This window comes from Amborella trichopoda, chromosome 1 (genome assembly GCF_054954075.1).
Source record: "Amborella trichopoda isolate Santa Cruz 75 chromosome 1, AtrichopodaSantaCruz75HAP2 v2.0, whole genome shotgun sequence".
NCBI classification, from domain to species: Eukaryota; Viridiplantae; Streptophyta; class Magnoliopsida; order Amborellales; family Amborellaceae; genus Amborella; species Amborella trichopoda.
In genome coordinates this window covers 15631044-15703132 of record NC_142336.1, presented here as the reverse complement: position 1 = coordinate 15703132, position 72089 = coordinate 15631044, and the positions used below count along the sequence as shown (strand labels likewise).

Here is a 72089-nt window from a genome sequence, read left to right as displayed (position 1 = left end):
CGATTCCTCCTAGTAGTGTGCAACTATTGGAACATACTATAGTTTCGCTCACACCCAGTAGCAAAACATGTTTGGGAGAGCACCTTGATTGTTATCTTCCTTAAGTGAAGTGCATCTCTACCATAAATCTCCCATCATTCAAGGCAAAAACAATTCATAAGATTAAATATATGAATAACAAATTGTTAGTTAGGGGTTAACCTGGATCCATGTTAGTTCGAGAATTCCTGGCAAGTCTTGTTCCGAAGGAACCTACAACATCCTTATACATAGAAAGCTAAAACAAAATATTTCATTTTAGTGCATTAGTTATTCCTCACAAATATAACAACTCAATGAAGTTCTTACCCAAATATTAAATATTACCTCCTGTATTGCCGCTACCTAGTTTCGATGGCTTCTCTCCAACCTGGCAATAATGTATCTGACCCCTTCCATAATTTTGTGGGGATGTTCAGGTGTCAAATAGAAAATTTTTTAGTTGAAATAGTAACCTAGAAAATACATAGATAGAGAAATGATCATTTAAATTTTCATTAAAAAAATATGTTTGAATTAAACCTTATAAAGATATAAATCTTTATGTAAGCGGCCCAATTTGGTGTTCCACCTTCTTTCTATAATCCCTATCACTTTACTAACAAAACTATATTTCTCCCCAATAGCTGATTTGGTCATCTCGATACCTTCGTAAATGATGTCCTTAGTAGCTTTCTTGTCAGCATCCATCATTATTAACACCGTGACCAAAGGGGCAGTGGCCTTTACGAAACTGAAATATTGAGACCAAAACCTTTTATCTATGACTATGCCCACCACTTTTAGCCCATTTCTGAAATTCGAGAGGTGGTCGTTTGACTACTCTTCGTTGGTAAATTTTTTTTCAATGCAGCTTGGGATTTTTGAATGGAGTCCACAACTAAGTAATATGTCGCAAAGCGGGTTAGAGCATGCCTAATTATCTTTTTTTTCTCAGATTGTTATATGAACAAAAATAAGATTTTAGAGTGGTTATATATAAATCTTTACACAAACATCGCTGCCTCTAGAGTCTCCTTCACAATTTTGATCTCCATGATCTCCTCTAATAGAATATCAATGTTGTGTGCAGCACACGAGGTCCATACTAAATGCTTCCTCTTATCCATTAACTTGCTACCTGCAGAAACACAAGCAGTCGCATTATCCGTAATAAACTCGACCACATGCTTATCTCCCACCTCTTCCACTTTCTAATCATATAGTCATACCAAGAAGTTTACATCCTTCTGTTTCCTTGAGACGTCTTTGCTAGACAAGAAGGTTGTAACTTTTCGGCAATATGCCAAGAAGTTAAGAGATTTCTTCTGAATAACTTTATTCAACCAACCATCACTCATGAGAGTAATGCCTATTCTTCGTCAACCTTGTTTATATTCTTCAATCTACTTCCTAACTTCCTCTACCTCTTCATCCAAGATCAGCCCACTGAGCTATATGCAGTAGGGGGATTTACCCCGGGCCCGGCTTTCTGGATTATGTTGACCATAAGCGAGAAATATGGGTTATTGGCTGCATCAAAGGGGATCCCTACCAACGTATCTGCCCAACATGTACCTTGTACTTTTCACCATGCCTTTGAAGGTCATCTGTTGTGACTTGGGCTTTGAGAGAAATGGGTTTATAAAATATTGGTGCTCCTAAATAACCTAGAAACAATTTCCTCAACGTTTGTTACCTCTAGATACATATTGTCACCAACCCCTCCATACATATTTGAGCTAGGCCCGCCACACATGCGCAAGTTGGCCTCGCCATGCATGTTCGAGCTGGGCCTGCCATGCATGTTAGAGCTGGGCCTGCCATGCATGCTTGAGTTGGGCCCGCCATGCATGCTTGGGTTGGCCCGATCATGCATAACCATGTCATAACCACCAAGCATTCTGAACCCACTTTCCCTCTAGTACGTTTCGTGCAAGTTCATTATTGCGGCCATCTCCAAGTTATGATTATATTGCTCTTCTTGATCCATTCTGCTCGATGGCGTATGTAAACTAGCTATCTCCTCATTCATTCTCTACTTTGCGATTATTTTGCCTCTGGTAGACTTGAGAATGGCCGTCATCTGCTTCTTACATTGCTAAGGACACTATTGCACGTAGAAACATCTCCCTTAACCCCTGCCAAGTGTTGCTTGAACTTATGTACCCCACTACTTATCACTTTTTGGCAATAATTACAAATATCTTTTTTGTTGGGATCAAGATTGACCCCATGTTGTCATGAAGAGTCTTCCCAGGATCTTGCCATGGTTCAATTTTTTTAAGATGTAAATGGTTAAAAATGAACCAAACAATTCAACATGAAAAATAATCACCATATGTTGTGATAATGTGTAGGGGTAGTTCATGAAATTATATTTGTTGTTTATACAAAATACTTCTACTGGCAAAAATATTTTAGTTCCTACTGACAAAAATATTTTATTTATGCAACATTATAGATAAAAATAGTCTGTATAAGCCAAACCTAGAATCAAGAAAAAAAAAATATTTACATTTATATAATATCAATAAAAAAAAGTATTTACAATGATATAGCCAGTCATATGCCACTACCAATAGACTCGCCACATATCTTCATCTTGACAAGCATGAATGACTTGCTACTGGAAAAAATATTTTATTTATGCAACATTATATAAAAATAGTATGTATCAGCCAAACCTAGAATCAAGAAAAAAATATATTTACAATGATATAGTATCAATAAAAAATTATTTACAATAGTATAGTCATTCACAATGCCACTATATATAGACTCGTCACAAATCTTCATTTTGACAAGCATGAATTAGTTGCTACTGGCAAAAAAAATTTATTTATGCAACATTATAAATAAAAAGAGTCTGTATAAGTCAGACTTGGAATCAAGAAAAAAAATATTTACAATGATATAGTATCAATAAAAAAAAATTACAATGATATAGTCATTCACAATGCCACTACATGTAGATTCGCCACAAATCTTCATTTTGATAAGCATGAATTAGTTCCTACTGGCAAAAAACATTTATTTATGCAACCTTATAGGTGAAAAGAGTATGTATAAGCCAAACTTAGAAACAAGAAAAAAAATTACAATGATATAGTATCAATAAAAAAAAAAAATTACAATGATATAGTCATTTACAAGGCTACTACATGTAGACTTGTCCCAAATAATATTTACAATGACATAGTCATTCACAATGCTAGTACATGTATCAAGATAATATAATTATAAAATATATATCAAGAATATACATACATTTATGTATCACCATATATTTTTTTGCATTAAAAATTTAACAATAAAACTAAAAAATACAAGTTAATTTCTCCTGAACTTGGTCACGATTTTTAAGAAAATCACGAGTTTTCAAAAAAATTGGAAAACGCCAACAATCATAATTTTTCAAAAAATTGATCACCAAAATTTAGTTAATCACACAAATAACACCAATAATCGTCTAAATAACATTGTTACCCTCAAAACCCTATGAAATCATTCAAAATGATGCCCTAATTCGGCTGAAAATTTCAATTTGGCGGATTTTTTAACTCTTTTTCTAAAAACACAGCCACAACTTCATTTCTTAAAAAATCGAGCAATAGAAATTAGTTAATCCACAAATTACACCCAAAATCATATGACGAAATTTATTACCATAAAAAACCCTCTGAAATAATTCATAATGGTGCTTTAATTCGTCTAAAATTTATAGTTTGGTGGAAAAAAAACGCCCTAACTGTTCTTGAGAAAACCATGACTCAAAATAAAAAATCCACCACAAATTGACCAAAAACAAGATAATATGATACAATTTATGGCCAATAATATTATAAATAACCAAAACCCTATGATATGAAGAAAATATTTGCTAAAAATTGATTGGAATTGATTAAATGACGGAAAAAAAAGAGAAGCACTTACATGTTATTCTGAAACCGTGACTTCAAATCCAAATTTGACTTGTAATCGACTAAAATAAGTGAAAATAGTGTATAATTTCTGCTGAATAACACTATCAAGAGTAAGAACCCTCTGATTTGCTAAAAAATAGTACCATATTTCATCTGCAATCCAAGAAATGGTGAAAAACCTAAAAACGGTCATGTTCGTCACAAAATCGTAAATTTTTTATCTAAATTTGAGCTGTCAATTCGATTATAATGCTCAATAAGGCTGAAAAGTGAGATCCAAAGCCTACAAGATTCGATCCAAAGCTTGCAAGATCCAATAATTGATCAAAAAAGTCCAAAATGTGATGATTTTTCATGCTTTACACTATTCATCGAGTCTTTGAACAGTGATTCAGGCGATTATTATAGAGAATCGTTGATTCTTCTCTAAAAGGCGACTCAGCGTGTTTCACTGGAATCAACACGGGATGATTGATTTCCGTGTCGACTCATGCGAGTCTGTGTTGCGACTCGCCCCTTTTTAAAACACTGGGAGAAACAATAGATTTTTATATCATCGTAAGACTTTGAGGCATTGAAACTGCATTTTCGGCATAGTTTTGAGGTGCACCTTACTTCAATAGTATAAAGTTGACACTTATGTAAGCCTCACCCTTATTAATTATAATATAGTATTATAATATTACATCAAAATAATTTAAAAGTATTAAAAAAATACTTCCATACTATTAGATTAAAAATAATAATTTTTCATATAAAGCGAAATTAGTATCACATCAAAGTATCAAATATTTATAAAACTTTGCTTTACTCATCTAAAATTATTACAACCTAACTATAATATTACATACAGAAATTGAAATTGTTGGTTTATATTTTATAATTTTTTTTACTATATAAATAAGAACAAATCTAAAATGTCTTATAATATCATCTAATTTAAAAAATCTTATTTACAATTATAAAAAATAATACATTATATAATTTATAATGTAAATAAATTGATAAATAAAATTTGCTATCTATATATAATTATTAATTAAATATTACTAGTTGGATTACGTGCGTTGCACGTAAGAATGAAATAAGTGATCACATAAATGATCATGTAAATGTGTGATAGAGAATACATAGAAACGCAATGAAATTTATAACACCATAGTAATAAAACAACAACATTATTGAACTTATATATATTATATAGATATATAGTATATAAATATCATATATTACATATATTGTACATAATAAATATATATTAAAAATAATACACTTACATTAATAAAATAAATATAAATATATAATACATATAATGAAATATAATATAATATAATACAAATATAAACTATTATATATTTATATTATATTGTATTATTATATTATATATATATATATATATATATATATATATATATATATATATATATATATATATATATATATATATATATATATTTCCTCTAATGTAATATAGTATAGTATAATATCAAATAAAATGTTATTTATATAAAATATTATTTATATAAAATATTATTTATATATTATATATTAATTATTATTGCAATATAATTTATATATTAAGGACACAATGGAAAAGAATAAGAAAAAAAAAAAAGGATTTCAATCTTAGTTAACAGATAATATTGAAGTTTGGAATCAATAGGAGAAGTTAATCGGTATAAAATTAAATCTAGGTAATAATACAAAGGGTACGGTTTGTATAGAGCCTAGACTCTAAACAATCAAATTAGAGCGTACCTTCAAATAGTGTTGAGAAATGTGGTTTCAATACTGAAAATCTGTGGTAGACTTAAATATATTTTCATCTTTATTTATAAAGGTTAATACGTCAAAAATAGTGTATATCGGTAGATCTATGAAAAGTTGAAAATATTGAAAATTGACGATACAAAATGCGTTACAAAATATGCTATTTCCAAAACTTGAAATCAAATTTTTTTCATGTCTATGCATTTTGATGTCCAGATGATCAATTTGAGGATAATTGGACATCAAAACAACCTCTTATAGTGAAAATTTTGAAGTAGGCTCTAATTTGATTGTTTAGAGCCTTGGCTCTATATAAACTTTTCCCTAATATAAAAACTGTACCTGAACATCCATGGATTCACATCTTCCAAGCAATTCAAACAGTGGACACACATATTCCATGTTTCTTATCAGGTGCTATCCAAATAGCAAACACCCCAATCAAAGGACAATCCAATTCCATGATAATCCAATTCCAGGCGAAGCCTATTCCCAGGATAGGCTTCCTCGATACCTAAACGGGCCCTATAGGAATAGTTGGTTCCCAATGTATGTTGGGAACCAGACAACATGGAACCAGTTGTTTCCCAACGTATGTTCGTAATCAAACAACAATGTAAGAATCAATTGGTTTCCAATGTATCGTGGAACCAGAAAGCCCTACTGATTTTCGATCCAGTAAGACAATTCCGATTACATATGTTTGGTATTCAACAAATACAAGTGAAGATTTATCCATTGCAAACTTTTTTACCGAGCAATACTTAGACAAGTTTATTTTCACAAACCGGAACCGCCCACTTTATCAAATACAATTCATTCCGCCAAAACACCCCCATAAATTAGAGAGAGAAACCACTCAAATTCTAACTTTTAGGGAAAGAGAGAATTTTAAACTTTGAAGAGAGACTATATCAAATTTTAGAGAAAAATTATCAGAAAAGTTTTAGATAGAGAAACTATTTCAAAAATTTAGAGAGATAAACTATTTCAAAAATTTAGAGAGAGAAACTATCTCAAATTTTAAGTTTTAGAGAGAGAAAATATCGCAAATTTTAGAGAGAGAAACTACTTAAAAATTTTTAGAGAGAGATTATATCAAAATTTTTAGAGAGGAAAATTATCTTAGAGAAAGCACCTTAAAATTTTTGAGAGAGAATCTATGTCAAATTTTAGAGAGAGAAACAACCTAAAGAGTTTAAGAGAAACTATTTCAAAAAAAATTTAGAAACAAAAACTATCTAAAAATATTTTAGAGAGAGAAATTATGTCAAATTTTAATTTTTAGAGAGAAAATATCTTAAAATTTTAGAGAGAAAAGCTATGTCAAATTTTAGAGAGAGAAACTCCCTAAAAAAATTTAGAGAGACAAACAATCTCAAATTTTAAGAATTAAAAAGAGAATGAAACTTGAAATTTAGTGAGAGAAACTATATCAAATTTTAGAGAGAGAAACTGCTTAAAAAAATTTAGAGAGAGAAACTATCTCAAAAAAAAATTAGAAAAACTATCTCAAATTTTAAGTTTTAGAGAGAGTATCTTAAAATTTTTAGAGAGAGAAATTATACTAAATTTTATATTTTAAAGAGAAACTATTTTAAAATTGTTAGAGAGACTATTCTCAAAGCTTTTTTTTTTTAGAGAGAAGCTATCTCAAAAAATTTAGAGAAAGAAACTATTTCAAAAATTTTAGACAGAGAAACTATCTCAAATGTTTTAGAGAGAGAAAATATAATAATTCTTTTGGAAAGAGAAATTATCTCAAGTTTTTGAGAAGCTATCTCAAGTTTCAAAATTTCATATAGAGAAACTGTCTCATGATTTATAGAGAGAAAAACTGTCTTAAACTTTTTAGAAAATAAACTATATTAAATTTTAAATTTTAGAGAGAAACTATTGCAGATTTTTTAGTGAGAGAAATTAATTGTTGTGATCTCTCTCTAGCTACCTATTTCCAACTGGGTCTACCTAATATTGGAAAAAGCATGCTTGAGTAAGCTTTTCTTGTAAATTATTTGTATATGTAAATATTTTTCTTGAAAACATTTTCTTGTTAAACTTTCATGCGTACCAAATGACAAATAAAGGATGTTGTTTCTATGAGGTCTGATCTTTATGAGAAAAAAGTAAAGCCTCACACATTAGAACTACGTTCATAAAATACTGAGACATAGCAAACCCTTGTGATGGTTCTAAAATCTATTTTTTCTACTAGTTATAAAATTTGAGCCTCAAAAAATAGTATAACCTCAGACACATGAACACTTGAAAATAGACGGTCTAGATAAAGCGCTACAATACACACTATTTTTAGGCCTTAAATCCTTGTTTGCCCACATCGATAATGATAAAGGTCGAGATGATCAATTTGAAGGTTTTTTAATCCAAAAACTATAATTTTTTATGAGGTTTGAGATGCAGCTTTACTTAGACCTAGGCTTTATTTTAACCTTTTCCATAAAAAAATAGATTAGGCTCAACTTTTTTCTTTTATTGTCCTTTAAATATTCCACTCAGAATAATGTCATTCTTTTAATAGGACAATGGTTTGATGGGGTTGTAGTCCTATTAACTCATCGAAAATTACAATTTAAGCATTGGAAAATCTTTACATCGATTATCTTGGCTTGAACATTATGATTGTGAAAAAAATTAGGATTTCAAGCTCTAAATATAATATATATGGTAACAAATTATCTAGACCGTCCATTTCGCCTTAAGAAATAAGTGTTCATAGATCTGCAAAGATTCATACCATTATTTGTGTTTCAACTTTTATAGTCAGTGTTGGAAAATAATTTTAGAGCCTCATGAAAATTTATGTTGCCAAAAGTGCTTTCAAAAGATTTAAGGTGAGGTTTTAGGCCTTATAGAAATTTCATCCTTATTTAGATTTTGGAAATAAGTTTCCTCTCGTAATCATTTAAATTGGTCTACTACATGCAACACACTTAAATCCACTACTAATATATAATGTTTTGAATTGGGTTTGGTCGAGGAGACGATCACAATCGCAAAAGGGCGGAGTTGCGAAAAATAACACTAACTCCTTTTTTTGGGTTAAAAAACATACTAGCTCGTAGGATTATTTATTGGGTTAAAAGTATAGTAGCTCTTAGGATTAAAAACCTATAGTTTCCATTTTCTTTTTTTTCTTTTGCTAGAGGTAGATATGGGAAATTTTATGCTAGTTGAGACTTCTAAGCATCAATTGGTTCCCTAGGAATGAGCGTCCTGGGAAGATGCCTCTGTTGGAATTGGTATTTTCTGGATTTGGCATCTTATGGATATGTATATGTTATGTTTGGATAGCATATAAGAGACTTAGAAGATGTACATCCACTATTTGGATTGTATTGATGTTATTGTATTAAAATGATATTATTCATATAATCGTATATAATATCATATTTATATATTGTGATATATATCCTATTATATATTGTAATGTAACATATATATTAATTATTGTATGTGTAATACCTATTAATTATATATTATAATATATAATTAGTTATAATTATAATTATTACATATAATTATAGAATTACTATAATTATATTTATTATTATAACTATTATATATGATTATTGTATATTATTAATATATTATTTATAATATGTATCTAGTTATTTTATATATAAAAATTTTTATGTTATTACTTGGGTGGAATACACAGGTTTACATTCTAGAGAACCACACGGGGCCCTATGAAATTTAGATCTTTGCTATGAGCATTCAACTAGGAGTAAGTTCACCGTTATATATAGGCATTAGAAAACTCATTTTCTTTATTTTTGGCAATATTTGTATAATGAGTTTATGAAACTTGCAATTCGGTTCTACTTCTCAATTATTTTCGTTGTTTTTATTTGGTTATGCTTTGTCCATGTCGTGTCGTACATCATTTTGTACTTCTTTAGTTTTGATAAAATATATATATTTTACTTTCATTAGTAGAAAATATATTATATAATGCCACACGGAAATAAATAATTAATGATATTCATAAAAGGGAAATGATCTCGTGAGACCTTTCCAAACTCATGTATATAGAATCCCAAAAGATCACTATTAAATTTGACACAGATATTTAGAAAAGTCAAGTTCCCACACCCATGTGATAACTTTTCTAGAGATTTGTGTTAAATTTAATGGTCATTAGTCGTACACACATGAGTGTGGAAGGGTCTCATAGGATCATTACTCTTCAGAAAATTAAGAAGCTTTTATCTTAAAAATGTTATACATATATAATTACTTTTGGAATAATGGAGAATTCACTTAAGGAATGTAGTTTGTATAGAGTCTATGCTCTAAACAATCAAATTAGAGCCTACCTTTAAATAGTGTCGAAAATTGTGGTTTCAATACTGGAAATATTTTTGATAGCCTTAAAATATATTTTCATCTTTATTTATAAAGTTTAAAGCTTCAAAAATAATGTAGATCGAGAGATCTATGAAACTTGAAAATATTAAAAATTGACGGTCCAAAAGTACGTTACAAAATACACACTTTCCAAAAATTGAAATCCATATTTTTTCTCATGTCCATGTATCTTGATGTCGATATAATCAATTTGAGGATATTTGAGCATCAAAACAACCCCTTCTAGTGAAATTTTTGATGTAGGTTCGAATTTGATTGTTTAGAACCTCGGCTCTATATAAACTTTCCCCTTCACTTAATGCCCAGTTAGGTTCTCTAGAAATGGGACTCCTAGGGAAATGTGTATCTTCGAATTTGTATCTCATGGAATTGATATTTCTTGAAAGATGGGTGCATACTGTTGACAGAGATTTGGAAGATGTAACTTCACTGGTTGGATTGTATTTAAAAAATAATCATTCTCAATATTGTGATTATTGTACTAAAGATGCATTTACGTACTTCTTTGAAGTATTTATCCAAGTGAGGAATAAATTGTGACGTTTCAAACTTTCCAAGTTTATAATATTATAATTATAATATATAATAATTATTATTATCAATATTATAATTATAATATATAATAATTATTATTATCAATATTATAATTATAATATATAATAATAATTATTATTATCAATATTATAATTATAATATATAATAATAATTATTATTATCAATTTTATATTTACATTTTAGAAGCAATGCACACATCAACGCCTTAAAGGGCTTTGCTTTGCAGTGTCAGTGAATAATAATAATAATAATAATATTATTATTATACTATTATATTTATTTTAATAAATATTAATAAATTATTATTATTTTAATATAATAATATAATATAATATCATAATTATGATAATTATAAACATTATTATTATTATCATTCTTATTTTAATTAATTGAAGTCCGATAATTAAAATAAATATATAATAATATATTACCTTTAATCTCAATTAAAATAATATTATAATATTAAAAATAATAAAATATAAATATTTCAATAGTAGTATTATATGATATTAATATGACAATATTATAATAAAAATATATTTAAATGATCACTATTTTAACAATAAATATTTTAAATAATAATATTAACAATAACATTAATAATAGTAGTAGAAGTAGCAGTATTAATATTATCAATAACAACAATAATTACATTAGGATATGTGCGTTTTTTTTATTTTCATGAAATGTCTATTCCATCTATTTGGATGGAATTGAAATTTCCTAAAATTTGATTTAAAATAAGGATATAGGACTCCCACCGTAAATGTTAATTCCGTCTTCGGAGGGAACCAAACAGGATAGTCTAAGGCTGTTTCCTTGGAAATGTGACTGCGGGAATTCTATTTCAAGAAACCAAACAGGCCCTAAAATATCTCCAAGTGTCAAACCACCTCACTCTTACTTTACAAATAAAGTAATGATAACATCGAAAGGCCAAAAAGTTGCAACTTTACTTGTACAAGGCGGCAATAATCTACCTTCGCTCATTTTATTTAAATGTTGTATATTTGGCACTCTATTAAAAGGCCGAAAACGTAGGCGGAAAACGATTCACCTTTGGTATTGGGTCACAATTACTCTCGGGAGTAAGATATGAAATCGGGTAAATGGGGATTTGATATAAATTTTAAAATAAAATTTTTCGAATATTGTAATACATTTCAAGCTATTAAATTTCAAATCCAATAGCCAAGAGTAATTGTAATATCCTTGTAACTAAACTCATTGTATACAACCCCCTTAAAAGACGAGTCACTTTTTAATACTATCACAAAAGACTTGTCAAATCTATACCGTCCAATTAAAATAGATAGTAGAGGACATTACAATTTTTCTTGTAAAATTAAGATAACCTTATGTAGACCACATCCATATCTCATCATTGTCCAAACCTTTTCTCAACTAATCATACCACATCCATATCTAAAAAAGTTATTAAGATACTTTTTTTCTTGCGTACTCTCTTAATGGTCTACAGTTTTCAGCAATTAATACCTTACTAAATCTTAATTTAAGAGTACTTTTAAGTAAGGGTGCGGTTGTATAGAGCCTAGGCTCTAAACAATTAAATTAGAGCCTACCTTCAAATAGTATCGAGAAATATGGTTTCACTAATGGAAATCTTTGTGATAACCTTAAAATATATTTTCATATTTATTTATAAAGTTTAAAACTTCAAAAAATAGTGTAGATCGACATATCTATGAAAACTTGAAAATCTTGAAAATTGACGGTCTAAATATACGTTATAAAATACATTATTTCCAAAACTTGAAATCCATTTTTTCTCTTGTCCATTCATCTTGATGTTCAATTTGAAGATATTTGGGAATCAAAACAACCTCTTCTAGAAAACTTTTTGAGGTAGGCTAAAAGTTGATTGTTTAGAGCCTCGGCTCCATATAAACTTTTCCCTTGAAGTAATTAACAAAAAGCTAGAGTAGAAATTTTCCTTTCTCAAATCCAAAAGTATCGAGAGCATGTCCAATTTGCTTCACCGAATCAATATAAGATAATACAAGCAAATACCAATGGCATTTAAGATTTTCGTAGTTTATCCGACTTAATAGGAATGTTGCTTACTTTTTAGGGCTCATAAAGAAGACAAAACCTCAACAGCGAGCTAGATCTTACTTTTTGCACAAAATTCAGGCAATAACCCTTTGATTGTGTAATTGAACTTATGTAATCGATGTGATGTTGGAGCCCGGAACCCAACATTCAATGTTATCAAATTCGTTTTGCTTCAGCCGAAGGGGCCGAAGTCTTCAGATTTTCGGCCTACACCGAAGTGCAGAAAAGCTCTGAGGCAGCTTACACCAAAGAGAAGCGAAGCTCTAGGGTTCGGCATGCTTCAAGCCGCTTTCGCTCACTTTGGTCCAATTTGGCCTCTTTAGTTGAAGCACAAGATTGTATTTTTCTAATTATCCTTTTAATTTTTTTAATTTTTTAATTTTAAAACATTTATTATGAAAATATAAATATTTATTTTATTTATATTAAAATTTTGAAAAAAAAAAAAAAACCCTGTTAAGTCTTCCTCCAAATGAGCCAAAACACCGAATTGCCTCGTCTTTGGACTAAACCAAGAAGGCTCCAAAGCGAGTTTGACAAACCTTGCCCAACATGGCAATTCATACAACATAGTTGAAACTTAAATGGCACCAAATCTTAGAGTATTGTATGATGGTCTCCGTTTATGTGAGTCAACGGAGCACAATAATATTCTCCCCTCCTTGCACAATTATACATAAGGTCAACGTAATGCATTGGTTAAGTTTGAAGTTCAATGCTTTAAAATTTTCAAATCTGGCTATCTTCTTGGAGCACAATGTCTCATAGCTGGGTGCTTCATGTATGAACCGTCTTGTGAGGGGTGATGCCCATTTCAATTTACAAAAAAGAAAAACAACTGAAAGCCCTAGAGTACTGCAGTCTATGAAGCATGTGAGAACATGTCATTGTGACATGACGGGTTAAATCTATGGACGATATTCAAAAAGTGAGATCAATGTGTCTTGATGATTACCTCAGCACGCAAGTGAAGCAAACCATTCAAGAAGTGGGGGCTGTCATCAGCGATGAATGAGGTCCATGGAGTGTTGAAGAGGTTGGCCAATCCATACCCACGCGTGTTCCCTTTGTCAAACGTATACTCCATCATCTGAATGGTTCTAAATTCCTTATTTCGCTCCGATCTAGATGCAAACATGTACTGGGTGACAACACTGTCCGACACATCCTCCATCCCAAGGAAAAGACCAAAGGAATGGGGGGAGCTTGCCTTATTTTTTATGCATTGAACACGGAGGAAGAAGGCATAGCCATTAAGGTAGAACAACTGCGATTTCATGTATCCTGTTGGAAAGAGGGTAGCACAGTCCTCTCGCCGAAGGTCCAAGAACACCAGGCACTTGGCATGGTTTGCTGCCAACTGTATTACCTTTAATGGAGGGCGCTTGTATGCACACTCAGTCCCACAATGCTGGTGTTCAGCCTCCTCTGCCTTGACAATAAAGGCCCTTGCCACCCACTTCAATGTGAGGCTAGGGTCCATATCTTCACATTCAAAGGCCACCTTGAGCTTGTGGGTTGACATGCGGGAAAAGCGTCTGACAGGGAAAATATGTGAACCCAATATCTCACGTCGCTCCTCGAGATTGGGGTAATTAGCATGTGCCCACTCGAGGGCAAAATCAAATACGGCATCCTCCAATCCCACGTGCAGCTCGTCGCTTGAGAGCACTGCCTTGATGCCAGACAGAGGCAAGGCCATCAGCTCGTCATGAGACCTGCATCCACAAAAAGGACATTACAGTTCAATAAAAAATGAACGAGCATTAACATTTCATCAATTTCAAACTCGATCAATGTATAAATCAAGATAAACACAATCCTCACTATCCATGAGATTTCATCTTATAATCAAGGGTACACAATTAGATGATCAACTTTTATATACACAGGTTCATATTTTACACATATTATCCATCTCCATTTCAAGATAAATGACAAATTCATTTTATAACCTCCAGATTGCTTTGAGTCTTTCCTGAATTTTTTTTTTTTTTTTTTTGGGAGCAAATGTTAAAACAGAACAAGTCCCTTCTAATTGTAATAGAGAAATTATGTCCTTTCACTAAAACCCTTATATTCAGGCCAAATAAGAGTTTCCATCCTCCATTCTCCAACAATTAAAAAATGGTCCTTCAAAAGAGTACAAAATGATTAAACTTGACATTTTTTAGCTATAGACTGACCACTGTTCATAAACTCAAAGGTGGAACACTGTAGACTCTGATCCAGAGTCAAATGGCACGAGCACATCCTCCTTTTCATTTGTCAGGCAGTTCATATTATGTTTATCATTAAAATTGGGTCGGCATAGTTAGAAATAGACCCCCTGTGTAGAGGATCCATTCATCAAATACATCCTGATACGGCAAGCATGTTGCTTCCTCGTTAAAAGATGCAAGGGGAAGGAAGCAAGGATTGTAGAGAGCCTATTCTACATCTCTTCTAGATCTGGCAGACCACCGGATACAAATTAGACACGACTATCATGAACCTAAGCTGCCAGGTTTAATGACTACGAAGTTTGAAGATGCATTGAAATTACAGATCAGTTCCAGGAGGACCTGACAGACCTTTCTCCATATTATCTCCCAAAAATGAAGATAGCCACTAATCCTTCCCTTCAAGCTTTTTCCTGTAAGAGTTCCTTCAAACTACTTGCCTATTACTTTCTTTCATCTAGTGTCACTTGTGGGTTACCTCAGCCAAGAATATGCGGGTTGTTAGTTTCAAAATCGTAGTTCAATCATCTAATTCGTGAAACTACAACAAAATTAAAAGAATTAATCGAAGAAATTGGAATAGAGGAACTGAAGTGATTAATCAGGGGCTAGCTGTAGATTCTTCACGACTGTGCTAAAAAATTGCTTGAAAGTCATTAATTGATATATAAACTCCACCAATATAATTATCTTGGGCCAATCAATTAACCACCATGACAATTGTGCATTGCATAGAAATTCACAATCAATATGGGGTGAAAAGCTCAGTTGAGATACATTTGGATGTACGGTGGGTAAGATTACCAACAAGAATAAACAATGCAACTAATTGAATTTTTAAAATTAATAACTATTAAATTTTTTACTTTTTATGTTTTGTTTATTCAAAAGTTTGCGACACTATAAAACTTACAAGTGAAATGTTTCAGCAAAGAAATCAAGGAACATGTTTATCAATGTGTTGTACAGCATCGCCAATCCCAGAGAATGGATGTTCATGTATATTCAGTGGTAAGCAAATAAATGGTGAAACTAGTGCAATGACTAATTAAACATACAGGCATTCCAAGAAAGCTTACTCAAATAAATCCTGGTATTTTTTGGCAAGATACTGCTTTGCAGCAACAAGAAGAGGTTCTATTCCATCTATCATTGTATAAGGATGCTCAAGATATTGTAAGGCACAATCTCGATTCATGGGAAGACTACCCAGCAACGCGCAACAGTGACACACACAGGAAGCAACCTCGAATTTGTCAGCAACCACCAACAAATCCCACAACAACCTTGGAGTAGTACTTGTTGACAGCATCCCACAGTACATAAACTTCAATAGCTCCATGAAAGCATCCTCCTCTGTTCCAGACATACAATATTTCAAGTTCAGTGTGATTTTTCATATTGTATCTTAAGCTTTTCAATAGGAGCAATAAATATGAAAGCACATTGACAATTGTGCAATCATGCAACCATTACAAGGGTTACTTTAGTCAGGTACTATTATAGAGAATTCAGGGGTATTCTGCAAAATGTTTATAGACAATAAAAGTATATTTTAGTCATTTTTCATATGTTCCTAAGATAAAGATTCTATTTTCAGCAGGTTTTTGAGGGTTTTAAGGTATTGTTTGAATTTGCATAGGAATTTGGACATCAGAAGGCTTGTGAGGGATCCGCACTGATCTTTGTAACATTCAGTTCAATCCATTCAGAATCGTTCTTTTCTCTTCCTATATAAAATTGTTCCTTTTGTTTTGCGTGCTACATGCCTTTTCATTTAAATTGAATTGTCAGGAACACTCAGGACTTTATAAATTACGCCATAGATTCAAGCAAATCATCAGCAAATCACCGATGCCCAAATTTAATCCAAACAGAGAAATATTTTATTTATATAATATATATATATATATATATATATATATATATATATATATATATATAGATATATATATATGCCACAGTGATTTTGCCTATAGACTCATTACCGTCCAAAAAAATCAAGCGGCATGGACAAAATGACTGCCATGGATCTAGCAAGTCCATGACGATACTGTCACGAACATCCTAGGTCCGTGACGGTCAAAAATTCACGCATAAGCATTATGGACATTATGTCATCTGTTGGGTGTCTGTTCAATAAAGCGCCACAGACATAGCAAGTCCATGGTAGGGCGAAATACTATTCATTTTCGCCTATAGGTATTTTTAAGACTTTTCCTCTCTCTATCTATATATATATATATATGGATGGAAAAAGCTGAGATACGCCACATCATGTATAAGGGGCTGGTGCGCCCAATGGCCGTGATAAAAAACTCTCAAATTGACGGCTCCCATCTCTCTCCCACTTAACCAATAAAGTTTTCAAAAACCCCCTCTCTTCACAGGACCTCTTTCTCTCCACCTCTCCCTCTCTCTATTTGCAGAATGGACCTTGTCTCTCTCTTGGGCATCCCTCTCTCTCTCTCTATTTGCAGAATAGACCTCCCTCTATCTTTTTTTAGCAGTAATGCATCCCTCTCTTTCTCTATATTTGCAGCCATTGAAGCCCTTGGGCTTGAGCATCCCTCTCTCTCTCCCTAGGAGCCATTGAAGACCTCTCAGCCCACACAGAAAGAAAAGCCCTCTCATCCCTCTCAGAAGAAGCCCAAATTATAAGCTCTCCATTGATCTCGCTATTAGTGTCTCAACCATAGCCATACGAGAGAGAGCCATAGTCCTATGAGAGAGAGAGATTAGCTAGAACTACTGAAGCGAGTAGAGAAAGAAAGGGAAGAGTTTAACAATCACATAAAAGATGCAGAAAGTGAGAAAGTGGCATGTTAGAGAGAGACAGCAGGTGGCCTGTTGGAGAGAGATAGCGAGTGAGAAAACAAGTGGCCTGTTAGAGAGAGAGAGAGCAAATTGGGACTTGGAGAAGGATGCTTTGTTAGAGAGAGAGTAAGAAAACAAGTCACAAATTTGTATGCTATTGAAGAGGCACCCTCTGAAACATGTCAGGCCCTTTGTACACTTGTGCTCTTCAACATGTCATGCCGTTTTGAAGAGGTGTCAGGCCCTCTTCAACATGTCAGATGGCCTTTAATTCAAAATGGTAGAGCGAGAGAGTTTGGACCTACGATTGGCAAAGCCAAATCAGGACCATCGGGCATATGACTTCATCCTTTTCCTCTATATATATATATATATATATATATATATATAGGGTGAGGTTTCTATGAGGATGCAATCTTAAACAATCCAATCAAGGCGTACCTTAAAATTTTATCATAACATGTAATTTTGTTATAAAAAATTCTTAGTAGTATCTTAAAATCTATTTTCATATCTAATTAGAAAATTTTAAATTTCAAAAATAGTTAAAATCAAGTAGATCTATAAATATCACATCTCAATGTCGAGATGATCGATTAGAAGGTTTTTTCAACATTAAAACAACATTTCCGATAGATTTTTGCAGTGCATATGTGATTCTACATTTTAAGGTTGCAACCTTATATAAACTTTTCCCATATATATATATATATATAAAAAAAAAAAATTGATTGTTTGTCCAAAACCTTGCCAGTCATTCGATAAGCCCCTGACTAGTCAACTTGAAATGTTTATCATTCCTAATTTCCTTTCAGAAAGAGTAAGTAAATAAATGCATGAAATTGCTTTATTTTATAAACTGCAAAATTCCAATACTTCCTCAAACAGATGTTGAGTATAGTTGACAACAGTTAATCTGAAACTAGCACAACATGAACAGAAAACAAGACCTGAGACAAAAACATCTGAGTCAGAATACAAAAATATTGCATGTTTACATGAAAGTTGTAGATGCCTTTCCCATTTCGCATGGGAAGGTGATTTGGTTACTCTTTCTTTAATAACTTTTGTATTTGATAGAACTTACCTGAAGCACTGATCCATAGCTTGACATCTCTCTGAACTGATTCACGCATGCCATTTGACAAAAGCTTCCAAAACAAGAGTCACATTGGTGATCTCATTCATAGCTAAAAGTAATAATAATAAACAGCTCAAAGCATAAACGTGCCTTACCTTGTGAAAGAAAGGGCTTTTCAGAGCCAATATTGCGGAATTGATGTATAACATCTTAACCCTCAGAACAGTGGAAGAATCTTTGCTCCAAGTTGGAACATCATCATCAGCTACCTCATCATCATCATTTGCTACCTCACCTCCTATAATGTAAAATAATGTTGACAGCAAATAATATAGACAATAATAATGCGAGAAAAGTTTGATTCACAACACGAAAATAAATCTACAAAGAAAGAAGAAAGAAAAGTAAAAATTTGGGACAAGTGCCCTATAATCTCCACGGGGATCATCAGAACACGCTCCAAGTTAAGCCCTTTTTTTTCTGCACCATGACAACGAATCTGCATCTTTTTCAAAATCCTTCTACTGCAATTTCACAAACTTCACTTATTTCAATTTGTGGTTTGTGGGAGTTTGGCTGCCCTTGAACATGCATGACCAAATTCGAAACCACATAATGATTTAAGCAATAATTTTTCCTGACAAAGAGTCCAAAAGTCATCAAAAAAGAAAATTCATCTTCAAAATGAACGCAAACAACAAATGAGTAAGAGAGAGATCAATGAAACAAACCATCTTCCCATCCAATGCAACCAAACCAGAGAGAGATATAGAGAGAGTGAGGGAGGGAGGGAGGGAGGGAGGGAGGAAGGGGAAGGGGGGGGGGGGGGGGGGGGAGGGAGAGAGGGAGGTAGGGGGGGGGGGAAGAGAGAGAGAGAGAGATAAAAAAACAGAAACCCCATCTTCCCATAAAAAAAGAAGGATTAGATGATGACAGCTTTCATCCCATAAAAAGCATGGATGGAGCAAGCTGAAATATAGTAAGAAATAAAAGTAAAACAAAAAAAAAGTTTAATGTCAACAAGCTGACAGATAATGAAATGATTGAGCCACTTACGACACAAGTAATGCAGTAGACAACCACCAAGTGCAACAATTGAGAAGCGACTGTTGAAGAAAAGGCCTAACCCTGAAAGACAAATACTGAAATTACTCTTTATGCACACAGACCGATGAAATCGAACACGTCCAAAGCCAATGCCTTAATTGTTGTTTCTTATTAAGGTTACAACAAATGATCAGAAAACCTTATCAGCAACTCCTTCACAAAACATCTTGTGGAAGGAGCAATGTAATGAATAATGAGTGATTACTAAAAAACTGACAAAGTCCGGGAAACCAATTACACTGCAAGCAATCACCAAGAGAACACCAGAAAGAAAATGCAAGAAGCGAACGAGATAACCGTAGAATTGAAAGACTCAAAGAATAGAATACACCCAAAGAAAATACGTCTCAATAAAGGAATTCAAGTAGAGGCTCAAAAGCAACACTAGTAGAAGTTAAAATGTTTCAGGTGGATATTCCAATCTGACCAGAAAATACACCCTACAACATAAGAAACCCCTCAAGCACGCACGCACGCACACACACACACATATATAGGGTGCGGTTTGTATAGAGCCTAGGATCTAAACAATCAAATTAGAGCCTACCTTCAAATAGTATCAAGAAATGTGGTTTCAATATTGAAAATCTTTGTGATAGACTTAAAATATCTTTTTATATTTATTTATAAAGTTTAAAGCTTCAAAAATAGTATAGATCGACAGATCTATGAAAACTTGAAAATTGACGGTCCAAAAATGCGTTACAAAATACACTATTTCCAAAACTTGAATCCAGGTTTTCCTTGTGTCCATGCTTCTTGATGTCAAGATGATCAATTTGAAGATATTTGAGCATCAAAACAACCTCTTCTAGTGAAATTTTTGAGGTAGGCTCAAATTTGATTATTTATAGCTTCGGCTCTATATAAACTTTTACCATATATATATATATATATATATATATATATATATATATATATATATATATATATATATATATATCTAGGAAGCATCTACGCAACGCCTATAGGTGAAGTTCTACAATACTTCACCTACACCTCATCACCGTCCAAAGTTCATCACACGGTCACAGTTGTCCAGTAGTATTTGAATTTTTATAATTATTGTACTAATTAGATTTATCTAAAATTTGGGACATGTGTACATACGACCAAGTCACACCAAAATAAAATATTAAAAAAATAATAGTCATAAAATAAAATGATGAAATTACCCCTGAAACTTTATAGGGGCATTTTGCGTAATTTTTATCATTCAAATTATTTGTTTTATATTTTATTCATGTGAATCTCACTAAGGTGCATACACTTACAAAATTTCAGATCATTATGATTTGTTAAAAAATATTAAAATTCAAACACTATCAGACTTCTGTGGCCGTGTGATGAACTTTGAACGGTGTGAAAGGTGAGAAAGCTGTAGGTGAAGTACTGTAGAACTTCACCTATAGGCGTTTTGTAGTGTTTTCCATATCTATATATATATAGATATATATATATATATATATAGAGAGAGAGAGAGAGAGAGAGAGAGAAAGAAAGAGACCCTCAAACCCTGAAAGCAATTACACTGCAAGTAATCACCAAGAGAACACCAGAAAGAAAATGCAAGAAGAGAACAAGATAACCGTAGAATTGAAAGACTCAAAGAATAAAAGACAACCAAAGAAAATACGTCTCAATAAAGGAATTCACGTAGAGGCTCAAAAGCAACCTAGAAGAAGCCTATCTTACAAAACTTTATGATGCTTCAGGTGGATATTCCAATCTGACCAGAAAATACACCCTACAACATAAGAAATCCCTCAAGCATGCACGCACGCACACGTGCGCACGCACATAGGCACACACAACACCCCCCCTCCCCCAAACATAGAGAGTGAGAAAGAGAGAGAGAGACAGAGAGAGAGAGATAGAGAGAGAGAGAGAGAGAGAGAGAGAGACTCAAACCCTAATGATTTACAAGCTCCTTGCTTTGGTGGTGAGTTGCTTTCTTGGGGCATTTCCACCTGTTGTTTTGCAAGTGGTTTCCTCGGTTCTTGCCATTGTTGTAGAGAAATTGTCAACTATTTGAAAGTTCAAATTTTTATAGAGAAACTGTCTCAAAATTTTTAGAAAGAGAAACTATCTTAAAAATTTTAGAGAGAGAAACTATCTCAAAATTTCAAGTTTGATGTGTTCTCTCTCTGTGTGCATGTTTCCAATTGTGCTTACCAAACATAGGAAAAAGCATGCTAAGTAATCTTTTCTTGTAAACTATTTGCATATGTGAATATTTTTCATGTAAACATTTTCCTGTCAAACTTTCACGCATACCAAATGAGATTTGCATATAATAGCAAACCATGTTATACAAAAAGATGATCCAAACAGGAGATTTGCATAACTTGGGGTATCATTCAAAGCAATCCAAACAAGTCATGTTTGAGTAACCAGGTTTTTAACCAAGGTTTGACAGAATAAGGTTTTCATTCAAAGCCTGGGTTTGTTAACTCATGGAGCCCAACGAGCCCTGAGTGATTACTTCTCCTAGTCTTGTCCTTTTGGCACATAGAAACCTTTGGTTATGAGAGAACAAAACAAAAGGAATGGTATCATCAGCATACATAGAGAGCATTACATCCAAAAAATATTAACACAACCAAGAGAAAAGAGAGGAACACGAATCAGAATACATAGTAGAAGTAGCATACCCAGATATATCTTTCCAGTGGACTCCAAATGCACAATAAAAACACGTGCATTCACAAAAATCATTGCACCATAGATTTAATTCCACAAATTGCAATTAGCAGTAACTTGATGAGTGACTATCATACGCAATAGAACAATTATTATAGAAGGACCACATTAGAGTGGAAAGAATATCCAACAAACTTGTGCTAGAATAAGATGTCATCTAATATTGGCCTTTAGCAAATGCTAGTGTTGAAGCAACCTCTACCAAATGCAAGTGTTGAAGCAAAAACCACTTCCTAAATAATCAGAGTTGGGAATTCTAGCCCTGAAAGTTTGACATCATGTAACTTCAGTTTATCAAGTTTGCGCCAATACCTCATAGTCTAAGCAAAGCAAAGCTGACATATATTTACCCCTCTCCTGGTAAAATTTCATAAAGCAGTCCCAAAGAGAACATTTTTCAAGGATATTTTGGTAATTAAGTCAGGTCAAATGCCTAGTTCTTACCCCCTCCAATCGTTAGCTCTTTTCTTTCCAAATTCAAGAAATGAACAAAACCCATAAAAATAAGGTAACTACAAAACTTTAATTGGACAGCCTCTCCTTTGCCAATGGTCAGCCTTCTAAACGGCCTCCCTCCATACATGTGATATGCCATGGGTAATCAATCTTTTTGGTAGCCCCCAGAATTATGTCCTCAAAGACCCCCTTTATTTCCCCAATGCTGAAGTGAACATCAAGGACCAAACAGCGAAGGTTTTGCTTCCTCCTGGCTTGAATCACAACTGGGTAGTAGACCTGAAGAGGTCATTGATGTTTTGCTTTCATGATCATTTACAATCCAACCAACCTTTGCCAATCCCAGGTTTTGAATTTAGCCCCCATCAATATTTAGTCTAGCAAATCCAACCTATGTGGTAGTCCAAGTAGCATGTCTTAAAGGTCAAGGTAACTATGCGCGATGTCACCACTGATTATCAAAGTATATCCACAAATTTCCTCACACACTCTCAATAATGATATAATGGTTGATCTTATCTTATCGATCAGCCATTGAACAAAATCTTGTCTCACTATTTCCATCCATGTTCTTTTGGGTCTTCCACGTGCTCTTTTAGAGCCTTCCACTTGAACTAAATTGCCCCTCTTAACCAGTGTTGTACTAGGTCTATGCTGTTCATGGCCAGTCCCCCTAAGTCTACTTTCCCTAACCTTATCGCCTATTGGAGATGTGTTATATTATATATTCTTAATCATAAAAAATAGTTTTTTATACGCTATATTAGATATATTATATATTATGTATTGGTGATCCAATCTATCGGGTTGGGTTGGGTATTGTTCAGGTCTAGGTAAAAATAAATAGGTTTTACTTTTTATAAAAATAAAAAAATAAAAACTAAAATATAAAAAATAAAACTAAAAGAGATGTGTGAGGGCCTAAGAGAAGGAAGTCATGTGATTTTCCAGAATTGAGAAAAAAAGAAAATCTTAAGCTTTTGCAACTCTAGATGTGGAAAAGAAACTCAAGGTTTCTTCGAATTGTGCTTGTATTTGGCTTTGTTTCTTGCTGGTTTTACTATTTTCTCAATTTTTTCTGCATCAATTCGGTGTTAGAGCGCAGGATTTCTTCAACAACAAGGGTAAGGAACTACAACCAAATCAAATGTTTGTTGATTTTGGCCCGTTTTGCCAAATCAATCTAGGTCTTGCCGATTTCAATAGGTTTTTGTTATTTACCTGCCTAAGGTTTGTGATTTCGGCAAACCCATGGGGGCAAGAAGGGCTGTGGGAGGGGAGTTTTGTAGACCCACTCCCTTATCCCAGAGATGACAGAATTTGAATGGCAAGTTCAGAAGTTGATGCAGTAGTTCGCAACCTTCAATAATGGGCAAGACGACAGTGATCTTTCAGCCTAAGAGGATATCGAGTACAACCTTTTTCACTTTCGCACTCCGCGTGGGGAATTGAGTGATGAGAATAGTGATAGAATACCTAGACATAGGGAACATCACTCTCGGATTTTAAATTTGAAGGATAGGATTCTTGATTTTAACACTGATTGCATTGAAAATCTGCAAGTTTTAAATTTGGATTCACCAGCAATCTTTGATACATACCCCGATGAACAACAAGATCATTTAGGGGATCTGATCTATGATAAAGATCAAGATGATAATGAAGAGATTTTGGAAGAGGGTGAAGAATATGGAGAGAAGGCAACAAGAGGACTAAACCAAATCATGGCTTTTGAAGATCTCATTAATTTCGAAGAGGTAGGGCATTAAAGAAATATAGAGTATTGGAATCTAACCAGCACGGAAAGTCATGAAATAGATGCCGAAAAACCTTGAAAGACAAGAAAATTGGGTTAGAAGTTTCCTACAAGATTTTCAGTGGGAGTTCAAGGACAACCATGTTTGATAAATTTCATTAATTTCTTAAGATACATATCAAGATCCATTTTTTAAGGAATTCTTTTAACCACAAATAACATTTGAGCCAACAAAGAAGAAGAAGGTTGAGGAATGTGCTCGTGATGCTAAATTCATCTTAGCACACTTCAAAACTTGATGTGGAGTTTTCTCTAACTAAGGGAGAATGATGGAGGGTATTCAATTTTAAAGGATGTATATTACAATAGCAATTTTAGTTTTAGAGCTTATTTCTTGAGGCTTTTTTTTTTAGGGATTCTAGGGTTTTAATATTTTTTATTTACTTCATGAGTACTATTTACAAGTATTGTTCACGGGTACTCTTCACATGGTTACAACTGTCATTACAAATTTTTAAGTTTTAGGAAATATGGGTCAATATATTTATTTATTTGGACACTTTTTGTACTTAGAACATTAAATAATATTACAAAGGGGTACTTAGTGCCCTAGGAGGCAGTCACTCTGATTTTCTAAAATTGAGAAAAAAGAAAAGCTCAGGCTTTTGAAACCCTAGCTTGGGTGTGGAGAAGAAACCCTATATTTCTTTGAATTGTGTTTGTGTTTGGCTTTGTTTATTAGTGATTTTACTATTTTCTCAAAATTTTCTAGATCAACTTCAAAACTCATTTGCCTAGCATATATCCATAACATGCAAGAGTGGGCTAAAGAGGTTCCCAGGATCCTTGAGGGAGAAGGCTCACGATTGGCAAAAGTTGAGGGAGACAACTTTCAATGGGCAGACAGAAGTTGAGCAACCAAGAGTAGAGGAGAAGGGGGCGAATGTTGCCCTATGTTGATGAGAAGGAAGCAGAGCTGTTGGTGGTGCTGGTTGTGCTCATGCTTCTCAAGTTTTTTGTTTTGGGCCTTCGACTATGGAAATATGAAATAGACAGTAAGTAATGGGCAAAATGCAAATGGACTTAGATTTGGTATGTTGGCTTTAATTTCTTTAGATACTATGTCTGTGAGAGACTTTGTAACCTATTTGAATGTGAAACTATGTATTTATGGTTCTTGTCCTTATCATTTGCAAAGTTTCATATGGCAATTGGTGAATGTAAAATGTTGGATGTTCACAGATTTCATTTTTCATGATTATGGTTAATTAGGATTGTGAATGTTAATAGCTTGATCATAAATATCCAATATAGTAAGTAATAAAACTTGATTTTAGATGTGTGTGCAAAAATATTACATATTTCTTTTTTCAGTTTTTTCCCACCCAAATCAGCCGAAGTGCCAAAGCCACCCCTTGCCTTCAAAACCAAAGAAGTCTCCAAAGAGTACAGAGAAAACCCCTGATTGCTATGCATTTTAGCCCGGTCTCTCCTTACTCTTCTACTCGCAACAGTTAGGAAATTCTAGAGCCAGCGATCAGAACACGGAAAGCACCAACATGTAAAGCATAAAAAATAAACCAAATTTCGAAGGGAAAGCAACAGCAGACAATGAGATTGATACAGAACAAGCTCAAGAATCATAACCACTAAAAAACTTATCAGATAAAAAAAAGCAAGAGGGAAATAATGTAAACAGACAGAGGGAGCAGTAAAGGAGAAAGAATGACACCTTTGTTCTCCTGATCAATCTCTTGCGCCCCTTTCATGTTCCCATTGCCGCTGCGCTTACAATATTCATCCCCTGATTTTTCTGTCAAGGGCTCCGCCATGACTTCTATCGTCAAAATCCTATCAGAGAAATTCACATTGTTGAATGCAAAGTTAAAATCAGAAGATTCAATATTAGATCCAGCACCAGAATCTGAGGACTCCACCATTGCTCACTGCCCTGAAATAAAGGAAAAAAACGAGAAGACACTTTGTTGTTCAAATTTTATTAACCGATGAACCACAACTCTTGCCCTAGCATTTCAATAGCGTTTATGAGTCGATCGACAATGTTTGCTTTCGTATTTAGAGAAATTTTCAAGGGTTTTTGAGCAGAGAGAAACCATAAGCTTCTTCTAGAGTTCAGCATTCCCGAGCGGAGGAACCGTATGACTGGTTAGGGTACAAGTAGTGTTCAGCATTCCTAAGACTTCGAGAGGAAAACATTAGGACTGCTTACCGTAGACGAAACAATTATAGAGGGAAAAAGTTTATATAAGATTGCAACGTTAAAAATGTAGAACTACGGATGCGCCTCAAAGGAAAAGGTGAAACCCCCTAATTGATCGTCTCGACATCGAGATGAATGACTCTGAAAAACGACAGGATTTTGAGTCGCATAAATGGTGAATCTCACAATTAGACTGCCTATTTTTAATATTTTTATATATTTATAGATCTATTCGATTTTAATTATTTTTACAATTTAAAATTTTATAATTAGATATAAAAATAGATTTTAAGATAATCTTAAGAATATTTTACATCAAAATTATATGTTGCTATAAAATTTGACAGTGCACCTAAAATAGATGGTTTAAGATCAAAATTATATGTTGCTATAAAATTTGACAGTGCACCTAAAATGGATGGTTTAAGGTTGTAACCTTATAGAAACCACACCCATTACAGAGAAGCGAAGACAAACAGAAGGAAGAGCTAGAGACTGGGAGGCGGAGACGGGAAGGAAGAGCCAAAGACAGAGAGGAATCAACGCAAAAATACATAAAAAAAAAAAATTGGAGAGAGAGAGGCTAAGTGCACACGAGGATTAGAGGGACAATGAAAGCGACTAAAGAATCAATCTCCTGAAGTTGTAGGTTACATCCTATAAGCACGGGTATGCCTGGGCAGTAGTACGAGCCCCATGATGATGTCTCGGACTCTATTCTCATAGAATCCAAATCCCCACTAGATAGGAGCCCAAATCCCATTGATTTTTATTTTTATTTATTTATTTTATTTATTGGATAATTTAGTAAGGGGATGATTAGCCCTTGCCCCTTTCATGAAATCGTTAGCGTTAGTGGTTTTTGAATGTGTTAGGTGAGAATGAAAGTTTAGACCTTAACTCGGGCACAAGTGGTGCTAGATATTTAATTTTGGGATTATAAAGCTTATAGTTTTTTCAAGATTGTATATATTAGACTATTTATTTTATCGAGTTTAGACCTTAACTCGGGCATAAGTGGTGCTAGATATTTAATTTTGGGATAATAAAGCTCATAGTTTTTTCAAGATTGTATCTATTAGACTATTTATATTTATTTTTATTGAGGAAGTCACAGTTGCTGCTAACCACTAGATCTCAAATTAGATGGTTTGGAGTGTATCATTAAGTTTGTTTAAAACTTTGAGTGTAATTAATACCACGCTCAAACCACCCCGATTTGAAATATGAGATACAAGTGATTGTCATTTCCTTATATTACAAGTACATGATCTCTTTGTATTTTTTCCCTTATTTTTACCTATTCAATATTTTTTGATCTTCCAAGTCAAAACTATGAGTATTTTGATGGGCATTCCGAAATTGGTAAAATATTAAATAGCTAATACCTTAAATATATTTTGAAAAATGCCCCCAGTGGTACATTGAAAATATTCTAAAAAATAGGCAAATTTTTATTTTTCCCTTTTTAATCTTCTTCAAAATAGGCTTAGTTTGGAATTGAAAGTTCCAAACTTACTTACCAAGCATTTTATTTTTGTTGTTGGTCGAAACTATGGTTTATGGGGGCCCAGTGAAGGCCAAGCGTTCGACGAGGACATAGGAGTTTGGGCGGTGGGAGGACTGTAACACCCCTTTTCTCCGTAAGCCTAATATGATCCATGTGATGTGTGTGTGCAGGCATCTAGGTGGAGAGAGTCCTGATGCAAGGGTACAAACAAGTGCAGACATATAGAAAGAAGACAAGGACTTGACTGTCAGGGATCCCAGAGGGGACCTTGGGGTAACCGGTGGAATGTAGTTGACCGGCATAGGACCGAGGTGCATGACTGAAGGAGTGGCACATGACCAAGAGACGTAGATACACGACCAAAGGCCGGTGATGCATGACAGAGGATGTGTGGCACTTTACCCTTGGAAGTATGCTCTTTTGCTATGTGGTCGTATTAAGGTTAAACCTAGAATCCAAGTAGGTGCCAGGGCCGCATGAGCTAGACAAGGAAAACATCCCCATAATTAATGGTATCAGAGCACATGTTTAGTTCGCATGAAAATCATTTCTAGAATTTTTTTTTTTTTTAGAATATTAACTTATTTCTAAAAAACATTTTCACATGAAAAAATTCTCTCACACGGTCATGCGTGGGAATATTTTCATACCAATTGATCTTAGTGCATCTTTTCACATGAATTGACAACTAATTGATGTAAAACTACTCCCACACTTGACCGCATGAGAGAATTTTTTCATGTGTAAATGTTTTCAAGAAAATATTTTCACGCAACCCAAACGTTGAGGAAGTTCATAACTTGGAGTTTTAAGCCTAAATTTTGACAAAAGAATATCTTCGAAACTTCAAGTTCTAAGCCTATTTTATTTCATTTTTTATTGAAATTGTTAATTCCTAACTTCAAGCTTCGAGCATATTTTTTTGTGAATGGGCAGTTCTGAATTGGAATTCTAAACATATTTATTTTTCAAATTTAAGTTTGGAACTCCAAGCCCTAAACTTCAATTTTAACAAAAAAAAAATGCCCTGGAACTCCAAGTTTTGAATTGACAAGAAAGGAAAAATGCATAATAAGTAGGTTCTGAATTTGAAGTTCTGAACAAAATGTATTTTGGGGGGGAAACAAAAAAAAACAAATGACATGCATGTAAAATTGGAAACTTTATAGATATGTTTAAATACTGCTAAAACAAAGGGACAGTAACATCAATTTCCTTTGTTTTAATATATCATGTTCTTAAGCACAAATTTTTGGACCTTCCATTTTAAACTTAATCTCATCTTAAAAAAGGTCAAAATTGATTAACCTTTGAAAATAATAACAAAAAACTCTTTATAAATATTAGGGAAAACAAAGTTCCTTGTATAATTTACACTCAAGTCCCACGATTTCATGTTTTTAATTTCTTATTTTCCCCTCAAACATCCAATTCTCTAATGGTTTTCTTTCGTTTCTTCTATTTTTTTTAGTTAAAAAGTTATCCGAATATTTGATGTTTGAACTATGTTTGCCTCTTAATTGGAGCAGTTTGGATATCTCTAAAATGCTTTTTAACTCAAAAAATTCAAAATCTAAGTGGTTTGGACATCAAGGGCTTGTTTGGATACCTGGAAATATATTGTCTCTGAAATATATTATTGGCCTAATATATTACCTGCAAATGGATTATCACTATTGGATAATAATTAGATGCAACCTGGGAAATACATTGTTATTGTTTGGCTATTGACAAGAAAAAATATGAGAAATGCATTACGAACATTTTTTTTTTTTTTTTTGGCTTTTGGTAGAGTTGTACAAGCCCTATTAGTACGTAACTTAAACATTATAATTGCATCAGGCATAAGAATTAACCACACCTTTTATATGCGTTTGCGTCTTGACTTTGAATCATATATTTTTTAAATGTTAACACTTTGGAATAACATACTTTTATTATAATAAGCCATTATATTTTTTATGTTTTCTTTTCTTGTGCTAAAGCCTTTCGATCATTTCTCTCCAGAAAACTTTCATGGGCAAACTCAAAAGAAAACAAAAGTTCGGAGAAATTTGGCTAATAACGTAGAAGTCTTTATGACTGAATGAGATGTATTGGAGGAGAAATTATATTTGGGTAGAGGAGATTGAAGAAGTAAATTGATTTTAAAAAAAATAATAATTCAAGCACACTGATTTGAGGATTCTAGCATTTCGAATTTTTCAACAAACAATAGCAGCAAAAAACAAAACTAAAGCCAAAAAAAATAATCAAACTCATCTTAACAGACAACCCAAATCTGTTTTTTTTTTAATAATAGCTATAACCAAGACCCAATGAATAAATCTTATATATGTAGAAATAAACAATAAGTGGTAGGCTGGCTTCCGAGTTTTAGCGCTCGTGAATAAATCTTATATATCTAGAAAAAAACAATAAGTAACCGAAGATGAGGCTGGCTTCCGAGTTTTAGCCCTAGTTGAAGAAGATGGGGTGCTCTGTTAGTTTTTGGGTTTTAGGTATTTTGTTGTTTGGTATAATAAATTTATTGATTTTTTGAGAAATCTCGACTAATCTTTTTCTATTTTCTTACTATTAAAGTGTACCGAAATAATAGAGATGTCATATTTCCACCAAATCTATTTTATTTTCACGTTCCAAACCCCCCGCAAGTGTCTAAACCAAGTTTTTGTCTTAATGAATAAATTGGGACACTCGACTCATTCGCTCATAAACAAAGGGACTTTTCTATGGGTGTATAATAGCACACCGTCCCTAACACACATGCACACGCTCCCTCCACCCCAACTTCTCACACACTCTCCCCACACTTTCTCTCTCTCCTTGAGCTCTCACTCTACTTCTCTCTCATCTCTAGAACCCTCTCTTTAAGCAGAAATTCAAGCCTTTCATTCCAACAAGGAAGCCCAAGGTTCAAATAAAGTTACTGAAAGAACATGTATAACTCAAGCTACCTATAATATTAGGGTCTTCCTCACTGTAAAGTTTTAGGGTTTTAATCTTCTTTATATTAGTTAGATCATAAATTGTTTTTACCAATGAAATAATTCTATTTGAATGAGGCAATGCCTCCATTGGCTTAAGGCATGAACCACCGCATTTAACTCGACATGTAAATAGAATAATTAATCTTTCCTCCCCACTTAGTTTCTCACTAAAGAAGGCCGCGGATCTACCCTCTTGACTTAGGACACCTCCAATTCCCACCTTCGAGGCATCACACTCCACTTGGAAGTCCTTCCAAAAGTCTGGAAGTGCCAAGGACTGTCATCATTTCTTTCACCGATTTGAAGCTGTTTGCAACAGCTAAAGTCCACTCAAACACCATTTTTTTGTGCAATCAGTTATGGGTGCTATTATGCTTTTGAAGTTTCAGATAAACCTCCCGTAAAATGTTGCTAAATCATGAAAACTTCTCACCTCTGTCACTATTTGGGTGTCAGCTAGTCTGCAATGGCTTGTACTTTGGTCGGATCCATCTTGACCCTTTCGCATGGCACCATAAAACCAAAAAATACTAAGTTGCTAGTAAAAAATGAACATTTTTTGAGGTTTACATAATAATATATAATATTTTAATTTAGCATTCCTCCAGGAGAGGAAGACAATCCCCAAGGTGAAGTTTTGCTACAAAACATACTAGATCCTAATTTTGGGTAAACAAACATACTGTTCCTTGAAACCCGTAGTTTTCTATCTTTTTTTATTTTTGCTAGACGTAGATAGGGAAATTTTCTGTTATTTGAGACTTTCATGAAATTTAGATATTTATTGTGAGCATTTAACTAGGATTAAGTTCAATGATTGTATACTATGAGACCATTACGATTATTATAAAGAGATTACAATCACTCATAAACATTAGATCTCAAATTTGATGGCTCCAAATGTGTCACAAGTTCGACATTTTCGTTTTTGAACTTTGAATAGTCAGTAACACATTTACCACCAACTGATTTAAAATTTGACAGAAAGGAGTGATTGTAACCTTCTTTTACTAAAAATAAAAGATTAAATCTGGTAGAAAGGAGTGATTGTAACCTCCTTTTACTAAAAGTAAAAGATTATTGTCGTTTTGTATACTTTTCCTAAAGTTCATGCTTATAGATAGGCATTAAGAAGTTCGTTGTCTTTATTTTTGGCATATTTGTGATTCTGTTTTGAAGTTATGAAACATAAGGACGCCCCTTTGAGCCTTAACAAAGAGGACTTGGCTTTTATTTATCACTATTATTTTCGCCTTTTTATTTGGCTGCGCTTTGTCTATGTCATGCCCTACACCATTTTGTTCTCCTTTGTTTTGATAGAAAATGTATTATATACTTTCCCTGACAGAAAACCTATTCTATACTTTCACACAAAAATAAATAATCAATAAAATTCACAAAATTAGATTATTTGAAAAATATCATAAATATAAAACTCTTTTTGGAGTAGCAGAGAATTCACTAAAGAAAGAGCGTCAAATCAACTCCCTCTCACTCTACAAATAAAGTAATTGATGATATTGAAAGGCAAAAGTTTATATAACGTTGCAAGATGTAAAAAAAATGATCAGCGACCCGGATTGCCCTTCAAAATAACCAGTCCAGATCGACGATCCAGCAGAGTGAAGTGACCAATAAAATAAAAATAAAAACAAAAAGTAAATAAAAAATAAAAAGTGGGACTAGTTCTAACAGGTACTTTGACAAAATTGCTCTGTTCTGTGACTTTGAGTTTATGCAAAAAATTATTTCTTTCTGCACAAAATTCAGGTAATAACCACGACTGATTTGTTTTATTAAACAAATGCAATTGATCAGAATTGATTGTATAACATAAGAAGATTAGTGGTGTTGGAGCCTGCAACCCAACATGGCAATTGATATAACACAACTGAAAACTCAAATGGCACCAGATCTTAATGTGTGATGGTCTCCGAGTTAAATGGCGTGCAATAAATTCTCTCCCTTCTTGCTGATTTGGTTTGATTTATACATAAGTAAAAGTTTGGGAAATTCAAAGTTTATTGGCAGAAATGTAAACAAAGTTTCCAAAATTCATTTGCAAGCTTCCCCTTGAACAAAGTCGACACATAATTCAGGTGCATTGGTTAAATTAGAAGTTGAATGCTCAAAAAATTTAAATTTTCAATCTGGCTGTCTTGTAGCACAGTGTCTAACATTTGGTTGCTTCATGTATGAACCGTCTTGCAAGGGTGATGCCCCTTTTAATTTACTAAAAAGAACCCAGTGTATTGCATTCCACGAAATGTATTGCATTTCACGAAGGAATGAGTGAGAAACATGTTAGTGGCATAATGGATTCAATCTATGGAGGAGATTTAAAAAGTGAAATCATTGCGTATTGATAGCTACTTCAGCACGCAGGTGGAGTAAACCATTCAAGAAATGGGGGCTGTCACCAGCGATGAATGAGGTCCATGGGGTCTTGAAGAGGTTGGCAAACCCATATTCACTTGTCTGTCCTTTGACGAACTGATACTCCAGCATTCCAGTGGTTCTAAATCTCCTACTTGGCTTCAATCTATACGCAAACGTGTACTGGGTGAAAACTGTGTCCAACCGCTCCCCAATCCCAAGGTAAAGACCAAAGGAATGGGAGGAGCTTTCATCATTTTTGTTGCATTGAACACGAAGGTAGAAGGCATTGCCACTAAGGTAGAACACCTGCGATTTCATGTATCCTGTCGGAAAGAGGGCAGCACACTGCTCTTGCCGAAGGTCCAAGAATACTAGGCACTTGGCAAGACTTTCTGCCAACTGTATCACCTTTAATGGGGGGAGCTTGTATGCACACTCGGCCACACAATGCTTGAGTTCAGCCTCCTCTGCGTTGACAATAAAGGCCCTTGCCACCAATTTCGATGCAAGGCTGGGATCTATGTCTTCACATTCAAAGACCGCCCTAAGCTTGTGGGTCGACATGGACGAAAAGCGTATGGCAGGAACAATATGGGAACCCAAGATCTCACGCCGCTCCCCAAGATTAGGGTACTTAGCATGGGCCCACTCCAGGGCAAAATCAAATACAACATCCTCCAATCCCACATGCAGCTCATCGCTTGAAAGCACTGCCTTGATGGCAGATAGAGGCAAGGCCATCAGCTCGTCGTGAGACCTTCATCCACAAAAAATAACATTGCGGTTCAATACATAAATGAAAGAGCATTAACATTTCATAAATTTTGAACTTGATCAATGGATAAATCAAGATAATGATGATTCTTACTATCCATGAAAATTCATCTTATAATCAATGCCATACCATTAGAAGATCAACTTATATATACACAGGTTCAAATTTTATGCATTATATCCAAGGATTTAAACGATGGCGAGTCGAGCAGGAATCGTCTGGGATCGACACGGGAATCAGCCACCCCGTGCCGATTCCTACGCAATATAAGATATTGGGCGTGTCGAGTGAAAAATCGCAGGTTTTCAGCGATACACTACAGTGAATCAGGCGAGTGGACACGATTTTACATACCAATACGAAAGTTAACCAACAACTTCAGTTGCACTCGCCCTAATGGGAAACTCGCACTCCCATCGTATGTACATCATTACGCTGTCATTGATCAATGGATAAATCAAGATAATGACGCTTCTTACTAGCCATGAAAATTCATCTTATAATCAATGCCATACCATTAGAAGATCAACTTATATATACACAGGTTCATATTTTATGCATTATATCTAGGGGTTTAAAAGATGGCGAGTCGAGCCAGAATCGTCTGGGGTCGACATAGGAATCAGCCACCCTGTGCCGATTCCTACGCAATATCGGAAATCGAGCATCTCAAGAGAAAAATCGCCGGTTTTCAGCGATACGCTATAGTGAATCCGACGAGTGGACACGATTTTACATACCAATACGAAAGTTAACCAACAACTTCAGTTGCACTCGCCCCAATGGGAAACTCACACTCCCATTGTACGTACATCATTACACTGTAATTGATCAATGGATAAATCTAATAATGACGATTCTTACTATCCATGAAAATTCATCTTATAATCAATGCCATATCATTAGAAGATCAACTTATATATACACAGGTTCATATTTTATGCATTATATCCAGGGGTTTAAAAGATGGCGAGTCGAGCCGGAATCGTCCGGGGTCAACACGGGAATCAACCACCCCATGCCGATTCCTACGCAATATCGGAAATCGACCGTGTCAAGAGCAAAATCGCCAGTTTTCAGCAATACGCTACAGTCAATCGGGCGAGTGGACATGATTTTACATACCAATACGAAAGTTAACCAACAACTTCAGTTGCACTTGCCCCAATGGGAAACTTGCACTCCCATCGTATGTACATCATTACGCTGTCATTGATCAATGGATAAATCAAGATGATGACGATTCTTACTATCCATGAAAATTTCATCTTATAATCAATGCCATACCATTAGAAGATCAACTTATATATACACAGGTTCATATTTTATGCATTATATCCAGGGGTTTAAAAGAAGGCGAGTCGAGCCGAAATCATCCAAGGTCGACACGGGAATCAGCCACCCCGTGCCGATTCCTACGCAATATGTCAAGAGAAAAATCGCCGGTTTTCAAAGATACGCTACTGTGAATCCGGCAAATGGACATGATTTTACATACCAATACGAAAGTTAACAAACAACTTCAGTTGCACTCGCCCCATTGGGAAACTCGCACTCCCATTGTACGTACATCATTATGCTGTCATTGTACCCTTGCACGCCACACCTCCCTCTATTAATGTTGAAAGCAGCAGCAGCCTCCCCATGCTTTCAATAACTTACCACACTTGCAAGGAAGATCATGGGTTTTATATGGTCATTTTGCACTCCCATTTTTAGATGTGGGACAATTCGTGGATCTCAAAACTATTCAAAAATTTAATACGCTGCTTATTTCAATGTTCTATAACTACATTTCTACAAAATTGTTCTCTCTAGTTTGTTTTTCTACTCCATGCCACTTTTTTTTTTTTTTTACAACAATAAATGGAGTGAGGCAACTTAAGGAAATGAACATGCCATTTTTTTATTTTTTGAATTTTAATATCTTTATTTTCTAATTTTCAGGGTAAATTTTTTTTGGTATCATAATATTAAAATTTATAAGGGTTTAGTTTTTTTAATCATGTCCTAAAACATAAATTAATGAGCTTGTCTATTAGTTTAATAATATTAATGAGTGAGTCAATTAATTTATAAATAGTAGCATATCATAAATAGGTCTAGTAGAGGCATACAAAGTTCTTGTTGGTGGAAAAGGGTCTGGGTTTCTCAAGGTAGGATAACTTGGTTGAGGAAAACATGTTGGCAAAGGTTGATATTGGGTTTGGTATGGAGAATGATATTGGGATTTCATCCAATAGTCTTTTTCAAGGCTTTGCAATTGTTTTTCCAAAAATGCTTTTTCTTTCCCTTTGACGGACAACAAATAAGATTGTTCATGCATGTCCTTTACACAATACAATATTTGCAAAAGTTCTTCATGTAACAGCTGGATTTTTTCTTTCAATTCCATAATCATGCGTGTCAACCCTTGGGTTTGAGACGTAAAGGTGTACTGGGTGGTTTCCAACTGGGCTTTCATAGAATTTTGGGTAGTTTCTAGGCGTAGTAATGCCAAATTTTGAAACTTGGCATTCTCAGCTTGCCAGTTTAGGCTTGCTTCAACAGATGAAATCTGCTTAGAAGTTCTAGAGGAGTCTCTTGCCGGAGGGGTTTTTATTTTCCAAACATGCTTTTCATTCTCTTGTATCTTTTCAAAATCACGAAGAGGAGGAAAACTATCTGCATAATTTGAACTGGAAGGGTCAAACATTAAACAACTGTTTTGTACTTTGGAATCATCATCTTTATCATCCCATCCAGTGGGAATGATAGGAGAAGATTGTGGGACTGGATTGGAAGAAGTACCATGAGTCACATAATAATCCCTCACATAAGAATCCCACTTACCTGAACTTTCTTCTAAGAGATCAACTGTATGATCTCCATCCTGATATCTCTGATGCAATCGTTGTGAAGAAGATTTTTTCTTTGGTGCCCTTTTTTTCTTTATCTCCATTTTATCAACAGTTTGAAGACAAGAATCACACTTACAGCAGCAAACCAGTTATGACCATCTATGGTTTTCTGTTCATAAATGGGTTGGCCTAATTTGTTAAATACAAGAATTGGAACCTTTTCGAGCATTCCTTGGAAATGCGTTGGAAAAATATCTCTGGTTTGATTTTCTTGACTGGAGGATCGGAAATCAACTTGGATTTGACCATCTGTCAATCTAGTCATTCTGGACTCAGTTTGTAACACTGGTTGGCTTTGACCATGTAAATTCTCATAGTTTGTAACCCAAGTGGAGGGTATCAATTCAATCAGTCTTTCCCTGGTTATCTGTTTGGGGACATAATGGCAAACTGGCAGAGAATTGTTATCAACTTTGATGAACAAAGCAGTGTTTTCTGTTTCAGGGGTAAGAGGTGTAACAATATCGAATGCATGGTTTTGCAAACGATAGACCATTTGATAATGAAGAGTGGCTACTGAAGAGGTCTCAATTTGTTTGGTTCCAGTTATTTGTAACTGAACTTTGAACGCTGAACTCAAATTGGGGTCTTTTATAGGGATATTGAAATTTGGGAAGAAGGTAACAAAGATGGTGCCTGCATTTAAGGTTGTTTGAATGGTGCCCATACAAGCATGTTGGTATTCAAGAAATCTTGTATCTAGCAAAGCTATTCTGGTTACTGCTTCCATCCGTTTTCTGCCATGAAAGGTTAAGGCCAATTTTATGGCTCCAAAATGGATATGGGTATATCCTTCTTTTAACCATAAAGGGAAAATATGTTTTGGTAGGTTTATTGTAACATATTGTTCAGACTGGGTGGCTGGGATATGATGTTGATCAAAGGAAGAGGCTTGGACATATTCTTTTATGGACTCAGGGTTTTTCTTTCCACAAAGTTTCTTAATCCTTTTGGTCCAGTTTAAGTTTGATTTATCATAAACATAATAATGATTGATCAACTGAGATTGAGTTTCAGAAAATTTTTCAGGAGTATAAGTAATTTCGAAAAGATGTTCTTGTTTTGAAAACATAAGTTCAGAGGTGGATGAACGGGGAGTATCTAAACTTATATATGAAGGAATATCTCCTGCCATGAGTTCGAAAATATCTAGACTTGTTGACTGTAATTTGGTTTTGGTTTGAAAGGCCAACTTTCTTTTACCCCATGTTAAATGTATGATCTCCGCTCTTAGGCCATTCCTCAGCCCCTAGCAGAATTCCTGTTATTAACATGCAACTCAAGAAAGTATTTAGCAGCGGAATACATTCACTGAAATTAACCTTTAAGTTATATTCTGTGTTCTGATACGAGAGATCGTAGACCAGCTACGCAGTCATAGAGCATACTAATCTGAATATTTCTTACAGATTAATCAGTCAACATAGCAAGATAGTAGATTTAATCACAACATGGCTCTGAAACCAATTAACGAACAGAGATGAACATCAAGACATAAGATAGATATGATTCACGAACAGATATGAACATGAATATTAAACGGACTGAAAACAAATTGAAAGCAAGAACATATGAAAGCAAGCACACACACAAGAGCTACAAGGCTAAGAGGCTCTAAAAGCACTCTGCCGTTTACAAGGCCATATGAGGCTTTTTATAGACTCCGGACGTGAAAACAAGACTTCAAATAAAATTTAAAGCAAACAACTTGGCCAGGACAGCTGGCATCTGGAAACAGTAAAAAGTGAACAGTAAAAAGCAAAAGTCTGAAAGAATAGTGCTCCACAGTGTCTGCGGACAAAATAGTGCTCCACAGTGTCTGCCGACAAAATAGTGCTTCACAGTGTCTCAGTCAGTATCTGGATACATGTCATATGGATAACCGTTTGAGTCATAGCTTCCTGCAGATGGGCTATGAGAAGGTCCACTGTATGAGTCATCACTTGAGCTATTAGTTGGTGCATCTTCTGGGGGTGGATGGTTAGCAAGCCAATGGTAAAGTTGGTGAAGTAAAGCTGCTCCTCCGGGGGTTGTGTCATTCCATACTTCTTGTCCTGTATAAACATTCAGAGGAATAGTGTCTGGAGAGACTCTGTTAATATAACACATTGTAGCTTTGAGCTCAGACCAAATTTCTGCATTATTAAGCCAGAAATTAAGGAGATTAGAATCATACCATCCAATGGCTTCTATAAGAGGATGTTGGGTGATATAGGTATAATCGGAATAAAGAAGCGGTTTGAGAGTTTGGTGAAAACTGATAACAACATAAGGTTTCAGAAAGGGTTTGAAAGAATCCATCCAGTGAGTGTAATGGTAATGTTTTAGGAGGAATCTATAAAAATTCAGGGCTCTGGGATTATGGTGCATATAATTATTCCATTGAAGAAAATGGCAGTGTTTTAGGTAGGAAATGAGTTTTCTTACATGGAATATAAAACAAATATGGTGGTTTTGGGTTAAGTACCATAAGAGGCAGATTACTTCCTTAGGCATGTTATAATAATGCCTGTTTTCAAAGAGGCTAAGATAAGGGTAAGATGGATGGCATCGAATTCCATGCATGCAATCTCCATGATTTCTTAAGACTACTTCATGCATTTTCTGTTGCATTTGGTCACTTCTTGAGGCTAGAGTTTTATCCAGAATCACTTCATATATTTCTTCGGGAAGGTCATGATCTGTGTTATCAATTCTGATAATGGCTCCTGTGAAAGGAATGACTGAGAAATTTGAGTTGTTTGAAAATTGCTGCTGAGAAAACATATCAGCTAACACATTGTTTTTCCCTGAAATGTGTTTATATTCGAAATCCCACTGAGAAAACCAATTTGACCAACGTAGAAGTTGGGGATTTGGTAATATTTTGTTTTTAAACTTCAGCATATGTGGGAAAGCAGATAAGTCCATTTCAACCCGAAATCTGTAACCAATAAGGTGGAATTGGAACTTTTCTATTCCTCGTTTTACAGCAAGAATTTCTTTAAAAGTGGAATGGTAGTGTAATTCAGACTGTTTAAATTTTCCACTTTTATAACCACATATCATCCTTGTTTTGTCAATTTCTTCAAGAAGAATGCAAGCCCAAAATTCATCCGAGGCGTTCGTTTGCAAAATCCGTTTTCCGGAAGAGGGTATTTTTAATGAAGGCAAACTTTTGGAAAGGGATTTTAGTGCGCGAACACTCTCAGTTTGCTTATAAGTCCATGGTGGTGCTTTCTTTTTTAACAGCAAATAAAAAGGACTGGTATGGAGAGATAATCTTGGAATAAAGGGTGACATATAATTGACAATGCCAAGAAATTGTTGTATTTGTTTAACCGAGGATAAGGTATCAGGAAATTCTGACAAGTGATTGGCAACATGAGGTTGAAGTTTGTACATCCCATTATGAAAATGCATTCCAAGGAAATCAATTTCAGTAGTAGCAAAGACACATTTTTTCTCAGAAAGCATAATGCCAAATTGACAACAGAGAGAGTGGAATTTGGTTAACAAATTGATATGGCTTTGCAAGTCTGTAGAGAATAAGAGAATGTCGTCAACATATATCAAAGTTTGTGTTGAGATGGGTTCGAAAGTGGTAGTTAAAACCTTTTGAAAATATTTTGGTGCATTTTTCAAACCAAAAGGCATGACAGTCCACTGAAAATGGTAATTTGGTAAACAAAAAGCTGTTATGTGTCTGTCATCTGGATGTATCCCTATTTGCCATTATGTCCCCAGACATAAGCTGTTCACATTAGTATGCTCTACGTTCAGATTAGTAAGCAGTTTCTCTCTCTCTCTCTCTCTCTCTGATGAGTGAGTTTGGAGAGGAGACTACAATATGTAGGACCTCATTGTATTTGATTTGTGGTTTGGTCTCTTATTTGCAAATTAACTTTCATTTTTTAGGCATCCATGCTATAAAACTAACTTTTTGTTTCTACTTTTTATAAATAAACTAACACTATTGCACACCATATAAAAATATAAAAATATAAAAAAATTATTTTCAATAATTTAAAATGACCAAATTACCCCCATCATTTTCCTTGGGTATTTCGATCATTTTATATTTTAGAAATTATGTTGTTTATATTTTTTAATTGTGCGTCCTATTTTTTTGATATATATGTCTAAAATTTCACTATGATCCTATTTCTAGAAATAATATTAAAATTCATATAGTGATATGCATCCTGAACCACATGATGAAGATCCGACGGCTGGAATTCCACCTAATTACTATTCATTATAGTTGCCCAGCTATTGTTAGCTTTTGTCATATATATATATACACCAACCATCACTTCTCAAATACCTGAGTCGTCTGACAAAGGAAAAGCTGTCATACCTGAGCATGAAACAATGATGCTCACAGAGGAAGAACCTATAATAGAGGATACAATCCAAAATCAGGAAAAAGCATTTATGGATACTACGCCTCTAATGGACACCATCAATAAAATCGCTTATGGAAAATATTGGAAACCCATAACAGCCTTACCCTATCATAAGAGACCTACTCCTGTTGACATTCAAATGGAAGAAGATTCAATACAACATGCAGTATCTTATTCCGGAAGATCTATAGTCAATTGGCAAATCGATGGTCTATCAGAACTAAAAATATTAGATGTCATGAGACATATGACCATGTATGCCTCTGCAAATAAAATGGCAGGCAACCATGATCAAGAAGTTGCTAAAGCAATAGTAAATGGATTTACAGGATGGTTACGGGGATGGTGGGATTTTTATGTGGATGATGATACCAAACAAAGAATTTTAAACAATACTAGGCAGTGGACAGGAAGAAATGAACAAAATCAAGAAGTTATATATACAGAAAGTGACGCTGTCAATACACTGATATATACAATCACTTTACATTTTGTAGGCAGCACATCATTACTAGCAGCAAGATCAGAAGATCTGCTCTCTAACTTACGCTGTCCTACTTTGTCTCATTATAAATGGTATAAAAATGTATTTTTCTCAAGACTTTTAATACGAGAAGACTGTCAACTAGATCATTGGAAAGAAAAATTTATAGCTGGTCTTCCATATCTATTTGCAGAAAAAGTCAAAGAAAGACTTCGCAAAAAACACAATGGAATAATAGTATATTCATCATATACACTCGGAGAACTCTCCGTAGAAATATGTGCAGAAGGTTTAGCCTTATGCACTGATATGAAATTAAAAAGACAAATAGATAAACAAAAGCTCACCAAGAAAAAAGAACTTGGAGATTTCTGCGAGCAATTTGGCTATTACTTAGATAGAAAAAATATGCCAGATTACATCAAAAAGAAGAAGAAAAAATACAAAAAAGAAAAGTATAAAGCCAAGAGAAAAAAGGATAAAGATCAGGAATATTATAAAAATAAAAAATCCAAAAGGAAATTAATTAATAAATTTTCCCCAAATACAAAGAAAAAGAAAAAACTCCCAGTATGTTATAAGTGTGGTAAAATAGGACATTATAAACACCAATGTAAATTAAAAAAGAAAATAGATTCATTAAATTTAGATGATACAACCAAATTACAATTAAAAAATATAATTTCCTATGATTCTTCCTCTTCCACTTCCAGTGAATCTTATATAGATGATATAGACAGTAATGACCTTGATTTTATAGGAACAGATAGTTCTTCCAGTTCTTCTAATACAGAATCCTCAGAAGATTGTAAGTGTCCATTACCTCAACATAATGTTCATACACTTACACAAGAAGATAATTTTATTCTAGATATTATAGATAAAATAACTGATCCTGATGAGAAAAGAGCTATCATTACCCAATTTATCAATATTACAAAAAATAAATCAAAATCATTATCTATCATTAAAAATCCAGATGAATATAATTTTTCTGCCATTATCAAACGAGTAAGTGATCAACATACTTCTCAAAAGGAACCTACAATCTCTGATCTCAAAAAAGAGATTAAAGAAATAAAAAATGAAATAGTACAATTAAAAGGAAGAATTCAAATATTAGAATTACAACAAATGTCTCAACAAGAGTCAGAGACAGACGAAATAGAATTCAATGACTTGATCACAGATAATCCAATAGAAACTATGGATCCAATAGAAACTATTGAATCCTCAAAAGAACCAACAATACCAATTCCTTCAGTCAATTTGATAAATAAAATAGTTGTACAAAAATGGTTTGTCCAAGTCAAAATCATTGTTGCCAAAAATTATAGTTTTGAAACATCAGCCCTTATAGATTCAGGAGCTGACCTCAATTGTATAAACGAAGGACTTGTACCTTCAAAATACTTTGATAAAACTACTCAAATATTAAATACAGCGGATGGTAGTAGATTATTTATCAAATATAAATTATCTAATGCCTCTGTATGTAATAATCACCAATGTATTGATACACCATTTATCATGGTTAAAGGATTAAGTCAATCAGTAATCTTAGGAGTTCCATTCCTAACATTGCTGTATCCTATAATCATAGATGAAACAGGAATTTCATCAGCAATTCAAAATATTCCAATACATTTCAATTTCATACATAAACCAAAATTAAAAGAAGTGAATAATGTCAAAAGCCAATTAAAGGACAAAGAAAAATTTCTTTGTACACTTAAACAGGAAGTTAAATATAAAGTAATTGAAGAACAAATACAAACGCCTTCAATACAACAAAAAATTCACTCAATACAAAAACAAATAGAAACATCAATATGTAGTGAACATCCTAATGCTTTTTGGGATAGGAAAAAACACAGTATAAGCTTACCATATGAATCAAACTTCACTGAAAACCAAATCCCTACCAAAGCTAGGCCATACAAATGAATACTGTTTTATTAGAAATGTGTCGAAAAGAAATAGCAGAACTCCTATCTAGAAAGCTCATACGACCAAGTTCTTCACCTTGGAGTTGTGCAGCTTTTTATGTTAATAAAAATGCTGAAAAAGAAAGAGGAGTTCCTAGACTGGTTATAAATTATAAACCATTAAATAAAGTGTTAAAATGGATAAGATACCCAATTCCAAATAAAAAAGATTTATTAGATAGAGTTGCTCATGCATGTATATTTTCAAAATTTGATATGAAATCAGGATACTGGCAAATCCAGATCCAAGAACAAGATAAATATAAAACTGCATTCAATGTTCCATTTGGTCAATACGAATGGAATGTAATGCCTTTCGGTTTAAAGAATGCACCATCAGAATTTCAAAAAATAATGAACGATGTCTTCAACTCTTACTACCATTTCATGATAGTCTATATTGATGATGTCTTAATATTCTCTGAATCTATAGACCAACACATTAAACATATAAATACATTTATCCATGCTGTAAGCCAAGCAGGCTTAGTTGTTTCTGCCAAAAAGATCACACTTTTCAAAACCAATATTAGGTTTTTAGGCCACATGATTCATCATGGAACTATTATCCCAATAGATAGATCTATAGCTTTTGCTGATAAATTTCCTGATAAAATTCTTGATAAAACTGAATTACAAAGGTTTTTAGGATGCCTCAATTATGTTAGTGATTTTTACCCTAATCTTGCATTGGATTCTAAACCATTATATGATAGACTCAAGAAGAATCCTCCTCCTTGGTCTGATATTCATACAAAAGCAATACAGATAATAAAGAGTAAGGTCAAAACTCTTGAATGCCTCTCTCTTCTACATCCTACTGCTTTTAAAATTATTGAATGTGATGCCTCTGATAAAGGACTTGGTGGCATATTAAAACAACAAATTGATTCCAAAGAACAATTATTACGTTATACATCAAAGGCTTGGAATTCAACCCAATTGAATTACTCAATGGTCAAAAAAGAATTATTAGCCATTGTTCATTGTGTCACAAAGTTTCAAAGTGATGTTTTAAACCAACATTTTCTTATATGAACAGATTGCAAAGCAGCCAAAGATATTCTGCAAAAAGATGTTAAGAATTTAATTTCGAAACAAATATTTGCCCGCTGGCAGGCTATTCTCTCTGCCTTCGACTTCACCATTGAACATCTTCCCAGGTCTTCTAATTCTTTACCTGATTTTCTGACCCGTGAATTTTTGCAGGGGGGGCAACACTGACGCCAACGACGAATCACCACTTTCACTTGCACTTCAATTATTCACAGATAACCTATCTGATAAGGATCTTTCATCCTTAAATATGGGCTCCCGAGGCAATACTCGCCGGGGAAAACAACCCATGCATTCTTTAGTCCCATATGAAGGGGAACCTTCACCCCTGAATATTCGTTCACCATCTCAATCCCCAGTTCATCAAATTACATACCCAGAAGCACGAACTTCAACTCCTACATTTTCACCAGCCCAGTCCAAATCCACTCTTCCTACCAACATTCCAAGATCAGAATACATTGAAAGAGCCTTTTTAATGGACATTACCATTGATGAACATCAGGTTCACATGGATCCAAGCAAGCTTGCACCATTATACCTACTAAATCATCTTAATCCTATTAATGGGGTTAAGACCCGAGAGTATTACGAAGCCATTCTAATGGAAACAGGGTCCATCTCTGTTGTCCACTACTTTCAACAGAATACCCGAATCATAGCCTATTCCAAAGTACAGATAAAAAAGCTTCTTCCTTATACTGAGTGGGGTTCTAATCCCGCACAAGGAAAGAAATTACAAAATTCCGAATTTTCTTATAAATATTTCAAATATGCTGAGTACATAGAAGCTTGGCACAAATTTTTCTATTATCAAAACCCTAACAATACTCATAGCTGGTATTTACAGTTCCGGCTACCAATTTTTGAAAGGTTCCCCACTTGGTTTCAAAACTGGTATTTCGTGTGGGGATCAACTGTTATGATTTTACCTCCTGCTTTTAAGGAGTTGCAGGAGCAATTTATACAATATAATAATAGCAATAATTCAGTTGACACTCACCTTTACTTCATGGCCCTGTATCAAATCCCTTGGATTATGAAATGGGACTATACCATATCACCCAATACTTCCAATGATTATACATATATCCCACGCCTGGGAAAAACCATCTCTGTGAAATGGTGGGATATCTTTCAAATGGATCTCACCAAAGCCACTCCAAAAAGAATACCACCTAAAACTCCTATATACCAGGAAAACCCAAATACTCCAAACACTTCTTTTGACTTTCCAACCTACCTTCGAAATATGCTGCAAACCAACCTACATGCCTCCAAAGAAGAACTGGAGAAACAAATGAAAGAAATCTTTGCTGAAGCAGGAAGAAAACCCACATCTTCCGAAGAAACAGTTCAGTCTTCCCCATTGCACACCAATAGGTACCTCCAACTCAGTCAGAAGGATCCAGAAGAAACAGATCCAGAAGAAACGGATCCGGAAGAGGATGATCCAGAAGAATTCAGTCAGAGACCATGAATTCATCATCCATGACATCACCCTCCAGAAGCAATAAGCGACAATAACAAGACATCATATGGGACAAACAAGGGTCCCACCACCGACAGCAAACACTGTACTCCACTTGTAATAAGGCCAAAAGAGCCACTGTGCATAGATACTTTTACTTTTTTATTTTTGTCTTTTTGTACAAAGTGCATCCTCTTATGCTCTTACTTTTGTCCACTAGCATCTCTCTCTCCCTTCTTTGTCGCATCTTGCCGACACTCTGTCCTCTCTCCTTTGTCGCATCCTGCCGACACTCTGTCCTCTCTCCTTTGTCGCATTCTGCCGACACCCTCTCTCTTTTGTCTTCTCTTGCCGACTATGCTTTGCCAGCTGGTCCATCTGAGCCTAAAAGATTCCCTTCAAGCCTTATAAAAGGGAAGCCCTTTCTCGTCTTCAAAGGAGGGCCTAACCTCTCACCTCTTCTCCTATCTTCAAGCCTAAGCCTCCTAAAACCCCTGAGCCTTCGACAACCTCTGAGCCTCCTGGAACCTCTTCCTCAACCTTTAAGCCTCAGCAACCTTTACTAAATCTTTGCACCTAAGCCTCAGCAACCTAACCCTGTTACTGAACCTTCGCAGACCTCTGAACCTTCGCAGACCTCTGAACCTTCGCAGACCTCTGAACCTCTGAACCAGACCTCTGAACCTTGAACCTCAACAAACCTGTTATCACAATCGAATCTCTGCAACAGCTTATCCCGTTCCTATCGGAAGTTATCTTTGCCCTCATAGCTCAACCAGGTTCTCTCTTACCTTACTCTATACTTATGTGTGATTGCAATATCAAAGACTTACCTTCGTACTGCCCTCATCATTGGAAATTATTTTCCAGTTACTGTTTATGTGCTCAGTAAGTCTTTTATTCCGCTCCGTTTTATCCCTCTCTGTTTTTATTTCTTGTTTTCATGTAATATCCTTCTCTGTATTATCTCCCTGTTTTTCATCTTGTAAGCAGATGTGAATATTAATAAAGTATGCTAGTGTGATTTTCTATTTGCCTGATTAAATTTATATCTGCCTGTTATGCAATTTAAAATTTTATTTAATATAAAGATAAGCAACACTAGTTATGCCCAGTGGATAGTACTTGATATATCAATAGTACCATTCATAGGAATCATATTATTCTATCTAAATTATTATAGAATTTTACAATCATTAATACAGTACAACAGCTTGATATTCACATATCTGTTATAATTCTTCAAATAAATTTGAAAACTTAAAACATAAAATCCAATAAATAAAACGTCGTCAAATCGACACAAATGACAGTGCTGTAGATCCTGGCGCAAAGTGGTATCAGAGCCATACAGTGATACACTGTCAAACAAATTACAACAGTAGAACTATTCCACAGTGGAACTGTGCAAACAGTTACGACTGAAGAATTTGTAAAACTGTTCTTTTCACTCCATAGGTTAAGATAAAGATACATTCTACCATAAGAAACCAAGTGAGATTGACCACCAAGAAAGTTATATATATATATATATATATATATATATATATATATATATATATATATATATATATATATATATATATATATATATATATATATATATATATATATATGAGCAATGACCCAATGCAACGGTTGTATCATAGTATAATGAAATGACACTTTTAGAAAATCATATTTGTGGTATTTGTATGACCTCAAATTTTGCACACACTCTCTTCATCTCAATAATCAATCCCCCCCAAAAAAAAGTTCAATTTGAACCCTAGATATGGCCAAAATGAGTCACCTCCAAAAACGAATCTAGATCATTCATTTTGTGAATTTCAAGATCTTAGCCTTTATAAACTCAAAAACATTTTTTCCTTTTCTAACATTGTTCATCTAATGATAATAAAGTCATCTAAAAAACTTGGAAAATGAAAAAATCCTTCTAAGACCTAAATCTAAGCATCTCACTAGAATGAACGGCCTATATTAATTGGGCTAAAAAAATACTTTCTAGGTTGTGTTTTCAATTGTTTTTGCTTTTGTGATTGTTCATTAGAATGAAAAGAGTGTATATTTAAAATTTTGGATCAAACAAATGGTCATAAGATGGTTTTTTAGGGTTGTTGCATCATATTACTATACAACGGTTGCATGAAGTCATTGCTTGATATATATATATATATATATATAGGGAAAAGATGGGATTAGCCCACTAGCTCATATGAGCCCAACGGTCTAGATTGAATCTGGACCGATCGATGATCACGGATGTCCGATAGTACTTGAATTTTATTTTTCTTCTACAGATCCAAATCACTTGAAATTTTAAGTGAGTGTTCTTCTCATCAAGGCACATTTAATAAAAATATAAAAAAAAATTATTCACAAAAATTAAAATGACCAAAATACCCCCAAAAACTTTTTGGGGGTATTTTGGTTAGTTTTCCGGGGTATTTTGATCAATTTATTTCATGTAAAATATTTTTTTGATATTTTTCGAAGATGCACCTAGTTTGATGAATGTACACCTAAAATTTCAAGTGATTTGAATTTGTAGAAAAAATAAATAAATTCAAACACTACCGGACATCAGTAATCGTCAGATCGACCCAGAATCAATTTGGGACGTTGGGCTCATATGTTCATATGAGCTAGTGGGCTAATCTCATCTTTTCCCATATATATATATATATATATATATATATATATATATATATATATATATATATATATATATATATATATATATATATATATATATATATATATATATATATATATATATATATATATATATATGTATATATATTTTTCCAAAAATTGAGCAATCTATTTTAAGTACTTATTTATCTAAATATTTGAACAAATCCTAAATAGAAAAGCTAATATTATAACAAATACAGAAAAATGAGAGAGATCAAGAATTATCCAACTAGTATACGTAGTCCCTTGTACCTTAATGCTAAATATAAATTTTAATTGCATTTCAAACAATACAAAAAAACAAGTATTTATTAATAGAGAAAGGTTACAGGACTTACTGGTTACAGATACAGAAACTAGTAAATAGTTTCCATTCTTCAAGGCAATAGCTTGGAAGAGAGGTGATATTACAGTCACACATTTAAGATCACTCTATGTGGTTTATAATATACCACGGAAAAACAACAAATAGTAAAATTTTATAGAGAACAGAGAGTAGCGATCTTACAGAGAAGTGGATTCGAAACAGTTACCTGGAAAATATGAAGAACTGAGAGAGCACAGGTATATAGCCTTCCTAGACAACTTCTGAGACTAAAAGAGATATACAAGAGAGAGAAAAGGCTTAGAGCAAAGAGAATATGAGTTCCCTAGCCTACTTTCATCGGGAGGCTATCTTCCTATTTATAATCACCGGATTTCAAATTACATTGAATGATTTTGTATTTGTCTTGTCTACTTTTGGCAGGTGGCTGCTTTTCTGGTGTCGGCAGGGACAAGTGGACTAGTAGCTGTCTTCTTTTTCTGGTGTAGGCAGGGACATGTGGACTAATAGCTATCGTGTCTGGTACTGTAATGTCGGTAGGGACAGGTGGCACATGCTAAGTAGATTAGGTGGTATCTTTGGAGACACAGGTGGCTGTCACTATTTTGTCAGTAGATATTTGCTTTTTGGTAAGTGGGAGTACTGTGCAGGGTCATGTATTTGCTTTTGGTAAGTGGGAGTACTGTGCAGGATCATGAGAATCTTTTGGATTATCGGGCTTTTTGAGCCTCGGGTTTCTTATTCGGGTCTCTAGGAGAATTCATCTTCGTCTATTCTGTATTCTTCTTCTTCATTCTGAGAGGACATGGCTGCATCGTCTGCCTCTCCTTCAAGAATCTCCAATAGGTGTCTTTTTAGTTCTTCCATGGTGGCCTTAGGGTTTTGTCTTTTCATTTTATTAATATATTCTGAAAGACTATTTAGGTTTTCATATGGAACTTGCCCTGGTATTTTCTTCAGTTTTATATTTTCAGGATCAAGGGCTTTATTCTCAAACACATCCCACCATTTTATGAAATTTTTTTTCCCAATCCTGAGATATATTCAAAATTATTTGTCGAGTTCTCAGATATTTCGAATTTCCACTTCATAGATAGCCATGAAATACAAATGATAGTCTATATTAAGATCTTTCCCATTAAATTCTACAAATTTAGCCTGGGCTATTTGTAGCTTTTATGGGAGGATTTGGGAACCAGATCCCCAAATTAAGAATCAATTTCTGAACCAATTTGGAAATTGCTCAATAACAGGCATTTTAATTTGGATAAACCAAGTGTGGGAGTTATTAATATTTTGGATTGCAAAAACTTATTCCAGGCATCCGTATATTCTGAGTATTTGTAATACTTGTTATGGAAGTCTGGAGCCTGTAGTTTTCTTCCTCGTAAAGGGTCTGAGCCCCAATCTTTATAAGACAATATTTTTCTTATTTGCAATTTTAAGTAGGCAATTATTTCCGTATTCCTCTGATAGAAGTAAACTACAGTAACTGAACTTGTCTCAACTAGAATGGTTTCGTACCATTCTCCGGTTTTATTGCCATTAGATGGATTTAAGTTATTAAGTAAATAAATGTTGGCAACCTTTTCTGGGTTTAGAGCCCAATGTTCATCTTCTATGATGGAGTCTATTAAAAAGGTGGTTTCTTCAAATTGAGATTTTTCTGTAGGAGATACTTTATTTGGGATTGGTGACTGGGAGAATACCTGGTTTGGGTACTGACTTATTTGGCTAGAATATTTTGGATAGATTGTCAAAGGTCTAGCAGGTGCAGAGGGTGAAGAAGGTGGATAACTCATTATTGGAGAGCCAACAGATGGAGATGGAACAATTTCCATTTTAGCTTTCCCTTTATTTTGTATATTCATATTTAATATTTGCTGGCAAGTTTGCTGGCTGGCTGCAAGATCACTCCCTCCTTGCAAAAATTCGCGAGTGAGAAAGTCAGGAAGAGAATTAGAGGGACCATGAAGGTGTTCAAGAGTAAAATCGAAAGCGGAAGAATAGGTTGCCATCGGGCAAATATTTGCTTAGAGAAGAGATTCTTGACATCTTTTTGCAGAATTTCTATAGCAGCTTTAGAGTCAGTACGTATTAAAAAGGTAGCATTTAAGATATCACTCTGAAATTTAGTAACACAATGGACAATAGCCAAAATTTATTTTTTAACAGCAGAATAATTTTGTTGTATAGTATTCCATGCTTTTGAGGTATAACGGACTAGTTGTTCTATATTGCCAACTTTTTGTTTTAAGATTCTTCCTAGTCCAAGTTCGGAGGCATCACGCTCTATTATTTTGAAGGCATCTGGGTCGGATAGTCCTAGACAAGGTAGTTTTTTGGCTTTACTTTGAGCTTTTGGACTGCAAGCGTATGCTCATGGGTCCACTTAGGAGGATTCTTTTTTAATCTTTCATATAAAGGCTTTGCTATAATTGCCAATTGTTTTAGGAAATCAGAAATATAGTTTAAGCATCCTAGAAATCTTTGAAGCTTTGTTTTATTTAAGATTATATCAGGAAATTTGCTTACAAATTCTATTGCTCTGTCAATTGGGATGATAGTTCCTTGACATATATTATGCCCTAAGAATCTAATCTTAGTCTGGCGTAAATGAATTTTTTTAACAGAGACAACCAAGCCTGCATTTTTTACTGCGTTCAGGAAGGCATTGATATGCTTGAAGTGCTGATGAAGATTTTTTGAAAAGATTAAGACATCATCTATATAGACAATCATAAATTTAATATAAGGATTAAACGCGTTATTCATTATTTTCTGAAATTCAGAAGGGGCATTTTTAAGGCCAAACGGCATGACATTCCAATCATACTGACCAAAAGGGACATTAAAAGTTGTTTTATATCGGTCCTTTTCATCAATTTGGATATGCCAGTATCCGGATTTTAAGTCGAATTTTGAGAATATACAAGCATTGAGTAGTCTATCTAGTAGGTCTCTTTTACTGGGTATTAGATATCTTATCCATTTCAGTACTTTATTTAAAGGTTTATAGTTTATTACTAATCTAGGTACTCCTCTTTCTTTTTCTGAAGCTTTTTCTACATAGAAAGTAGCACAACTCCAAGGAGATGAGCTTTTCCTTATTAAATTTTTTTGAAGAAATTCATCTATTTCTTTTTTACATATTTCTAGTAATTTTGAATTCATCTGTATTGGTCTTGCTTTTGTAGGAATTTTATTTTCTGTGAATCGTTCTTCATATGGCAAACTTACCATATGTTTTCTTCTGTTCCAGAATGCGTTTGGTAATTCACTGCAGACTTCTTTTTCTAGTTGGTATTTGATATTTTCTATTTTCTTTTGAACTTCAGGGAGTAACAGCTCATCTTCTATTTGTTTATATATTATTTCAGTTTTTAGATGGCATAAGAATTTTTCTTTATTATCAATATTTTGTTTGACATTATTAATTTCTTTTACCTTTGGTTTGTCTATAAAGTCAATCTCAATTCGATGGCCATTTAGGTTTGTCTCTATTCCTATATTATCTATTTTTAAAGGATAGAGCAGAGTTAAAAATGGAGTTCCTAATATGACTGCTTGGCTCAATCCTTTGACCATGCTAAAAGGTGTATCAAAACAACTGCCATTATTGCAAACAGCTGCATCTGTTAATTTATAGTTTATTAAAAGCTTGCTTCCATCAACTGTATTTAGTATTTGAGTAGTCTTATCAAAATATTTCATCGATACTAAACCTTCATTTATGCAATTTAAATCGGCTACGGAATCTATAAGAGCAAGGGATTGAAAACTGTAATCATTTTTTACCACTATTCATACTAAAGTATACCATTTTTGGGTGACACCCTTATCTATTATGTTTAAATGGTTTTCGCCTGATGATTCAGTTTTATCACTAGAGATCATTTTATTACCATATTTAAGTAGTTTATTAAACTCTAACTCTTCATCAAAACCGGCTTCCGAAAATTCAGTACTCATTTCTAGTATTCTAATTCTGTTTTTTAATTGTCGTATTTCAGTTTTTACTTCATTAATCTCTTGTTTTAATTCTACTATAGTTGGTTCTTTTGTTGTATTATTTCTTTTATTTATTCTTTTAAGTATTTCGGACAGACTATAATCATCCTGGGGTTTTACCAGTTGCAGAGGTTTATTTTTTGCTTTAGTTACTTGGATATATTGAGTTATTGCTTCTCTTTTTTCTCCTGGGTTAGAGATTTTGTCTATGAGGTCAAAAATCAAATTTTCTTCTTTAGTAAGGGTATTAAAGAAGCAATCATTCATTTTTTCATCAGGGTCTGAATCTTGATTTGATTCCGAACTACCCCATAGGAAGTTTTCATCCTCTATTTTACCTATTAACGATTCTATATCAGATTCTGAATAGTCGCTATCTGTTTCATTAATTTGGACATCTTTATTTTATTTTTCAGTCTTAAGAAATTTATTATATTTTTTATGAAATAATTCTATTAGTCTTGGTTCGAATGTATTAAGATACCATGTTCTAATTTCTTTATTTTCTTTAGACAGATAATCTTTTTCAATATATTTCTTATCAATTTTTTATTCTTCTTGTAGGGTTAATATTTGGAAATCCATTTCAGTATCAGAAAAGTCTGGATCACTTGTGCTAATTTAGATTCACTTTGTATCTTTTTATATTGAGGTATTACAATATTTTCTGTGGTTCTTATTAAGCCTTGTATTTTTTGGTTAATAGATGAAATAGAATTTCTAGATCATTCTAAAATATTTTTACTTGGTCCAATTTCAGAAACATCTTTACTCGTTTTATCTTTCTTTTGACTAGTAAATTGTATTTCTATGTTTCCATCCATATGTTCTATTATTCTATCTGAGATGTTTTTAGAGGGTGCTTGAAATTGTTGGTTTTCATTTGTATAGACAAGGATTCTGGTAAAACTATTTCTGATCATTCGATTGACTTAGGTATAATAGTATTAGACTTTTTTATATTAGTTTGAAAGAATGTAGTTTTTCCCCTAGTATCTATTTGTATTACTTTTGGACATAAAGTATTCATAACCCTATAATATATGCTGTATATTATAGCAAATATTTTGAGATCCTGGGGTCATGTCAAAACCTTGAGTTTTTAAATTTAATGTTAATACCTTAAGGATATTAGGATCATTTATTGAGACTGAATAATTAGGAAAACAATTAAAATATATAGGTCCACTGCATAAACTAGATTCTACCATTCCTAATAATGAATCAAAAAATTTATTATGTATGGAATCTCTTAAACATATTAATATAGAATTATTGAGTCCTAACCTAGTTAAAGGTTTAATTGCTACTTGTATTAATCCTATATGTAAATAATTATAATTCTTATCCTTATGTTTTTCAATTATTTTGTTTGATAGTAGTTGAAAATTTTCTTGATTACTTGTAACAGAAAAAGTCTATTCTACTGTTTTAATTGCATAACCTATTTTCAGATTAAAGGTGCCTTGTTCATATATATCTGATATGGGTACTGTAGGTATGTTACAATTTTGTATTTGTTTTTCTATATTATCAATTAACATTTCTTCTTTATTGTTTATTCTAAGAAGATTATTAGATTGGGGTAATATTTTACTGGACAGATTCCTAATAAACTTTTCCATTATTAGGTTGCGGATGAGTGCTTTCAGACCAACCTCTTACGTCTTTCTTGACCTCAGCGGCCCTCCTGGCCTAAACGGTCTTTTAGACTGGGCCTCACTAGCCTCAACGTTCAGACCAACTTTCTCTAATGGAGAATTTAATTAGGTTTCTAGCTAGTAAAATATTATCTAAGTATAATAATATTGTGTTGAATAAACTTTTTACAGGTCTGGCTCTGATACCATTCACCGCCAAGATCTACCTTTTTCTAAATATTCAGACTATTCAAACAATCATTTCAAACTATTCAGACAATCATTTTAATATAACCTAGATATAGTAATATTACAAGTATAATAAATAAAGAGGAATGAGCTATGTCTATCAATAACCAAGTAGAAAAAGAAGTTTCATATATCTTTATGCTAAATACTGCTGTAAATTGCATTCTGAACTATAATAACATTCATTTATATCAAACATGATTACAAACTTCTCATGCAGAAAGCAAACATAATTACAGACAGCATAATTATAGACTCATGACTTAAAAAGAAAAGTAAGAAAGCTTACAATTTGCAAATGCAATAACTACAGAATGTCTTCTACTCAGGTGGGCAGTAACTGGGTAGGCTACTTAAGTTACAGTCACACATACACTCAAAATATCTCACAAAAGAAAATAAGGGAGAAGGAGAAGAGGGACTGGGAGTAGCTCTGATTTCATACGATGCTTGCTTCTGAGAAGGAGTGGCCTATTTATAGGCCAGGAGGTGAAATCTTCCTCTAAAATCCTTAATTTTCTTTTTGCGATGCTTTCCAAGTGGACTGCTGTGATTACTCCTTTAAAAGTTGTCGGCAGACAGGTGGATAAGAGAATCTGCTTTTAGAAAAGAAAAGGAGAGGGAATCTGTTTTTTCTAAGAAAAGGAGAGGGAATCTGCTTTTTCTTTTTTGATGTTTATCTTAGTGTATTGGTAGACTTCGAGGTGGCATCTTTGAAAAGATGTGGTGGACAGCTGGCATTGTTGAGAACAGCTGGCATATGCGACAGTTTTTAGAGGAATCTTGTACAGGTATGACTACTATAGCTGTCTTGTCTTGGAACAGTCTTCTAGAAGCTTTTTGGATTATTGGGTTATTAGGTCGGGTTGGGCCTAATATAATGTTTGCTTTTGTGAACATCCATGGGCAGACTGATCTTCTTGTTCGTCGGCTTCTTTTTCTTCTTCATTATGAATTTGTGTTGTTTCTGCTTCTTCAGCGAATATTTGTAATAATTGTTTTTCAAGTTCTGCTTTTGTGGCTTGAGGGTTTTGTTTTCTCATAAGAGCTATATATTCTGCTAAGCTATTTGGGTTGGTATAAGAATATGATTTATAGGCTAGAGCAATTTGTTTCATTTGAATATTGTCTGGTTCTAGATTATGGTAGACAAAGACGTCCCACCATTTTATTGAAATTCTTTTCCCAATACATGGAATATATTCATAATTTTGAGTATTATTCTCTGATATTGCATATGTCCATTTGAGAATCCAAGGAATTTGATATATAGCAATAAAATATAAATGATAATCTATATTGGGATCTTTCCCATTATATTCAATGAATCTGGCTTGGAATAATTGCAGAGGTTCAGGCATTATTTGGGATCCTGATCCCCATACCGCAAACCAATTACGAAACCAATTTGGGAAAGGGTCAGTGACTGTCATTTTGAATTGGAGGAACCATGTGTGGGAATTATAAATATTTTGAATGGTCAGAACTTTATGCCATGCATCAATATATTCTAAGTAACGGTAGTATTTATTTGGGAATTCTGGGGATACTAATTTCTTTGATCTGGAAGGATCAGATCCTCAATCACTGAATTGTAACACTTTCTTTATTTGTAATTTTGAATATGGAACTATTTTCGAATTTTTTTGAAAGTAATGAGCTATAGTAATTGAAAGTAATGAGCTATAGTAATTGGAAATAGTGCATCTTGTAATGCATTTTTCGATCGTCAATTTTTAAGATTTTCAAGTTTTCATAGATCTGCTCGATCTACACTACGTTTAAAGCTTTAAATTTTATAACTAAAGATGAAAATATAATTTAAGGCTATCACAAAACTTTCTAGTATTGAAACCATATTTCTCAACACTATTTGAAGGTGGGCTATAATTTGATTGTTTAGAGCCTCTGCTCTATACAAACCACACCCTATATATATATATATATATATATATATATATATATATATATATATATATATATATATATATATATATATATATATATATATATATATATATATATATATATATATATATATATATATATATAGTAAGACACTACAAAACGCCTATAGAAAATGCTTTTAAAATAGAAAGCTTCGATCTTAACAGAATAGATTATGGGAGGAAAACTAGGCCAGTTGCCCAAACTAGAATGTATGATCCTAGACCCACTCCTATTGATCTCCAAATAGAAGAAGATCTTATTTCTAGTTATGTGTCTTACTCAGGAAGGTCAATTGTAAATTGGAATATAGATGGCTTGTTTGAAAATCATATCTTTGATCTTATGAAACACATGACAATGTTTGCCACCGCTTGTAAAGCAAGTGAAAACAAAGATCACAAAATTGCCACGAAATTGCCAAAGCTATCATATGTGGCTTTACGGGATGGCTTAGAGGACGGTGGGATTTTCCCATGGATGAGACTGCAAATGATCAAATTCTAAATGCTACTAAACAATGGATTATTGGAAAGAAACCATTGATAGTGTGAAAGGTCTGAAAGACCTTTTTGACCATATTTATTTTAAACTCTGGCAGCTTAATCCCTTCCTTTTTGAGGATATAGTTAAGCCATTTGAAGAATTTTACATTCCTTCTATGTTGTATCATGAATTTATCAAACTTTTTATGAAAAACATCCCTTAATTCTTCTTTAAATTCTTGAAAAAATCGTTCCCTTATTTGTATATTTTCTTCTAAAAGGAAATCCCTTTTAATCCATTCTTTATCAATGACAAACTCGTCTTGACTCTGGATTGTAAATAGATCAAAGTTAAATTCTGATAGCTTCTGGTTCAGTTTGAGAAGAACTAGCAGTGTTAACTCTATATGCTAGATGTTGAACTTGATTTGAAGCTTTTCTAAGTCCTTCTAGGATTATTCTTTCATTATGGGCCTTTTCATAATCTGATTGAGGAATAGAGGAGGTTCAGGTTCTTGGCGGATTTCTAGGAAGTGTATTGGTAATACTTAGCCTAGTTTTTCTATACGATGAAAATTGTATTTCAATTTCCCCATCCGAGTATTCAATTATTTGTTCAGGCTCTCTATTTTTAGGAATCTTAGTCTGATTTTCAGACTGAAGAGGTCATCTTTTCGGTAATTTAACCTGTGTCCAAGATACAGACTTCGGTATAACCCGATTAGACTTATCCATATTTGTTTGAAAGAAAATGGTCTAACCCTTTGTATCCATTTACCTCGCATTTGGACATAAAGTGTTCATAACTTTATAATAGATTCTATAAACAAAAGCTAAGTTTTGAGATCCAGGATCCATATCAAAACCCTGACTTTTTAGATTTAGAGTTAAAACCTTCAAAAGATTTGGATCAGATAAGGCCACCAAAAAATTCGAAAAGCAATTAAAATATATAAGACCATTGCAAAGGGTTAATTTGACAATTCCTAATAAAGAATCGATGAACCTTCTATGTCTGTTATCCCTTAAGCAAAGCAAAACAGAGTTGTTTAACCCTGTCCTGGTTAAGGGTTTAACAGCTATCTGGACTTAGTTAAAATCTTTTCTTTTAAGTTCTTCAACCATCGTTGAGGTTGTGAGTTGGAAACTATCTTCAGTTTCCATAACATAAATAGTTTTCTCAATAGTTTTAATTGAGAAGCTACTTTTGAAATCAAAAGTCCCTTTTTTATAAACATCCATTATAGGAACTTTTGAGATGTTCCAATTTTGGATTTGTTTTTCGATATTATCGATAATAACTTATTCCTTATTATTTACACGAAGTGTGTTGGTAGAAGTTGTCCTACTAGATAGTGTTCTAAACAAATTTGCCATATTCGATTTTATAGTCTTAATCTAAGTCAACTAGAAACAGTCCCTACACCTTCCCTGCCTTCTGGCTCAACGGCGATCTTTGGGTCGCAGTAACTTTAGATTGGACTAAAAAATCTAAATTTGCACCGTTAATCAGTCCACCACTGAATAGAACCAGGCTCTGATACCATAACAATGCTAGGTATCAGCATATGGCGAAGCTTAAAACTAAAGCTTGAATTAGATCGAAGCATGAAACTAAAGTTTGAATTCAAACGCTGAAAGGATACCTTGCCATTGAGCAAATATTTGTTTTGAGACAAGATTTTTTATTTTTTTCAAGGATATTTTCAGCTGCCTTACAATCAGTACGAATAAGAAAACATTGATTTAGCAGGTCGCTCTGGAATTTAGTTACACAATGAACAATGGCAAGAATTTCTTTTTTAACAGTGGAATAGTTTTGTTGAGCTGGGTTCCAGGTTTTTGAATTATATCGGACCAATTGTTCTTGTTCATGAAGTTTTTGTGTAAGTACGCCACCTAACCCTTGTTCAGAGGCATCAGTTTCAATAATTTTAAAAGCTGTAAGATTAGATAATGCCAAGCAAGGTAATTCTTTGGCTTCCAATTTTAGTTTTCTGACTGCTTTAGTATGTTCGTCAATCCAATCAAGAGGGTTCTTTTTTAACCGTTGAAATAAAGGTTTAGCTTCTATAGCAAGGTCCTTATAAAAATCAAAGATATAATTTAAGCAACCAAGAAACCGTTGAAGACATATATATATATGCTATTATAATATTATATTCTATATAATATATTACATATAAAAATATCATTATAATATATAATATTATTATATTATATTATATTATATTATATTATATTTTATTATTTTATAATATCATAATATTGTATAATTTCATCTCTTGGGCTAGTAGAACAAGTAATCCACCGTGGCTTTTGGCCCCAGTTTTTGACAAGCTTCACCAAATTTGCAGGGCTATGGACGTCTCATGGCAACATACTTGGCGGACGTCCAACGATATCGCGGATCGGCTGGCGAAGGAGGGTGCTAGAAGTCGGGGTCAAGCTGCTTATATAGGGTCCACTTTCTTTATTGCACTGGACCAGTAGACCTCAACCTAAATTTTTTGGGTCTTTTCTTTTCTTAATTTTTGCACTGTACATCTCAAGGCGAATGGGCATTTTTTTAAGCCTTTTCCTTGCCACTTTCTTGTAAAATTTTGTAAAAAGGGTAATCTTCTAATGGAAATTTTTGTACAGGGTCTACTGACCTATTTTTACTGAGAGTCCCACCTAGAGGGCACTCTCGAATGAACACATTACTGTACTCTTTCTCTCTACAACAATACAATTGTTAACAATTTTCAAAAAAATAAATTATATAATGTTATTATAATATAATATAATAATATTATATTATTTTATAATATATAATATATTACATTATAATATTATATAATAAAATTATATAATATTACGATATTATAAAATAATATTATATTAATATGTTATAATATATTAAATATAATATAATAATATTATATACTATAACAATATTAAAATATATATTATTATAACGCCATTGTTCCAGTTTTAACTTTCACTAATGGCGTGAGCAGCTTTTCTTAAGGAAATAGTGAATGGGAGAACTTGTATTCTGACTTTTCCCCTTTTTTACTGTACCCAAACAAATAAAAACTACAGTAACAAGGAAAGTCAGGTACTTTCACCGCTTTACCCGGTTATCAAATGCCCCCATAAGCTATGCAATTTTCACGGATTTCCCAAACATTTGTTGAAGTCATGCGACTTCTCCAAAATTATAAAAGCACATTTCATTAGGAGCATTTTATTTGTATTGTTAGAAGCTAAACATCTTAAAGCATGAAATCTGGGCATCCTGCTTGTGTACCAAAGCCCACTAACTAAATGTTTTAACTTTCAATATTCTTCTTTGTAGATTTAAAACAAGAAGAATATGATTTGTATGAGACTTTTCCTTAAAAGGTTGTCACGTATAAGCAATGATTCAAAAAGCGGACCGCCCAGCGCCTTAGGTAGCCGCCTAGGTGGTCCGAAAGGCTTGGGTGCATCACCCAGGTCTAGGCGGCCGATCTGAGCGCCACCTCGGAACCCACCTAGGCGGCCAATTTGAGCGCCACCTCGGAACCCACCTAGGCGGATGCCCAACCCTGGGCGGCCACCCAGGGCCTATGCCCCGCCCAGGGGCGGAAATTGTTTTTGGTATGGGCAATTTTTGTCATTTTTTTTTGTTTTTAAGGGCCAAAAATTAGGGTTTTAGATTCATTTGAACCCTAAAACTTGTTGGAGCCAATTTTAGAGAGAGAGCCCCCACAAATCTAGTTTTTGGTGAATTTTTTAGGATCGAAAGGTTTCTCAAAGTTAACAAAAATTGATCAAAACATCACCCATTGATATTAGATTTACTTTTTGCAAAGTTATAAGGGGGTCTTTTAGAAGATTTTGAGTATTTAGAAGTATCTTTGAGGTGGGAGTTTGAAGATCGAGCAATCAAACTCAAAGTAAGTGATTTTTTTTTATTGCTTTAGTAATTTGCATTATTTTTTAGTTGTCTTTTTCGGGATCTAATAGGAGTGGTGATCCCGGTTGGAAGATATAAAAGGGGGCATAAACCGGTTCAAGAAACATCTTACCGGTATCAGGGGGGTGTTGCCCCACGTAAAAAAGACTCCTGATGCTGTTAAAGAGGAATTAAACAATTTTTTGAACATGGTGCAAATGAAAAAAGATGAGAGATTTGCCTCTATAGCAGAGATTAGGTCGGGGGTTCGGATCAATTTTGATGATGATGATAATGATGAGGAAATGGTGGGATGTCAAGAAGTTGAGCAATCCATTATTAAGGAAAAAAGAAAGGGAGTTGTAATTGCTTCTGGTTCTGGGACTAAGAAGCCTCGGGTTAGAGGCCTATGGATAGTTTTTTACCTCGGCCTGACCCTGAAGTTGCAGGAGAGAAAACAAAAAAGCAACCACCATTGAAAATAGAATCAAGAAGGAAGAGAGAGATAGAGCTGAGCATTATCTTGCTTCATGATTTTATGAGGCGAGCATCCTTTCAATACCGCTCGCTTAAGCAGCTTCTATAATGCGATAGAGGCAGTTGGCCAATTTGGCCTTGGGATGAAACCCCCAACCCCATATGAGCTTTCATAGCCTCTTTTAAAGAAGGTATGAGTGCCGCGAAGGAAGCTATAGAACTTAAGAAGGATGCATGTGCTCAGTAAGGGGTTTCTATTATGACTGATGCTGGAAGTGATGGGAAGAGAGGAAGCCAGATGAATTTGCTTGTGAATTGTCCTGCAGGGACTGTCTTTTTTAAGTCTATTGATGCCTCTGATCGTATCCATGATGCTCATTACATATTTCAAGTGATAGAGAAGGGAATCAAGGAGGTTGGGGAGCGGGAGCATCTTGTTGTACAAGTTGTCACAGACAATGCTGCTCTTGATGTTGCTGCATCTAATTTATTGCGCATAGCTTATCCTAGAATCTTTTGGACACCATGTGCAGCAAATTGTATAGACCCCATGCTTGAGGCTCTTGGCGGTTTAACCGAGATATCAGATGCAGTGAAGAAGGCTAAGTTAGTTACAAATTTCATTTATAGCCACCATCTCACCCTCAGCGTGATGCGTACATTTACAAAAAAAAAAGAGATTGTGAGACCTAGGGTCACAAGATTGCGACCTAGTACTTATGCCTAGATAACATACATTCGAGGAGAGTGCAGTTGAGGCAAATATTTATCTCACATGAGAGGAGAGCATGCAAGTGGTCTAAGGATCAGGTTGGGAAGAAGGTGAGAGATATTATACTTTCTAAGGCTTTTAGAGAGGGGTGAAGAGCGCTCTTAAAGTAATTTTTCCTCTTGTCAAAATCCTTCGCATGGTTGATAGTGACAAGCTTTCTATGAGCTACATATATGATGCTATGGAAAAATGCAAAAGACAGATAGCCCAAAATTTCACTGATGAAGAAACCCGCTATAAGCCTGTTTTTTAGATTATTGATGAGAAGTGGGATGGGCAACTACAACGGCCATTGCATGCAACCGGTTATTATTTGAACCTAGCTTTTTTTATATTGACAAGGATATACAAACAAATGACATAAATTATGAATGAATTTGATCCTAATATGCATGATAATATATGCACTGATGAGCTGATAAATTACAAGTGCTCATTAAAGTCTTTTGGAAGTCCAATGGCGATGAGGCAAAGGGCCAAAAGTGATTCAGGTATTAGTAATATTCTTAAGTTCATCAAGTTCAAGTAATCAAGTAATCCTATTATTTATTTTTTATTTTATTCTATATCTTTGCTGCCCATTGGTGGAGCAAACATGGGTTTAGTTCTCCAAATTTACAAAAGTGGGCCATTCGGATCTTAAACCTAACCACTTCATCCAGTTGTGAGTGCAATTAGAGTACTTTTGAAGGGGTAAGGCCGTAAGGGTAATTTGTATAATTTTATAAATAATACATGAACCATAGATATTAGATTTTAATTAGTTTCATTTGATTTTGTTAGATTCATAGAAAAAAAATGAACAGCCTTGAATCAAAGAGGCTCAATGACCTAGTCTATATCAAGTACAATCGATTCTTGAATGACAGGTTTGCTAAGAGAGATAAGAGAGACCACATCAAATCAAAAAATATGGACCATGTTATGGAGTGGTTAGTTGATGATGATGAGGTCAAAGGGTATGAAGGATTGACATCGGACATGGTCATGGAAACTTGAAGGACATCAGTTGACCCTCCTAGAGCAACTATATTTCTGCACAGAGAACGAGGATGGAGGAAGAGGAGGAAGAAGAGGCTGATTCAAAAGAGACGGAGGAGGACGGGGACGACCAATATGATGCCAATGCAGCTGACCCTAGATTTTTTGATGATGAATGAATGATGAATGAATGATGAATGTTGATTGTTGAATAATTATTAAACTTTGAAGTTTAAACTTTGATTGAAGTATTGTGTATTGAACTATTGAAGATTTTTTTGAGTCTTCAAATATTAGTTTCATTTTCATAGTTAACAATTTTGTTTTCTTCCTCATGGTAGTGTACTGCAGTTCTGGTGTGATACTATTTGATAACCTGGTTTGATAATTTGATTAGTTGTAAATTTTAAGTTTTAATTGAATTATGGATGTGGAGTATGAACCGACTTATGGATTATGATTATGGTTATGTTTATGGAGTATGTGAAAAATTCTAATATGTAGTATACTTTGAATTATGTTGTGCAATACATATAACTAATACTGACATAACTTCACTGCAGAATCCTTATTGGGATTCAACTGGGCTGCCCAGGTTCTGGGTGCCCTCCTAGGCGTTGGGCAGCTTGAACCTCCCCGGCCGCCTAGGACCCGCCTAGCGCTTTTTGAAACATTACGTATAAGGCTAAAAATCTTGCATCATGAAACAAATAAATCAATTTAACCTATGTTGTATGAAACCCCATTTCAGATCCGCTAGATTTTTGTCTTTTCTTTTCTTTTTCTTCTGATAGTTAACCCAATTTAAGATCCTTGCGCAATAAGAATTGTGTAGATAGAAAGGCAAAGATTTCAAACACCTCAAGATGATAACATAATAATAGCTTCTTCTTCTTCTGGTCACAATCACTCCATTCTCTGCGTCTGGTTGCTGCCCAATATCGTATCCTTCTAATTCTCTTCAAACTATGATAATAAGAGCACGAAACAAAAGGTATAGGTTATCACTCATCAGCGTACTTATAATTACAGAAGTGTACATCAAACAAGTATATAAATTGACTGATGAAAGAGGCTTATACATTAAAACGAGCAAGAGAGGCATATCAAGATATACAAAATTTCCATCCACACTACATGCAGAATGCAATTGCAGGTACACAAGCACATAAAGAAAGACTGCATTAACAAAAAAGTTTAACTCCTTCATTCACATGGAGGATAACCAAGGCCACAAGAATCAAAGTACTAAGTAACAACCTTTAAAGGCCATGCAAAATGAACTGTATTGAATAGGCAGGCAAGCAATTCAACACTTGGAGGTGGTACCATCTTCACAACAGCTTCTTTAACTTGGTCTGTACGTTGGATCCCATTCTCGGAGCTTGAACTATTACTTCCCAAAATCTGATCCTTTTGGCACATAACAACCTTTGGTTCTGCGAGAACAAAACAAAAAGCACGGTACCATCAGCGTACAAAGGGAGCATCATTAGTGTTCATCCAATAAATATAAACAAAACTGATAGAAAAGGGAGGAACAAGGATCAAAATACAAAGTAGAAGTAGCATAGCGCAATATATGGTTTCCAATGGACTCTAGATGCACAACTAAAACACGCATAATATAAGATATTTATATATTATATAATATAATAATATAGATAATATCCACATAAATCATTGCACCATTGATTTAATTTCACAAATTGCAATTGGAAGTTACTTGATGAGTGACTGTCGTATGCAATGGAACAATTATTATTGGAGGAACGCACAATGTCGGATCCAGAGGAACGGGAAGTTGTCTAAAGCAGCTCCTCCATTGCATAGACTTTACCTATGACGCTTGAAAGAGAACCAAATTTCCTCTAGAAGGTTTAGGAGAATCTACGGGAAATGACATTCAGATAAAGAAATTTGGTGGCAGAGTGATGAAGTTCAAAAGGCTATTAAAAAAAAAATACAAAGTTTGGCAATGGAATATAAATGATCAAAACTTAGAAGAATACAAAAATGCCAAGAAGAACGCTAAGAAAATAGTAAGGCTAAGCTTACAGCGTATGATGATCTATATAATAAATTGGAGACAAGAGAAGGAGAAAAAGATGTCCTCAAATTAACAAAAATGAGAGAGAGGAAGTGTACCGGTCAAGATCATGTTAAATGCATTATGAGTGAGGACTAGAGGGTCTTGGTGAATGATGATGAAGTCAATAAAAGGTGGATAAGTTATTTTCAAATATTGTTAAATGGCAACCACTATGGGAGCACAACATTAGGAGGAACTTTTCACATAAATGAAGTCAAAGGTCATAAATACATTTGTAGGATTAGGATATATAAAGTAACAAAAGCTTTGAGAAGATGAAGATCGACCAGATGGTATCCCTATAGAGGTTTGGAAGTGCAAGGTAGATATTGAGATATCCTAGTTGACCAAGATGTTCAACAAGATTTTGAGAATAAAGAATAAGTCATACGAATGAAAAAAAAGTATTTTATCACCTGCTTACAAGAACAAATGATACATACAGAATTACACAAACTATTGAGGGATCAAACCTATGGGCCACACTATAGAGTTCTATAAAAGAGTGATTGAGAAACGATTACGATATGAAATGAGCGTATTAGAAAATTACTTCAGTGTTATGCTAGGGAGGTCAACCATTGAGGCTATTTTCCTACTTAGGAAAGTGATAGGGAGAAGAGAAAAAACCTCCACATGCTCTAAGAAAACATAGGTACGATGTGGCTCTGATTGGAAAAAGAAAGGAGTCTCTAGGGGATATATTAACATGGGGAGAGATATGTACAGCATAGCGTTGATTGATGAGACTAAACACAACGTCAATGCAAAGTTAAAACTTTGGAGGGATGCATTAGAATAAAAAAGTTTTAAACTAGCCAGACTAAGATAGAATACATGGAATGCATGTTTAGTGATAATAGGAGTAAAAACGAAGAATTAGTTAAGATTGATAGCTAACAAGTACCTAAAAGATATTATTTTTTATATCTTGGGTTGATAATCCATGAGAATGGAGAAATTGAGGAAGATCATCATCATTATAGCCTTTTCCCAATTAATTGGGGTCGGCTATACAAATCTTGGTCCGTCATTCTGCTCTATTAAAGACCATACCTTAAGTGAGGTTATAAGTCCCCATATCTTTTCAGATTACTTCCAACCACGTCCTTTTGAACCTATCCCTTGCCCTTCTCAGTCCTTCCACTTGAACTGGCTTGCACCTCCTAACAGGTGTTCTACTTGGTCGGCACCACACACGGCCAGGTAACCTAAGTCTACTCTCTCTCATCTTATCCCCCATTGGTGCCACACCTAAATTCTTTCGAATGGATTCATTTCGAATTATATCCCTTCTTGTCTTGCTACTCATCTATCTCAACATCCTCATCTCCACTACACTTATTCTATGGGTATATCGTTTTTTGTCCGCCCAACATTCCGCTCCATAGAGCAAAAGTAGTCTCACAGTTGTCCTATAGAACTTGCCCTTCAACTTCATTGGAATGTGACGATCACAAACTGAGGAAGATGTCGCGCACTAAATTAGAGCTAGGTGGACGAAGAGGAGATGTGCTTTTGGAGTCTTATGAGATCGTTGCATACTAATGATATCGAAGGGGAAGTTCTATAGGACAATTATAAGACCAACTATGTTTTATAGACAGAATATTGGGCAGTCAAGAAATAACATATCCATAAAATGAGTGTGACTAATCCCAAATAGTTGGGATAAGGCTTGGATGATGATGATGTTAGCTCTTTAAATATTAGATTATAACATAAGTGCTTAATATTTGTCGAGAGATTTTATTCTTTTTTATAATCAATGGATGTTGATTGTTGATTTAATTTGTATTTGAAAAATTCTTTAAACTTGCATGGTGGTCCCAATTTGGCAGCCAAGTTCGTGAGCTATAATGCTTTCCGATTAAAATTTTGAGCCAAAATTGTAGTGCTACCAGTTGTAAAAGCAAATGGAGTGTCTTTGAGCACATCATATAAAGGCGACAAATAAACTAGAATATAAGCATCTATATGAGCTATTGTTTATCCATTACAATTTGAAGCTATGAGAAAGGTAACTCACAACTTACAATTCATATTTTATGGTTTATTTTTGCGTTCTATTTTATGACAATTTTGTAAATTGTAATCATGTGATGTAGGCAACTAAAAGAAAAAGGTGATCAACCACAAAGCTCATTTGCCTAGCCTATATCCATAATACGGATGAGGGGTCATGGAGATTCTAGGATCCTTGAGGAAGAATGCAGAACTTGAGCGAGAAGACTTGCAATGGGCAGAAGTTGAGCAACTAAGAGTAGAGGAGGGGACAAATGTTGCCCAGTGGTGATGAGGAGGAAAACAATGTTGTTGGATTCAGTGTGCTAATGCTTCTTAGCTTCAACGATGATATGATGACCAGGACTAGAACTATGATATAAAGCTTGCTAACTTTTTTTTTGGGGTCTTTGACTGTGGAAGTATGAATTACACAATAAGTTATGTGCAAAATGAGAATGGAACTTAGATCTGGTATATTGGCTTGCATTTCTTTGAATACCACGCATGTGTGTGAAATATTTTGTTAACTCATTTGATTGTGAATTTGTGTATTCATGGTTCTTGTCCTTATCATTTGCCAATTTTCGTATGGTGATTGGTAAAATGGTGGATGTTCACAATTTTGCTTCTTCATGATTACGTTAATTATGGACTGTGAATGTTATTAGCTTGATCATAAGTATTCTATACAGTAAGTAATAAAACTTGATTTTAGATGTGTGTGAAAAAATTCTATATTTTTGTCTTTTCAGTTTTTTCTTACCCAAATCAGCCCAAGTGCTAAAGCCAAGTCCCTAGCCTCGAAAGCGATTGCAAAGCCAAAGAAGCCTCCAAAGAGACATTGAACTAGGGTACAGAGGAAAATCCCTGCATTTTAGCCTGGCCACTCCTTATTTTTCTACTTGCACGACTCCCACTCATAAAAAGTAAACCAAATTTCCCAGGGAAAGGCAACAGCAGACGATGAGATTGATACAAGACAAATTCAGACGATAAGATTGATAAAAGACAACTTCAAGAATCATAACCACGAAAAACATTATCATATAAAAAAAGGAAAGAGAGGGAAAAAAAAAAAATGTAGACTGATAGAGAGAGCATTAAAGGTAAAGAATGACACCTATGCTCTCCTGTTCAATCTCTTCCGCCTCTTCCCTGTTCCCTTCGTTGCTGCGCTTACAATCATCATCTCCTGATTCTTCTGTCCAGGGTTCCGCCATGACTTCAATCCTCAAAATCCTATCCGAGAAACTCACATTGTCGAATGCAAATGAAAAATTAGAAGATTCAATATTAGATCCAGCACCAGAATCCGCAGACTCCACCATTGGTCACTGCTCTAAAACACAGGGAAACAACAAGAACAAGGAAACACTTTGTTGCTAAAATTTTATCAACCGATGAACCATAATTCTTGCTGTGGCATGTCAATCGCGTTTATGAGTCGATGGGGCTCAACGTTCGCAGTTGTATTTAGAGAAATTTTCAAGGGTTTTTTAGCAGAAAGAAAATCATAAGCTTCTTCTAGCGTTCAGCATTCGCGAGCAGAGGAACCCTAAATGTATTCTAACACTCCAAAGTGCCCAAAGACTTCGTGAAGAAGAAATAAAGATGGTACCTGAGAAGTGAAACAGGGAAAAACTAAATATGGCATTTGCAAAGTGAAAGTAGGATGGGCCACGACTATGACTGATTACTGTAGAGGCAAGCATTATAGCGAGACCGAAGAATCGCGGAAAAGATATAAAAATGGAGAGACAGACGTGCCTTCGAGAGTGGGAAGTATAAGCACAACTGGGTGCACATGGGGATCAGAGGAAGAATGAAAGAGAGAGTCATGATGAAAAATTTAGTATTGAACCCTAATTCTCCATCGTAATTCACGGTAAACCTCCTTTTATTTTTCTTTCAACACACCGTGCTCATTCATCTATTTCTTTCTCATGTTTATTCATTTTTTTGCCACAAAAACTAGAATAATAAATTATTTTATTTCATCTCAATCTACCTTCAAATATTTTACCGAGCCTATTCATCTCTTCTTTCCCATGTTTATTCATTTTTTTTGCCACAAAAACAAAAATCAATAAAATGTTTCATTTCATCTCAACCTAAATTTGTCTAAAAAAAATACAAAATAGGATTAAAAGGGTTTTTAAATTGAGATGAAATAAAACAGTTTGTTGGGGCTAATTTTTATGGGAGAAGAGATAAAGGAGTACAGTGAAATTTTTCGAGGGTTTTTTTTATGCCGCTTGAAAGAAAAATAGAAAAAAAGGTCTACCACCAAATAAGATGATAATTAGAGGTGTGTATGATATTTTCCTAAAAAATAAAGAAATTCGGTGCTTCGACCAATTTGGGAGAATATTTTGGATTTTTTAAAATTAAATATATAAATTACATATTTATATATATAATGTATAAAAACAATGGAAGAGGTTGATGCATCTCTTTGCTTTGGTTTATGCTTAAAATACGAAGTCGACCGAAGCGAAACTAATTGCTCTTAACAATCAAATTAGAGCGCAACTCAAAAATTTCTCTAGAAGAAGTTGTTTTGATGCCCAAATATCCTCAAATTGATTATCTCGACATCAAGATGTATGGACATGAGAAAAAAAATTTCAGGTTTTGAAAATATAAGTCTTGTAAGTTATTTTTGGACGGTCAAATTTCACGATTTTCAGGTTTTTATAGATATGCTCGATTTGCACTATTTTTGAAGCTTTAAATTTTATAATTGGAGATAAAAATATATTTTAAGGCTATCACAAAGATTTCCAGTATTGAAACCACATTTCTCGATACTATTTGAAGGTGCGCTCTATTTTGATTATTTAGAGCCTTGACTCTATACAAACCACACCCATTTAATTTTAGGAGAATTAACTCTAGCGGTTTTTTGGGAATTAAAAAAAATACAAAATAGGATTAAAAGGGTTTTTAAATTGAGATGAAATAAAACAATTTTTTGGGGCTAATTTTTTTGGCCAAAAGTGAATAAACGTATGAGAGAAGAGATAAAGGAGTACGGTGAAATTCTTCGAGGGTTTTTTTTTTGCCGCTTGAAAGAAAAATAGAAAAAAAGGTCTACCATGAAATAAGATGATAATTAGAGGTGTGTTAATATTTTCCCAAAAAATAAAGCAATTCGGTACTTCGACCAATTTGGGAGAATATTTTGGATTTTTTAAAATTAAATATATAAATTACATACTTATATATATAATGTATAAAAATAATGGAAGAGGTGGATACTTCTCTTCGCTTTGGTTTATGCTTAAAATACGAAGTCGACCGAAGCGAAACGAATTGCTCTAAACAATCAAATTAGAGCGCAACTCTAAAATTTCTCTAGAAGAAGATGTTTTGGTGCCCAAATATGCTCAAATTGATTATCTCGACATCAAAATGTACGGACATGAGAAAACAAAATT

At 34.0% G+C, this 72089-nt stretch overlaps 2 protein-coding genes across 10 annotated transcripts; both read right to left on the bottom strand.

Moving 5' to 3' along the window:
* Positions 1-13269: 13269 nt before the first annotated feature.
* On the bottom strand, positions 13270-27244 carry LOC18425780 (BTB/POZ domain-containing protein At2g46260). Of its 4 annotated transcripts, none has more exons than XM_088852883.1 (7): positions 27110-27244; positions 26612-26830; positions 19914-19985; positions 19013-19155; positions 18864-18927; positions 16039-16315; positions 13270-14455 (listed from the first exon to the last, which is right to left on the bottom strand). In XM_088852883.1, the coding sequence occupies exons 2-7, from the start codon at positions 26817-26819 to the stop codon at positions 13672-13674; spliced, it is 1548 nt and encodes a 515-aa protein (XP_088709009.1). In that variant the 5' UTR covers positions 26820-26830; positions 27110-27244; the 3' UTR covers positions 13270-13671. The 4 variants fall into 4 exon arrangements, with proteins under 4 accessions (XP_088709009.1, XP_011629411.1, XP_088709011.1 ...); XM_011631109.3 differs by lacking the exon at positions 27110-27244 and adding an exon at positions 26994-27026; XM_088852885.1 differs by lacking the exon at positions 27110-27244 and having other exon boundaries at positions 19013-19381; positions 26612-27026.
* Positions 27245-33792: 6548 nt separating this feature from the next.
* LOC18425782 (BTB/POZ domain-containing protein POB1) lies at positions 33793-71001 on the bottom strand. 6 transcript variants are annotated; one of them, XM_088852862.1, is made up of 4 exons: positions 70268-70546; positions 69770-69888; positions 65811-65989; positions 39136-42029 (listed from the first exon to the last, which is right to left on the bottom strand). In XM_088852862.1, the coding sequence occupies exon 4, from the start codon at positions 41288-41290 to the stop codon at positions 39503-39505; it is 1788 nt and encodes a 595-aa protein (XP_088708988.1). In that variant the 5' UTR covers positions 41291-42029; positions 65811-65989; positions 69770-69888; positions 70268-70546; the 3' UTR covers positions 39136-39502. The 6 variants fall into 5 exon arrangements, with proteins under 6 accessions (XP_088708991.1, XP_088708988.1, XP_088708983.1 ...); XM_088852873.1 differs by lacking the exon at positions 39136-42029 and adding an exon at positions 65367-65516; XM_088852857.1 differs by having other exon boundaries at positions 69770-71001.
* Positions 71002-72089: the final 1088 nt, after the last annotated feature.

Bases quoted from the DNA above. Each gene is read 5' to 3' on its own strand.
- LOC18425780 (XM_088852883.1), bottom strand. From the start codon at position 26,819: ATGGTGGAGTCCTCAGATTCTGGTGCTGGATCTAATATTGAATCTTCT. The intron at 19,156-19,913 runs GTAAGTGGCTCA...TTTACATTATAG, and splicing joins TCTACTGCATTACTTGTGTC to GAGGTGAGGTAGCAAATGAT. The intron at 14,456-16,038 runs GTAAGCTTTCTT...TTGTGGATGCAG, and splicing joins AAATACCAGGATTTATTTGA to GTCTCATGACGAGCTGATGG.
- LOC18425782 (XM_088852857.1), bottom strand. From the start codon at position 41,290: ATGCCTTTTGGTTTGAAAAATGCACCAAAATATTTTCAAAAGGTTTTA.